Genomic DNA, 72,089 nt, shown 5'->3' with positions numbered 1-72,089 from the left:
ATTAGCTGACTCCCACAATAAATTCTATGTGGTCAATTACTTTTCACAAGAAGTTCATGTAAATTGGAGTACAGCAGAGGTTTTATTGATGAGACTGATGTATTATTGAGATTGCTTCGGTATTCCTTTCTGAATAGTGAGATAAAAGTCAGAGATAATAATGTCCCTTGGCAATAGCCTTGATGGAAAAAATGAAGCTTGGAAAATTTACACATCTCAATTTTTTGGGGGGAGGCATGGCACAATAATTTATTTTAAGTCCTATTCCAGTTTTTAAATAACTTTTACTAGAAAATTCAGGATCTTCTGAAAGTATACCAATCATACATAATGAAACTTTTATTCATGTGCAACATGGAGCTGAATGGTGTGTCTTTCAAAGTCCATGTGCAATGGGCTTTCTAGGATACTTACACTTTTCTGTTTTTGACATGGATATATTCATGGATGTCATGTCAAGTATCTGGATTTTTAATATGCCAAACATGGTCAGTGTGTTTACTACCCAGGTCATTTTTTAAAACTTAAATGGTAAAATTACTTATGGTGGTTTCATTGGAAGTAGGATTGGCAATAAGGGGCTACAGTTTGGGGGTGAGGTGGGGCTCTTATAAATGGTCCTCAACCAGTATTAACTACTTGCTCTGCCTACTTCTAGAATCACCAATATTTCAGATATGTACCTCAAAGCCCTCTTTGGTGACTTATTAATTTATATGTTTGTTGTTAATTATTTCTCTGTTTTATTGTTTTTCTGGTGATTTTAAATGATTTAAAAACTTAAAGCACATTTTGGGAAATATAAAAGAAGCAGAAGGAATTGAGACATCTTTAGGGATATATCAGTAAATGGACACTTAAAAAATGACATTGTGCTTTGGTTGGAGTATTTCCTGTGCACCAAAGGGTCAGGGGTTCTATTCTCAACCAGGGCACATACTCAGGTTGCAGTTCAACCCTAGTTGGGGCATGATCAGGAGGCAACTGATGGATGACTTCACAGGCTGATGTTGTGTGTCTATTTTTACTGCTTAGGATGGAGTCAGTCCTACCAGTTCAGACCACAGAGACTGAGGGTATGGGGAAGGAAGTTTCCCCAAAATACAACTGGAAGCTAATAACAGAAGAAAGGGCTATGAATTAAATAGGACAGGCAAACAAAACAAAACTAAAATGCAAATAAACAGAAGGTCTATTGCATATAGTTACAGATAATAGGATGGAGAATGGCTCTAAGTGGGTGAGGGCTTCAGGAGAAATATAAAACAGATATTGATGTCATTATAAAAGAATCTAATACATGTTCTTCAGGAAATTATAATGATAATACTCAGTTATGGTTTTTAAGAAAATGAATAGCTAAATCAAAGAACATGGTTTCATGCAGATGTCCCAAATAATTACAAAAATATGTAGAAATATTGATAAATGAAAGGATTTTTCAAAGTTTTCTAGGAGAAATTTTTAGGTCCAAATTTTTCATTCTCAGCAAGAGTGGGTTTTTTTGTGAAAATAGAAAACATCCTGCAAAACATTTGTTTTTCAGTTTCCACTTCATATATGTACCAATCAGTAAAATTGTGGTGTAGGCACAAGTGGCTTCACTTTCCTAACAAAACACTGAATGCTTATCCAGAATAACTTAATTGGTCTAAGAGAGAAAAATGTGTTACCAAATCTTTTATTGTGAACTATAGGCACAAACTTATCACTTTTAAAAGCCTGGTTTAGTTAGTACTTCAAAAATAAATATTATTCATAAATTTACTCTAATTTATTTTCTAAATTCTAAAAATGAAGTTTTATACCAATATACCAGGAGAGACTATGTAATGCACAGATTTTCAATTTTTGACATTCTTTGTTTAATTTTATAGATATCTTAGCCTGAAATTTTGATATGCATGTCAGAAAATTCAATGAAATTGAATGCAATTCAGATATTATTTATTGCAAAACTGCTGCAGAGAATCAAATAGATAGGACCCTTTGTATATTCTAGTGATTTGAAATTTACCATAGGAAAAACATTTGTATTTATAATAATGATTTTAATACATAATTCATGATTATAGTACATAATAGTGTTATACACAATAGTATCCTATATAATAAAGAGGTAATATGCAAATTGACCATCACTCTAACACACAAGATGGCCATTCCCTTGTGGACACAAGATGGCCACCACAAGATGGTCAGCAGGGGAGGGTGGTTGTGGGTGATCAGGCCAGCAGGGGAGGGCAATTGGGAGGGACCAGGACTGCAGGGGAGGGCAGTTAGGGGTGACCAGGCTGGCAGAGCAGGGCAGTTGGGGGGGATACAGGCCTGTAGTGGAGGGCAGTTGGGGGGAACCAGGCCTTCAGGGCAGGGCACTTGGGGGGGACCAGGCCTGCAGAGGAGGGCAGTTGGGGGGAACCAGGCCTGCAGGGGAGGGCAGTAGGGGGTGACCAGGCCAGTAGGGGAGGGCAGTTGGGGGTGAACAGGCTAGCAGGGGAGGGCAGTTGGGGGTGACCAGGCCTGCAGCGGAGGATAGTTAGGGGCAATCAGGCTGGCAGGGGAGGACAGTTGGGGGTGACCAGACTGGCAAGAGAGGGAAGTTAGGGTTGACCAGGCCAGCAGGGGAGGGAAGTTAGAGGCGACCAGGCCAGCAGGGGAGGGCAGTTAGGGGAGACCAGGCTATCAGGGGAGGGCAGTTAGGGGCAATCGGGCCGTCAAGGGAGCAGTTAGGTGTCGATCTGGCTGGCAGGGGAGTGGTTAGGGGGTGATCAGGCTGGAAGGAAGAAGTGGTTAGGGGCAATCAGGCAGGTAGGCAGGTGAGCAGTTGGGAGCCAGCAGTCCTGGATTGTGAGAGGGATGTCCTAGATTGGAGAGGGTGCAGGCTGGGCTGAGGGACACCCCCCTCCAATGCACGAATTTCATGCACCAGGCCTCTAGTTAGTAATACATAATTATAATATGTAACATATGATTATAATATATAATAAAAACAAATTATAAGAGTGATATAAATAGAATATTCAGAAGGAGAAATAATATTTTGTTGGGGGAAAGGAAAGAGGAAATGCTTTGTGAGGGAAGTGGTACTTGACATATATATATATATATATATATGGACACATACATACACACACACACACACATATACTAAAATTTGAAATTTTTTCCCATAGGTAGGATTGTTTGGCAAAAGCTTTTTCTATTAGAGTGAATAATAAAGAAGCAAGATATGTATTATATTCTAAGATAGGATGGAGACCACAAAGAGACGAGGTGAGAGATGAGAATGGAAAGGAAGACTGAAGCCCACATGAGAAGATACACAGTGATTTACAATCTAGAGTCTCTATTGGACAACAGATTTAGATATGGGGATTGTGGGAAAAGCTAATAAAAATGTCTGAGGTATTGAGTGGGATGAAATGAGGGGCAACTGATGCCCTGAGTAGAAATAGGCAAGTCAAGAGGAGTTGCCAAATTACTGTGAGAGGATGAAGATGTGATAAGTTTGGGATGGAATACATTTTGAGTGGCTGGGGAATATCCAAGCAGTTAGGTCTGTAACTGAAGAGGAATGTTTTTCTACATGAGAATGACTGATGAAGGCTCAAGGAGAATGAGTGAAATTATACAATGGGGAAAAGTTTGAGGATGGAGACTTGGAGACTTGGAAGAGAGAAGAGTGAGCGGTAGTCTATAGATCATTGGAGTTCAATTTTCCTGTACTGTGTCTCTGACCTTGTGACCAATCCCTCCTTACATATGTTTTCTCTCAGAATTTACTACCTTTATCTCCATCCCTTGTGGCTTCAGCTTGTCTTAGAAGTGTACAAGAGGTTCCTCATTTGATCAGATCTCATATCAGAATCAGACTTTTATCTTGACACCCAGATTGCTGATAACTTAATTCATGTTTTCGCTTTGTATTTCAGGATTCTCCCCCTTAGATACATATTTCTTCTTAGCTACTAACTTGAACTATTAGCCGGAGTCAGGGCAGCATACAGATAGCAAATTCAAAGGGGTAAGTTAAAAACAACAAGTTTAATAAAGGAGCAGTTTACAATGGTGTCAGTAAGTTTAAGGGAACCAACAAAAATGGTGAAGCATTCTTGGGTGAAATATGCTCATTCAGGACCTGAAGGGTGGTAGTTATGAGAAGATGGGGACAGTTGCAGCAGTGGGAGAGGGTTCCTGTGATGGAGGTGTCACCTTGGGGTGAAGAACATAGCCACTGCCACACTTCTGCTCACTAGGAAGAGGTATGGAGGGGAGGGGGGGGGTGTAAATTCCCTGACCTCTCCCTTCTCCCACTTTTGTCTCCTGCTGGCATTAGCCATTGGCAAACCAGTATAGAGGCAAAGGTCAAGGGAGTCCATATAGTACCAGTAGTAGGGCTCAGCTTCCTAAGGAAAAAAGCAAGTTAGAGAAGAGTGAGAGTATGTCTGGAGGGGCAGAAGGGAATACCAGCATGCTTGACTTCCTGTTCTCTCTTCTACTCCTGACTTCGGAGAAGAATGTGTTACTTTACTCTTGCATGTGCTGCTCAGACCCTGGCTTCTTGCTTTTTATGATCTCGAATAGGTAAGAATGAGTGTTTTAAGGGCACTGCTTTTCCTTCCCCATCTTAAAGCTGTGAAGTGTTAAAAGAATTTGAAGGGGGGAAAATGCAGAACAGGGCAAAAAAAAAAAAAGATAAGAAGAGATGCATAGAATAGGAGGCTTCTTTTTATGTCTGTGCACAAAAAGCTGATGCTATATATGACTCAAATTTGGCTGTTTAAATGTGATTAAGAATTTCATTCCTAAAAATTACTCAAGAGAAACAAGATTATATGTCCACAAAAAGACTTATACAAAAATATTCTTGGAAGCTTTATTCGTAATAACCACAAACTGGCAGCAAAGCAAATGTTCATCAACAGGAAAACGGATAAACAATTTGTGATAATGTATCTATAAAATAGAATGTTATTCAGCAGTAAAAGGAAATTAACCACTGACAAAAGCAACAAACTGGATGGATCTCAAAAATATTAAGTTGAACAAAAGAAGTCAGACACAAAGAAGACATAAGTATGATTCCATATATGTGAAGTTCAAGGACTGGCAAAACAAATCTACAGTGATAAAAATTGCAATAATTGTTGCCTGTGTGTGGGCAAGGCAACAGCCTGGAAAAGGGCATGAGGAAACTTATAGGAATGATGGAATTGTTCTCTTGATTGAAGTGGAGATTAAATTGGCTTATAAAATTGTTCTTGTTGCAGAGAGAGGGTGCTGATCAGTAGAGATTACAAGGCTGTCTAGCTACTTGACAAATCAGTATTCTGCTTAATACCTTGGTCAGCATCAATGACCTTAGGAAGATAACCTTTAGGTGGCCTGTCATCTGCATCCTCAAGGGTCTCTGGTACAGGTGGCCACTTATGGAGGCCCTACCTGGAGGTCCACAGCCCTTTTAAAAATGTCAATTCTCTCCCTGCTCAACAGCTTTTTGAAACAGAATGTTGTTTGTGGTGTATATACACCTTCTGATATCTTTAATCCCTCTGAGAGGGCTTGGCTTGTTACATTTCAGAATCCGGCCCATCCATTTGTGATGATGATTTTAAATTCAAGCAGGAACCAGAGCAGATAAGGGGCTGTAGGGCTGGAGAAGAATGCCTTTCAATTAGAAATTTATCACATTTTGACATTTACTTTCCCATTCAATGGTAGTAGGTTAATGGCATCCTGTTTCTGCTGTTTGCTGACATTTCACCATAATTGGTGCCCACTGCATTCACGGAAAGAAAGGAGATGCTGTGAAAGTGATGATGGTTAATGGGAAGATGGGGACATTGTTTTGATTGGGGAAATGAGAATGGAGGAAGTAATTGCATAAAAACTGTGTCAGAGAGGCAGAGGGACACTCTTTTCCATTTATTTTCCAAACTGTAATTTAAAGAATTCCCTTAGAAGATCTAAAGAGAAATTAGTTTATTATTGCTTTCAGATAACCTGGTAATTTACTGCTAAATGAACAGAAAATAAGAACAGTGTGAGCATCAATAGAAGCTAGATTTAGGGAAAATTGCTTTGTGCAGAAAGAAAATTCTATAATTTATCACCGACTCAACTCACCAGGTTCATAGCACGCTGTAATCCTTATCCATTACATACCATTCTGTGCAACTGAATTTATGAGATCTTCTTCTTTGTCTTTTAGGATGAATCATGCAACTCAGACAATATTTTTTTCTTACAGCTAACAGATTATGTATAAAAAGCATAACATATTTACAAATATACAATATGTAATTCTATCTTTAGTAAGGGGGAAAAGAGCATTTAATATTATTTTAAAGACTAGAGGCCTGATGCACGAAATTCGTGCAAGGGCCTTGGCCCCAACCCCTGCCCACCACCGCCACAGCGGGGGGCCTCTGCTGGGGCCCCCGCCCACTGCGGCTTTGTCTGGAAGGAAGGATGTCCAGTCTAATTGGAATATTATGTTTTTACTAGGGACCCGTTGCAGGAATATTTCCTGCAAGATTTCTGGCGGGCTTCCCTCCCGCCCCCCCCCCCCCACCTCTCCCGCTGTAGCGGGTGGGGCGGGGCAGGCCGAACGGGCGGGGCGCCTCCCGCCTGTCCCGCCCACCCAACCCAGCCCGCCTCCCCCCCCCCCCCCCCCCCCGCACTCCCGACCCTCTGTGCCCGCTGACACAGCTGCCTCTGTGACTGAGAGGGACAGACCACCTCAGAAGGATAAGAGTTGCCCCTCCTCCGGACCCACACAGCGTTACCCCACTTCGAGGGCCCTCAGGGCTGTGGTTTCTGCAGTGGGAAAAGAGCCCAAGGTGGATGGATATCCAGCCTCCCCATGTTGAGGGATGCTTCATGAGCATCACTGGGGATCAGATAGAGACAGAGAAGGGGGCGGGCTTACAACAACCAGCCCTCAGATCTTACCAGACAGAATTCCCAGCCAGTGATTCGCCCCACTTGGGTCCCAATGTGTGGGTTGTGCAGGCAGTGGAGCTGTTCACCACCCCACCCAGGCAGGGAAGCAAATTTTCAGCCATACCCAACTGCTGAGTGTGGGCTAGGGTCCCACGCATCCAGGAGCCTGTTCAGAGAACCTGGGCATCCATGAGGCCATCCTACAGCCTCACTTGGGCTGGGAGCCAAGCCAGCAGCCCTGCCTAACGGTTATCATATCCCCTGTCCCCCGCCTTCCACCCTCCCCCCCAACTCAACTAAGGAGCCAGCCGATGTCCCATAAGCTGGGGAGCCCAGCCTATGGCCGTGCAGGATCGCTGAACACAGCCTGGTGAGAATTCCTCACCCAGGCAGGAATTCCAGCCAGTAACCTTGCCCTGTCATGGAGCTTAGCCAGTGGCCATATCCAACAAGGAAGCCTGGGCAGTGACCCCAATAGACCGCACAGCACAGTCTCCACCTCCATCCAACAGCAGGATACAACTGGAGGCTCTTCCCCAGCTGTGAGCCCAGCCAGGTTTGCCCAATGTGGAGAATAGCCAGTGTCCTATAGGACCTTGAAGCCCAGTCTATGGCCCTGTCCAACTTAAAGGCACAACTTGTAGCCCCAACTGATTGCCTAGCACAGCCTGTTCAACTATAGTACCTTGCCTGTGGCCCTGACCTACCCTAAAGTCCAGCCACAGCACCATCTGGTCAGGAAACACAGCCTGAGAACCTACCCAACTAGGAGAGATCATGTAGCCTAGCTCATAGTTCCTCCCAATTAGAGTCCAATCAGTGGCACCTCTTTGCTAGGGAGCATAACCTGTGACCCTGTCCAACCAGAAGTGATTACAGTGGCCCCACCTGACTGCAAAACACAGCAGCAGCCTCACCGGGTCAGGGAGTCCATCCAGTGGCCCCTCAACTGCAGAGCCTAGCCAGGGGCACCCTCAGACCTCAGAGCATGGGCAGTGCCTTGCCCAACTAGAGATCTTTATATATATTCACAAAGGATTAAGCATAAAAGTTGGAACATTTATAGAAAACAATTTTATTAATGAGTATCAAGAGCTACAAAAACATCTGTTTCTTCTTAGTCAGGAACTTACTTTTATAAAATAATCATAAATACATACAGAGATTTATGTACAAAACTATTTATTACAGAGTTGTTTGCAACAGTGAGAGTCTGAAAAAAAAAGTAAAATATCCTGAAAAGAGGAAGAAAGTAAAATAAAGTATAGTTAAACAGTCATTTGTTATTTTTTCCTAGCTTTATTGAGATATAATTGACATATAACATCGTGTGAGTTTTAGGTATAAACATGATGATTTGCAACACATATATATTGTGAAATGATCACCACAATAAGGTTAGTTAAAACATCCACGACCTCACATGGTTATAATTTGTGTATGTGTGTGCTGAGAACTTTTAAGATTTCTCTCTTAGCAACTTTATTCCCTATAAGTCTTATCTTTTCTTTCATTATTCTATTCCTTTTTCTTTTTAAAAAAAACTATAAAAAATTTTTTGAACTTGTCTCCTATCTAATTTGCTGTTTTTATGGTTTCCAATTTTATATATATGTATTTTTATTTCATGCCGTTTTAAATTTCCTATTAAAATTTTCCATTTATGTGCAGTTTTACATATCAGATATCTATAATAATAAAAGCATAATATGCTAATTAAACAGGATAGCCAAATGACCTTCTGGACGTCATTCCAGATGTCCTACCTGACGAAGCTGTGGTAGCAGGGGCCAAGGCAGAGGTGGTTAGGGGCGATTAGGCAGGTAGGCAGAGTGGTTAGGGGTGATCAGTTAGGCAGCAGTTGAGCAATTAGGAGTCAGCGGTCCCGGATTGTGAGAGGGATGTCCTAGGGGTCCTGGATTGCGAGAGGGTGCAGGCCGGGCTGAGGGCTCCCCCCGCCCCCGCATGAATTTTGTGCACTGAGCCTCTAGTATATGTATATTTTTGTAATGACTATCAGATCTAGATTAATGGACACAATGTTCTCTTGAAACTTGTTGAAAACTCAAGTGAAAATATTTTAACAATACATTATCTATACTAAGTTAGTTCCTTGAATTTATTAGCCAGGACATTATTAGATCTGATTTTGCAGATTGATCTCTCACTTGAACTGCATCATATACTTAGGATTTTAAAAAATTTCTTTATTTATCCTTACAGAAGGAAGTCTGCATTTGTCTGAACTAGCAGATGAAGTGAGTTTGGCAAGAAATTCATGTCCATTTTTAAGCACTTCATGCCTAGATGAAAATGAAGGTGAAATCTCACATTGTCAATTACTTTTCTAGATCAGAAATCCAGAAGCTGAGGTTTGTGGGTAGTGGTGGATGTGGGGAGATAAGACTTTGAGTAGTCAGGTGTAGTTTTAGTAAAGGCTTTTCTCTGTTTAGAAGAGTTTCTCTATGTGTTTTGTTTGGCAGCAGTGGTTAGGAACATGGAGTTAGCTATATGCTTGGAGATCATGTGGCTTAGGTTTTCTTTAGGGTTCCAGATTTAGAGACAAAAATTTGACTATCTCATCTCTAAGGGGGTCTGTGCGGAAAAGAGTTACCAGGACTGCTATCCTTAGAAAGGCTTGTTCGCAGAGCTGGTTGTTGGTTTGTGTTTGGGAACTGGACTTCTGGAGTGCTCCCACCATTCCCTAAATCATGAAAGAGTGGCTCATTTTGCCTAATGTGTTTGTGCAAATATATAGTTTGTGTGGAACACCTGTTTTACTTCTGGGAGTCTGAAGTTTTGGCAGAAGCAGAGGGTGTCCATTTGACCAGCCCCCCATAAAATTCTTGGCCACTGAGTCTCTCATGAGCTTCCCTGGTAGACCACCAGCACATGTGTGGTCACAACTCGATGCTGGAGGAATTAAGCTCTGTGTAACTTCACTCAGAAATAACTCTTAGAAGCTTGTACCTGGTTTCCTTTGGACTTTACCACACATGCTTTTTCCCTTTGCTGATTTTGTTTGTATCCTTTTGCTTTAATAAATATTAGGTATGAATATGATTGTATGCTTACTCCTGTGAAACTCCCAGGTGAATCAGTGAAGCTGGGTGTGGTCTTGGGGACCCCCTATGCAAAAGGAGGCATAGGATAAATAACCTTTTAATATTTCATAGAATTTGTAAACCTGCAAAAATAGTAAAACCAAGACAAAAATTAGTATCTTAATGAGTTTCATAAATATAAATCAAATACCAAGGATCATTAAAGGAAGGTTTTCCAAAGGAAGTGACCTTTGGTAGCTTCCTAAGCCAAATGGTTGGTGGTTATGGTGTGGTTAGGAAAGGTTTCCAAGACAAGGAAACCTTTGAGTACAAGTTTACATCTTTTAAGAGATGACCTCTCTTTCTGTGCAATAATAGAACCCTAAGCCCATGTCCATGGGATTCCAGTTGAATCCAAAGGCCTGATTTTTCTGTAGAGCCTATCCAGATGGAAAGATAATGCATAAATGATTAAAAAAAAAACCTTGTTGCTTTTTCTCTTTGATATTATCACACTTATTTGATGTTTTAACTATTATGCTGAGAACTCTGTGCATGTGTGTGTGTGTGTGCATCTCAAAGTTTCAGGAATGGGCAGTTATAGAAATCCAATGAATAAATAAATAACAATCAAAAGTCATAAAGACCGAAGACCGTCTGGGACATTGTTGAATCTGTGTTGGGCTCTGCTAACAAGCATATCAGACTTTTGAAAAATACTTCTAAACAGAACCAAAAACAGGCGATTGAGTTTATGGGAAAATCAAATTACATTTTATCTCTTAGTCTCAATGGATGAATTGTTGCTGCATTTTGATTTTCACCTGCACATGTTGATATAAAATATTCAGCTTCAGGCGGGTAGAATATGGACAAAACAAATGAGTCTGCCCTTAGGGCACAGACCGGTTTTGTGTTATCATTTTTAGGAAGCATTGGTTTGTTTTCAAATGACTGTTTCTTGAAAAAAACCTGTATTTGTATTTCAAAACAACCACTAAAAACCAAACAAATCAAACAAATAAACATACAGACCCTTGCACAAAACATTATTGCCTAGATAGCAGTCACAGATAGAGTTTTTCCGAGATAGTAAAAGACTTAATATTCACAGCCACCGACAGAAATGATTCAGTGTGCAGGGAAAATTAGTCTGAGTTAAAATTTTTCTTAAAAAGGAATAAAGGTTTGATATAATTTGGTTTTTAAAATGTACAATATAGTCATATTTACAAACAACCATCCTCATATTTGTCCTACAAAAATCATTTTAGTTATTGATGTCCCTTTGCTTATTGTACTAATTCTTGATGCTGAATTCTTAGTGCTAACAGACCCTCAAGCTTCACTTTCATTTAGGGTCATGTGCAAAGTGCCTCTCTCGTGCCTCATGTCATTCTTGCAGATTTAATGTTATTACAACAAGCACATGCTCTCATGTTCCCTCTTCCTTACCTTTTCATTCTGTAGAAACGTCCTAACTCAGGGTCTTTCTTAATGTGCAAAAGAAAAAGGGAAGCTGCTGATGATAACACTTCTCAAAGAATTCGCAAAAGGAAGTAGCATATACTGACATGTTCTATAATTGTTTTTTTAGGAATTTTTGTTGTTGTTGTTTGCTTATGTGTTTGTGTGGGTGGGAGTGGCTCCAGCTAACTTTTCTCTGTCTTAGCCTTTCTTGCTTTGTAAATAATGAGAGGGTCTCATTTTCAGTGGCTAAAGCTAATTTTAGGACAGCAAGCTTGCTAGCCATAGAATGGATCTGAATCTGTCTCCAACTGGCGTTTTATTTTTAATTTTAATTTTGTTTACTTGTTCTTAAACATGCCGAGGGCAGTCAGAAGCCACCAGAGGTAAATAGCTGTGGGCCACCACACAGGTTGCTGTTGCCCTTCAGTGGGACCTTGGGGACCCCCTGTGGCACTCCCAGCGTCTCCCCCATCCCTGCAGAGGATCAGGAACTGGGACAACTGAGCCCTTCTCACAGAAGCTTCTGTGTCCGCCTTGTGTGATGTCTTAACGTTTGTGAGAACTGTTCCCAGTGAAGAGCTGTCTCTTCCTCCCAGTGCTAACCCTCTACCTCCATCTTTGATTCTAATCACTTGTAAAAGGGGGTTACCGCCCACACCTCCTCCTGTCATCAGTTTTACTCCATTCTTTAAAAACAGCGCTTGTCCTTTCTAAGCCACCTTCTTGGGACCTGTTGCTCTCCCCACAGCCACCATCATCTTTATTCATGGCTCAATTGTTTGAATGAATACTTTCTACTAATTTATTTCATTTCCTTACCATCCCTTTATTTTTCTTGTTTGTAACTGTCCTCATTTCTGTTGTTTAATGAGTGTCTCCCATGATTCTCCAATCACCTGGCCTCCCGTTGTTTTAACATTGTGTTTTGGGCTTTCTTGAGACTCTCAATAACCTATGCTCATTTTTATCTATGAAATACTAGAGGCCCGGTGCATGGATTCATACACCGGTGAGGTCCCTCAGCATGGCCTGCGGAGATTGGGCCGAAACTGGCAGTCCAACACCACCTGCCGCTCCTGCCTGCTGCTCCTGCCTGCCACTCCCGCTCATCCCGGTCCCCCACTGTGCCTGCTGCAGGCTTGTGCCCAGTCAGTCCCGATCAGGAGACTGCTGTGAGCCCATCGTCTGAAACCTGGCAGTCAGCTGAGCAGCACTCACCCTCTGTGGGAACACACTGACCACCAGGGGATGGCTCCTGTGTTGAGCATCTGCCCCTGGTGGTCAGTGTGCATCATAGTGACCGGTTGACAGGTCGATTGGTCAGTCGCTTAGGCTCTTATATATATAGATGACTCCTCTTTGGTTATATTTTTCCTACTGCTTCTGAACTTTAGTCACTCACTTATGCTTGGACTCTGCTTTTCTCTGTATATACTCACCTGTCTGAGAACTTCCTGATAGGTTTGACTTTGAATGTTATTTTCATGCAGAGTTTAACTCTTAGTAATTACCTTCAGTCATTCCCTGTAACCTGAGCAGCAAGATACTGCATCTAGCACAGAGACAATGCAGCAAACATGCACTCATATTTACCGGGTCATTGTGAAGATAAACAGCAGGAACTCTTATATAAATGTTTTGCAGATTTTTTGGTTCCTAAGCTAAGAAGACTCTAGCAGAAGAATTATTAATTTAAAGAAATTTCTGTGCCAACTTCCTCAGAGAAAAAGACAAAGGGGATGTTCTTGTTATGACATTTATGACTTTCCCTTTCATGTTGTATTGACCTAAGTGTCAACTGAGAGTGAATACCCTCCTTTGATTAGAGTCAGACATTTCTAAGTAATAATAAAAAAGCTTCAAGTTCAACTTGAATTAGTTGCAGGATGGGTACGGGTAATACATAGGGGTGGTGGCAGGAAGAACTCCAATTTTTTGTCAATAAAGCATTTTTTAAAACTTCCACCAAAGAAATCAGATTACAGAATATTTTTATAGTGATAATTGTCTGAAGATTTTTAGTCTATTCTGAGGATTCATGAGTCTGAGGGAATTGTTTCCTCATGAGCTTTATAGTTTCAAAATGTGAGATTATTTTTAGTGTGGCTTATGTTTTTTCCTATGAAAATTCTTTGTGGCCTGGATTTTGGGAGCTTCTCTCCAGAACCGGCCTATGTTTGCTTCTTCCGAACACCCTAGGGATAGAGCAGGTTTACATGAATTTTCAGCTTGGAGTTTTCTGCACCTCTAAGGAACTTTATGTGTGGGTACTAAACCCACATGAGGTACAGGCCTGGACTTGCAGTTTACCACAGGGGTATTGCTTTTTCTTTCCCAGAGAAAAGCTCGTATTTCCTTGGTCTGCTTTGTTTGGGTTTTTCTGGTCCCCCTTGCATGGCGGTGATAGTTCTTGGTGAATCCTGGCTCACAGCCATAGTATCAGTTGCTACATTCCTTTTTGTGTCTTCATCTCTTCATCCCTCCCTGCATAGATGTTAACTCTCAGCCTCTAATGACCACTGCGTTTCATCTCTCTCTCTCTTTCCTGGAAGTGGAGGATCTCCCTGACCCATGAAATCCTACCATGTGTTGTAAAATTATTATTTTATTCTTGGAAAGCTTATCAATAAAATATCTGGTGTCTTTAACCAGACTGGACAGGTGATCATTCTGTTGATCTAAACCAACGGTTGCATAAGAATTTTATATCTGGGGTGGGTGGGGGGGTAAGATATTCAAGCAAGGGACAGTTATTCACGGGTTTCTCTGACTTGGTACTTCCTTCCTTACTTCTGAGACTGTGACTAATAGGGTTCAAAATCTTAACCTATGTTAGTAGTTAGTAATTAGTAGCCATAAACATACTCAAGAAGAACCCTGTGCCAGTTTACAGGGTCAGAACAGAATCAGACTTAGATAAACCAGAAACAATTAGGGAAAGTGTGCATCCCTTAGGTAGGTGACTAACTTAGGGTTTTTGTCATGAGCAGCATAATGGTGTTGACATTATTGGCTAAAAAGCCAGATGACTGGATTTGAATTTTGGCTGCATATTGTACAAATCCTATGACCTTAGGTAATTAGCTTCTCTGTGCCTTAACAACTCATCTATCTGTAAAATGGGTAGTAAAATATGACCAACCCATGGTGGGTGTAGAAATAAATGGAGAGAAGAAAGGACCAAGTGATCCAGTTATAAGCTTTGGGATTCTTTTATTTTTTAGAGGAAAATGTTAAATCTGTAGAAAAATTACCTGTATGAAAATAAATGTAGTGATATTCTTACTCAAAAGAATAAGTTATAGTTAATATAAATTTATAGTTAATATAAATATAAGTAAAAGCAAAATTAATGGAGAGACATTATAGGGGATGATTGTTCAATTAAAGGCAAATAAAATGAAAGCCCGCAAATTAAGGAATAGTGGCACCCTTAAAATAGCATATTTATCAATCAATAGATATTTATTGAGTGTTAAATATGTACCTAATATTTAATTGGATTAATTATTCAATGAGACAGCAAGGCCAAAGTGGACAACTCAGTTGTTCATGTATGTTATTTCACTTTTTTGGGAGAGAGTTCCAAAATGGCCATAATCACATGCCACTTGGAGGGTTTGTCCATGATTCCTTCTAGGTGTTGGGGAAATATAAGTAAAAGCAAAATCTTGTCACAACCCAGAATCCTTTTCACAGAGGTAAAAAAAGAAATTAATGCATAGAAATACTAAGTGACCTGATACAAAGTGACCATATGTACTATTAACTAATATCTTGATGACAATAAGGATGATGTTCTAAAGAAGAGTTCATAAACCTAGAGGGGTTCAAGTTCAAATGCTTTTAAAATCCAATGGTAGTAAACCAAACACTTCTGTGAATTTATATTAGTCAATGGTTATGACCTGCCTACTTTATGACCCCTACTAAAGATCAACATACAAAATTAATGGAGAGCCATTAGAGGGGATGATTGTTCAATTAAAGGCAAATAAAATGAAAGCCCGCAAATTAAGGAATAGTGGCACCCTTAAAATAGCATATTTATCAATCAGTAGATATTTATTGAGTGTTAAATATGTACCTAATATTTAATTGGATTAATTATTCAATGAGACAGCAAGGCCAAAGTGGACAACTCAGTTGTTCATGTAAGTTATTTCACTTTTTTGGGAGAGGGTTCCAAAATGGCCATAATCACATGCCACTTGGAGGGTTTGTCCATGATTCCTTCTAGGTGTTGGGGAAATATAAGTAAAAGCAAAATCTTGTCACAACCCAGAATCCTTTTCACAGAGGTAATAGAGAAAGGAAACATTTTTACTATTGAACAAGTGTTAGACAAGAATGTGAAGCACATCACAGGTAACCCACTAACAGCTTAGTAAGACACTCTGGCTGGAAAGTTCAGTTTAGAGCAGTGGTTGGCAAATTCATTAGTGAACAGAGCGGCAAACTCGTGAGCCGCAGTTTGCTGACCACTGGGTTAGAGCATCATCCCAGTATGTCAAGGTTGTGGGTTTGATCCCTAGTCAGGACACATACCAGAGTCGACCAATGAATGCCTAAGTGGGTGGAACAGCAAATTGATATTTCTCTCTCTCTCTCTCTCTCTCTCAAATCAATATATAAAAATAAACAGCATATAAAAGATGGAAATAAATTTTACTTGTTTGGCCTCTTGTGTTTATAGTTGTCCTTACACATGCACCATTTGAATAAGATCAATTCCTATTTCACAGAGAAGTTGCTGAGGTACAGATAAGTTAATTACCTAATCAACAGTTGATGGTTAAAACTAAGGTTTTATTTATTTTTTAAATTGGCAGTGGTAGGGAAGATCAGATTTAATTTTTTTTTTCCTTGCATTGTTAAAATATGGTACTTCTTTAATGCTATGTCCTGGAAAAGAAATGAGAAAACTCCCGAAAACCTTCATGTTAGTTAATATTCTATTATAAAAACCTTGGGGATAAACTCTTGTCTATTTTAATTAAAGAGAATTGCTCATTAATTCTTTCAATACGCAGACCATTTACTGTGCTAAATCAGCCTGATGTTAGACATGTTTAATTGTTAACCAGGATTAGGTTGGTAGTATTTTACTCTATTAGGAGGTTTTCAAATGTTCTCACCCACTGTGAATTTTAGATCAACTAAATGATCTGAAAGAAAGAGAAAGCAGAGAAGATATAAATCTTGTGAAGAATTCCCTTTATGTGCTTATAGGAGCCTAAGGCTAAAGATGAAGAATAGAGGGTCCCCGTGTGATGGTGGGGGTGGTGGGAGAGTGGGGTGATGGGGAGGATGTTGGGGGCCTTAAGATTTGACATTCTTTTTGCCCTCATTTCTCATTTTTGGTTTTAGGAGATTATCTGCTTTCAGTTTTTGATAAGGTACAAAGAGGTTGTTGAGCTCAGTGACTGATTTATGGAATCAAAGTTCAAATGAAGCTCCCTGATGACTCTCTTTTTTTAGTCTGACATTTTATTACATGGGCTATAGCCTTCATCTATGTGCTCTTTTAATTCAGGCTCTTATCGCACAGAAACCTTCACTGGGAACAAAATGAAAGCATTTGTTTGGAATAAACAGTTTTCTGCTTCAGTCTTCTTTATATAAATTTGTTATGATATTTTAAAGGCATTATTCTTTACAGACGTCAGGCAGCTGAACTTGAAGGTGGCTTTAGTGACCCACAGATTTGTTTTGCATTGTTGCTGAGCATAAGGTAGGCAGTCTCCTAGCATAGCAGATATTCTTGCATCTTGAATAAGTTTGGTCAGAGAATTGGGAACCGATTTTTATAGCTCAAAACATTTGATGACCTTTTGAAGAGTGTCTTTCCAAAAAAATATGATTCGTGGATCTAAAGTGTAAACGGAAAGCTAAAGTGAGTTGGAGGACATATTTATTCAACTCTTGGCCAAGGGAGAGTGAAAGAACAGCAACAGCACTTACAGTGTTCACCTTGGAACGGGACATGCAGCTTGGATCTGAAGACAAAATGTGACTCCTCCTTTGCCCCTCCCTTCCGAGTCTAGGTGTTGTGACCTCCTGTGTGGACACCTGGGTCTATTCCATGTGGAGAAATAAATAAGGGGTTGGAGTAAAAACAATTTACTCTGACTCTGTTTCTTCTCAGGGCGTAGGGTAAGGTATAAGGCTCAGCCACTTAGTGGAAGCTCCAGTAATGGCAAGTGAAGTGTCTCCCTCAATACAAAGACTATTGCAGGCAGATCACTAGTAGGGACTTTGAACTCATGATCCTAAACATTAGGTATTTGCAAGTTTTGTATATTACCTTTCTTCTTGAAAATTATCCCATCAAGTTTAGGTTGAAGAAGAATCGGGTTAGAATTTGAGTTAATAAGTTCAGCTGTTCCCTCGTCTTTTCTGATTTCTGTCCTCCTTAACAATTGCCCTTCAATAGCCATGAGTAAAAACCACACCTCTGTTTTTTGGTTGACCTCTGTGCCAAGGATAGATACTTTACATGTCTCACTCCTTTACGCACAGAATCTCTTTCAAGAGTGGCATATTTCAGAAAGAAAGTGGCACTGAATATGTGTCTTCATTTTCATGATTGTCTAACATGAAAAACCACGTGTTTATAATCCTTTGTTTAGGACATAGTGGAGATCAAGCTGTAAAGCAAGGAAGTATATATTTATATTTCAGCTCTATGAGAGACACGATGACCAGTGCTTCTAATTACTCTTTTACTCCTGTGTTAAAAAGGGCCCAGTGCCCAATTCTGGGTGATATTGATGACTTCAAGATTGAGACTTTGGGACAAAAGGAAAAGTATCCAGACCAAGAAAGATAGGAGGCTATCCAATTCATGGTGAACACAGTCAGTTAGGCACAAATTTGTTTTCCTTTTGAAGAAAATAGTTCATTCTTCTAGTTGTCTTTTTATTTTCCAAGTCTTAAACTACACATAGAAAATTGTAGAAATAATAGACAAGTCAGCTAAGCCACCTAACTGGTCTAAACTCAAGGATCTGAAAAAGTTTCCTGTGCCTAGAATACTTGAACAGCCTGAGGCTAAGATCTGATAATTTTTTTCTAAGGTTTTCCTCTCATAACAATGAAAATACACTTTGGGGAGATAATTTACTGGGATTATCACAGGTTTACACCTTGGTTTAAACGAGTTTATCAGGTAATATCCTCAGAACTTATTTTGATGTAGTGGAAGTAGACAGAATTTGAGGTCACTGGGTATCCAGAAAGGAGGTGGTGATGGTGGCTTAGTTTATAGGACAGGAAGGATTAAAAATATGCTTTCCTCTTTTCACTGCTTACAAAGGACTATTTTCGCCCTCACAGCTTTAACATATGCCAAGCGTTTATCCATGTCAACATGAGTTTTGATGCTGATATGTATTTCTTTGACACATCAAAGCAATGGGGTAATGTTATGTAGATGGGAAAGGAAAAGTTAATTTTAGTTTAACCTTTAATAAAACGTGGCAAAGGAAAGACCAGCAAGGGGGAACTTTTGCATACCATCAGTCTTATGAGGTACTATATTGGAAAAATATTTATATTTTCTTCTACAAAATAATAGATTTAAGATGCTAGGTATGGAGTGGGATATATACCTCATGTTCTATTAGGTACTTAAATAGCATTTTTGATATGCTATCCGAACAAAGTAATGGGAAAAATATCTTGAGCTATTCATAACACAATAAACAATTAATGAATGAATTAACTTATTTATAATGAGTATTTTATCCCAGTGAGTCTCAGCCTTTTTGCTTCATGGCTCACATGGAAAATGATGATATCTGGGGTGATTGAAATAAAGGGAATCATTGTTTGGGGTCAAACTGAGTGACTAAGTATCTCAGCTCCTAAAACCCATTTCTAGTCTAGCTTGTTTCAGCAATTGAGAATAATGTTGCTATATTTAAAACATATAAGATACATTGGTTTCAGACATTCATGCTTAAGAATTGAATAATAAACCTATTCCATAAACTCAGAATTATAAAACTAGAACAGTTTTTTAGTTTTACAAACCTTATCCTCAAAATGTTGTGATATAATTAATTTTGCTTATTAAAAACTCATATTTTGATGATGAAATTCAAACAGGCTATCAGAATGAATGCCTTGCTTCTTTTTATACAATTAAATTCCCTAGGCCCTTCTTTCATATGGCTAGTAGGAAGAATGGCCTTCAGACTATTCCATTACTACCTGGATGTAGGTGCCTCAAACTAATTTTGTCTAAAATTGAACTTCATCCTCTTCACCAACACTGCTACTCCTGTGTTTTCAGTCTTTAGAAATAACTCTGCAATCTTTCTACTCATCCTTGTCATCCACCTGGCTGGGCTCATTCCTTTATTATACCCCATTATCGAATTCACAATTTAGACAGGTCCTATTGATTCTCTACGCTTTATACATTTTTATAAATTTCTAAAATGAATACTAAAAAAAAAAAAATTTTAAACTACACTATGTGTAAAGCAGAAAGTAAAAGTTTCTGCTTTGCCCTTTTGCTCCCTGAGATTCTAAGGAGCCATCTGAAATGTGTCTTCAAACTCTGTGCCCCTGAGCAGGAAGTGTAAGAATGCCCAGTGGGCCTGAGTGAGTACCTGGCACATGTGCAAGGCTCGTCGAGCCCAAGGGAAGACACTTAGGTCCTAGGAATCAGGAGGGAATGTAGTGGTGTAATCTGTAACCTTTTTTGTACGTCCCCATAGTGCAAAGTACCACTGATGTCAGTATAAATGACCTTGAGTCAAAAGTCACCATAAAAGTTACCAGCACATCAATGCAACGTTTATAAGTATAGCACAGAAAATGTTCCCCCAACCCAAAATTCTCTTTTTTATTAGCCTCATAAAATGAGGCAAACTTCTAGCCATATGTCTAAAAACAGACATAGGCTAAGTGCAGTTACCTGAATTATTGAATTTTCTCCTTTCCCGTGTCATCCAGGAGTCTAGAGGCAATGGGTAAGAGACAGCAAGTGTAGTTGAGAAAAATTCTGTAAACTCTGGTTCGTTTTCCTTTCTTTGGTATAGTTTAATCCTTTCTGTCCTCAAACTTTGCTTGTACAAAGTAACATCATCCCATTTCAACTTCCTATTTTGTTCTTGTTTACTTTTTCTTCTTATGACTCATCCCCCCTGGGGTGGGCTAGATTCTCCTGGTGGAAGCAAGGTGCCCAGTGAGCAGTCAGAGCACAGGCCTCCTTGGTTGTCAGCAACTTGTGGACAAGTCCCTGGAAGGTACTGATAAAGAGGAGATGCCACTCGGTTCAGGAACGTTTGATTTACCTATATTGATTGCAGTCATGTCAGTGCATCGGCATCCTGTCTTCAGTATTCAAGACTCCCTGAATCCATTTGGTTCTCTAATCCAGACTCTTCCCTAGACTCCCCCCTCCCTCCCATTTAGCTAGTTAGACCTCATATTTTCCCACTTATTTCTACTAACTTAATTTGCTTTTCAAATAATTACTTAAATTACTTAAAGCTGATTACTTAATTTGCAATTCAAATAATATCATTAAGGGGAGAGAGCAGTCTGCAGGCAGAGCCATAGGGCATGGTGTCTGTTTGTGTAGCCTTACTACTACTGTTCCTGGGTGTCTGCTTCTTTGTCCGCTCAGACACTTTAGGAAGTACCCTTCTCAGCTCCCTTTACATCGGGCAGGGCCATACAATTACATATGGCAAAGGAGTTGTGAGTGGAAGTGATTTGAGTCACTGTGGGGCCAAGACATTGGCTTGTCTAAGGAGGAGTCTCCAGCTCTCTTTTTCCCTGTCCTGTCGATCAAGGAGACACAGGATGAAAGCGGCCTGATTGCTGAGCTATCACAGGGAAGACAGAGCCCTGGAACTTTACCAGGACCCACAGTGGACTCTGTGTAAGAAATGAACCTTTATTATGTTTACCACTGTCTGTGGGACGTATTCATTCCTACAGCATCACCTTGCCTATTCTTACTATTCACTGAAACATCTGCCCTTATTAGTTAAACTTTAAATTGTCTTCTTGGTTTACCTATTGCTTAAGGTCACAAGAATATAAATCTGTTCTTTGCATCTATTCTCTGTCTTGTTTGTGTTCCCAATGTCCTGTTGAATGGCACATATTTTTTTGAAATAATGGATAACACCCTTTATTTCTGCTAAATAAATATATGCCCAAAAGTTATAGTTATAACTTTCTCTCCACAAAATCTGTTATAAATTATATATTAAAAACTAATTTCACATTCTCATTATTTCTTCCTTTTATACAATAGTTTTAACTTTTGATCAAAATTACCTACTCATCCCTAAAATTATAAATTCCTCAAGGATACATGAGAAAGTGTTTTGTCAACTAAGTTTTGGTGCTATAGTGATGGGTTAGTCATAGCATTTATGTTTCTTTGTACTTCTCATACAACCCTGCAGATATGAGCAGCAAATTATAGGCTTCCAGAAGGGATAGAAGCACTGTAATCAACCAAGGCTCAGGGACAGGAACCTGCTTCTGAATGACAATTATTAGTGTTCTAGAGAAACATACCAGTAGAATACAAGGGCATGGTTATAAGGAATTGGCTCACATGATGATGGAGGTGGAGACATCCCAAGCTCTGCCGTCTGCAAGCTGGTGTAATTCAGTCGAAAGGCAAGAGAACCAGGGGAGTTGATGATGTAAATCCTAGTCCGAGGGCCAGAGAAGATAAGATGAGGTGTCCCAGCCCAATCTAGGAGGCAGGAGAAAGGGGCACATTTCTCCTTCCTCAGCCTTTTGTTCTCTTCAGGCCTTCAAAGGATTGTATAATGGCCACCCTCATAGGGGTGGGCAATCTATTTTACTTGAGTCCATCAAGGCAAAAGTCCTTCTCATCTGGAAACACTGTTAAAGACACATCCAGAAATAATGTTTAATCTGGATACCCTGTGGCCAGTCAAGTTGATATATATGGAAAATTATCCATCATACCATATTATTTTTAGGATAAACCTAGGAGAAATGTTGCGATAGTTGGTTTTTGTTGTTGTTATTGCTGCTTCTATTACTGTTATGATGTATTATCTCTAACAGAGCTAGAAGTAGAGATACAGACAGAAAAGGAAATGAAGACATTTCAGAAAAGTTACATGAATTGGTCAATGCCCCATACTTTGTAAATTGCAAACAATGCACTAAAGCTGGGTCGTTAAACTCTAAATTCCTTTTTCTTTTATTTCTTATTAGCAAACCTGAATGTCCGCTAATTACTTGACATTAGAACTAGTCTCTTTACTACAACTCAGTGATATTTATAAATTTGTAACATTCTTCAAGTGGTAAGGAGTTAGGGCATGGTGATGATGTTCCCATTTTGATGCCCAAATAGCTAAGTAAGTTATAGCACAATCCACAAAATAGTCTTGTGCTGCATGTCTCCAGGTTTCTCTCTTCCTTCTTAGTTTTTGTTCATCTTGATGGGCAAAACCCAGTGTTAATCTTTCCCTCTTAGTGTCCTTTGTGGAGAAGTGTTTTCTCTGTGGGACATCTTCTCTCACTACTTTACAGGCAGGTTCTTTTTCCCCCCCTCAGTAGTGAACACACTTTGCTGAGGGACGTGTCAAGTTTGTTTTATCTTCTTTGGGTATTTGAAGTTCTAGTAAAAAGACCAACTACCTAGAGGCATCACCTTCTCTGGGAGGGTTCTGTGCTGCTCGCTTAGATGAATGAGGCCCATTTAAAAGCACTTTTACTGGGCTTCTCATGAAAAGACTCTTACAATATTAAAGGTTTAAAATGTTATTTTAAAATGTCCTTTTAAAAGTCATTAAAGTTTTATTTTTATCAGAGAAATATATGTTTGTGTTAAAAAATAAAAAAAGACAGAATAGTTTACAATAAATACGTGTTGTTTTTTTTTTTGCCTTCATTCTATCCTATTCCCAGTCCTACTCACTGGGGGCAACTAATTTATTTTAATTATTTTTTTTAGGTTTTTTTTTTTGCTTTTGTTTTTGGATAATATTCTTAATTTTATTAAGGCAGTGAAAGAGACTGAAATGCAAAATCAATAGCAAGAGGGACAGTGCCGAGCTCATATGAATCTCCCCACAGGGCCTGTGGACAGATCTGAGGACAGTGTATTTGCCAGTGAAAAGACACTTCCACATCAACCGCTGTCTCCACCAACTCCTCCACCCACAGCTGCTCCTTCTCACTCTCAGCTGATGTTGCCTCCTGCATCATTGAGAAAACAGAAGCAATCAGGAACTCCCACACCTTCACATCTTTCTTCTGCCAAATCAAAGGCCCGCTCTCTTACCTTCCCTCTGGCCACAGGGGAAGAGAGACCCCTGCTTCTCCTCTCCACTTGGGCTTTGTCCCATCACTTCCCAATCACATTGCTCCTGCCGCTAGTGTCCTTTCCAGCGGTGTCCTTTTCCCCTCTGTACTGGGTCACTCCAAGAGCAAGTGAATGTACCCTAGTATAGCCCTTCTCATGCGTGAACGTGCTAGTTCTTCTAGTCATGACCTCTATCATCCTATCTAATAAAAGAGTAATATGCAAATTGACTGTCACTCCAACACACAAGATGGCCACCCCATGTGGTCAAAGATGGATGCCCCCATGTGGACACAAGATGGCTGCCTCAAGATAGCCTGAAGGGGAGGGCAGTTGTGGGCAATCAGGCCAGCAGGGGAGGGCAGTTAGGGGTGACCAGGCCTGCAAGGGAGGGCAGTTGGGGCAACCAGGCCTGCAAGGGAGGGCAGTTGGGTGGGACCAGGCCTGCAGGGGAGGGCAGTTAGGGTGACCAGGCCTGCAGGGGAGGGCAGTTGGGGGCAACCAGGTCAGCAGGGGAGGGCAGTTAGGGGCAAACAGGCTGGCAAGGGAGGGCAGTTAGGGGCGGCCAGGCCTGCAGGGGGGCAGTTAGGCACAATTGGGCTGGCCGGGGAGCAGTTAGGCATCGATCAGGCTGGCAGGGGAGGGGTTAGGGGGTGATCAGGCTGGCAGGCAGAAGCGGTTAGGGGCAATCAGGTAGGCAGGCAGGCAAGCGGTTGGGAGCCAGCAGTCCTGGATTGTGAGAGGGATGTCCAACTACCCGTTTAGGACCGATCCCAGCAGGATCGGGCCTAGGCGGGCAGTCGGACATCCCTTGAGGGGTCCCAGATTGGAGAGGGTGCAGGCTGGGCTGACGGACACACACCTTGCCCCCCCCCCCCCCCCCATGCACGAATTTCATGCCCTGGGCCTCTAGTTCTAAATAATATGCTCTTCCTTTAGTTTTTATTTATGTCCATTAGAGAATAGGTACTAACATTACCTGCATTCCTAAGGATGAGAATTTATCTCCTTTGTACAACTCCTGCCTCTTTGCTTCTTTTTTTTTCTTTTCATTTCTTCTAAGTTATGATTTTTAAAAAATTCTATTGGTTCTTCTAACATCCCCTGACCTCCTCATATGTAACCACTGTTACTAGTTTAGTAAGTTGCCTAGTGGACTTTAAAAAAAAATAATTTTGAATTGAATGTAATTATAAAGGTTTGTTTTATTTTATAACAAGGGGGTTGTCCATTATGTATTATTTATGTAGCTTGCTTTTTGGAAAGACTAGTAAATAATGTTTTAAATCTCTAGTCATAATTAAACAAATTTCTTCCCCAAAACTAATTGAAATAAATGTAGACTGAATTCTTTTCCTCAAGATAGCTATGTTGGATGTCATGTGTCTGATATCATTTCATAATTATCTGATAATCATTTTGTAATTTAGAATCTAGTTACTTTTAATTAGATATCTCTCTTAAACATTTTTCTATGCCACAATAAATTAATTGCACAAATATTAGAAATTCTAGGCTACTTTAATTCAACACATTTCAAATTTTATTAGCCTTATTTTATAACAGGAGAAACTGCAGGTCAGAAATACTGTGGTTTTTCAAGGTCACCTGGATAATAAGCAGGTCCCAGGCAGAGCTCTGGGGTTTCCTGACATATGTGCAAGGTACTTTAGCTAGGTAAAGCTTCCTTGCTCATTGAGAACCCCACAGCCCCAGGAGAGAAAGTAAACTACTAATAAATGTGAACTATTCTTTCAACTTGAAGAAAGTAAACCTCATATAAGTAAAAGTACAATAAAATGTCTGAGAAATATATTCAGTAGCTCTAGGTATATACATGCACAGTTAAAAATTCTTACTACATAATAAGCAAAAATAGTCTGGAGTATATGTGTAAATGCTTCTAGGAAGACTTTCCTGACATCCCACCCACCTTCTTCCTCCCACACGTCCATTTCCTTTTCTACACTTTATTGTTGTGCTTTTGACTCTGAATTGTAATTTGTTTACATGTGCATCTCTCTTCTTGGTATTAAATTCCTAGATTGTGGGAACTTTGTCTTATCTGGTATTCATGCCTGAACCCCAGCACTGTGGGTAGACGTGGCTCACCAAGTGTTTATTGAATGAACTGACACTTTCTATTGCAATGTTCAGTTCTTTAGATTTGACTGCAAGGATAACTAACTGCAGGCTGTGACAAATATTAATCATATGCATAAACCTAGAGGGAGGAGATTGAAGTAGTTCTCATGACAACTATGAGATTAGACAGTAGAAACCAAGCTAGGAAAGATCACATTTGTTTTTCCATGTCTTTCAATTTGTGGACTGAAAACACCACAGTTTCAGAACTTGTGCAGGGAATAAGCACATCACCTAATGAAAGCATTCAACTGTGTTTTGGGGTGAATCTCTCTTGCTAACTGGCTCTCCTTACCTTTTGTTTATTCTAAAGCGTATGTCAGGTTCAGAATCATATGCTTTAGTAGCTATCTAGAATTTAACATTTAAAAATCTCTCACTATTTTATTTATTTACTTATTTACAGTAACCACCTTCCAATAAATGACGGTTTTATGGTATTAGAATAAATTTTCCTTAAATGATAAATTAGTCTATGTTGTAAAGTGGGCAGATTTAAATAAATATAATAAGTAAATGATAGCTCAGGAGGTACATGTACATGAGACTAATTATGACAGTGGTATAAGTATCACATGATATCACTTATATGTGCAATTTAATGAACAAAATAAATTGACAAACAAAATAGGTCCAGAGACATAGAAGCATGCAATAGACTGAGGGGCCTCAAAGGGAAGGGGGGCAAGAGGGAAGACACCAATCAAAGAACATATATGCATAACCCATTGTTACAGAAAATAGTGGGGTGCAGGCTTGGGGAAGATATGGGAGTGGGGAGGAGGGGGGTCAATGGGGAAAAAAGAAGGATATCTGTAATACTTTCAACAACAAAGATAAATAAATTAAAAAACAAACAAATACCTGAAATTTGAAGCAAGCTGAGTTACAGCATAAGGTTAGAGCTGGCTTCTGATTCTAGCAGCATATCATGCATTTGGAGAGTCTGAATCAGTAGGTTTGGTGTGACTCCTAAGCATGCTGCTGTGGAGAAACACTGGCCTAAGGTGAAGCTGTAGTCTTGTCCAAGCCTCCTGTAGCTTTAGGAAGCCTAGGTCTGGGAGGGGCAAGCCCTTGTTTAAGTCTCCAAGGTCATTCCCATCAGACTTGCCAAGAGTCTCACTTTGTTCACTCTCCCGTGTACTCTGGTTTGGTTTCTACTCATCTTATCAATATAGCTCTTACATATTCAATAATGATCTTACCCATGAGACATTCATCAACACTCATCTTACTTGGCCTTTCACTAGCTTTCAGTGTGTATTGTCTCTTAAGCATTTCTTACACAGTCTTTCCTTGGCTTCTAGGACACCCTACTCTCCTGGTTGGCCTTTTGAGTCACGTGGTTTCAAGAAGGCTGCCAAAGAGATAGAAGTCACCTTTGCAGGCGATTCTCATCTGTCAAGACACCAAATCTTGAGTGTTCTCAAAGTCAGCTCCTAGGCTTTCGTATTTCCCTCTAGACTCTTTCCCTGCGCAGCCCAATCCACATTCAAGGCTCAATTCTCACCCCTCTGCAGAATACTTGCAAATAAGCAGTTCAACCAGACCTCTTCCCCAGATGCCATACTCATCTCTCCAATTGTCTTCTTGACAACTTCAGCTCATCTGGAAGTTTTGTCGAAATCAACTCCTACATTGTCCTTCATACTCCATGAGTTCCTCATCAAACTTAATCCTTCCCTACTATCTTCTTTCTCAGTAAATGTTGCCATATTCTACACATTATCAAAGCCAGAAACCCAGAGTTAACTGTGTACCCCCTGTATCCAATCTATCCCCAGTTTTTGTAAAATTTACCACTTAAATATTTCCCATACCTATTTCTGGATCATTATTCTAATATCCTATCTTTATTCTAATATCCTGTTCAAACTACCATCTTCCTTCCTGAACCATTTCAATGGATTCTATGTGACCCTCCCCCTATTCTGTTTCTGTCTTTAATCCTCTTACTCCATTCTGTTGTTTACTCTGTAGTGAGCGTGTTCAGTTCAAATGTTACTACCTCACCCTCTTGCTTGAAAAGTCATTTGATGAGTTCTCATTGCACTTAGAATAAAGATCCGAATCCTTAATGTAAACTCTAAGATCCTACATGACCACACTGCACCTCCTCCCAATAAGGCCACATCCCACTTCCCACATCTGCCCACTTGCTCACTAAACTGCATCCTGATTGTTCTCCCTCAGTACATGCTGTTCCTTCTGTCTGAGATGCGTTGTCTGTTCTTTCCCCTGATCCTTCCTCATTTGCCTACTCCTCACAAGTTCAAATGTCCACACAAGCATCACTGCCTCAGGGAAACCTTACTTTTCCTCTCTACCTACAGCAAGCCCTCCTGTGGTGAGCTAACATGACACCATATGCCTTCCCTTCCTGGCACTTAATTATGGTAATCATTTCCCCTCTATTCTGTGATTATTAGTTTAAGTGTGTCTTCTCTGCTAGACCGTTAATTCTACAAGGGGGATCATGCTTGCTTTTGTTCACTTGAGTCTTCACTTTTTAGGAAAATCCCTGGCACATACTTGGTGTTTAATAAATAGGTCTGGAATAAAGAGCAAAGCAAGGCAATGAAGTTGGATATTGGAAGATAGGGAAGATAAGTGATATATGAGCAAGCAAATGGCAAATGATCTCTCTCTCCTTCATTATTTAGCTATGGTTCTTACTGGTGAGGATGAGCTCCTTCTCTGTCTAATGAATTGGAAATGGAGATATTAAGGAGAGCGAGCTGAGATGAAGAGTACATGGTAGTATTGCTTCTTTGAACACTCCTGTTGCCTGTTTTGCCTTTTGCTTCATGGGCCAGGTTTTTATGTGAGAGTATACTTATAGGAAATGGTTAATTGTGAGAACTGAAATATAGAAGCTTTGCTTGATTAAAAAGACTCTCATTGGTTAGAAATATTTTCCTAAGGTGGAAGACGTAAAGGCCATTTCTATATTCAATTGAATCATTTTTCATGATATAAACTGGATCTTTGTAAAGTACTTGCCAAAAAGTGAAACTCTGTTCATTTAAAACTCTATCCAATTGTGTGCAAGTAAAATTGCCTGTCATGGTTTGAAAGGATTATTTATAGTTTCTAAACATTCATCTCTCTCAACTTGGCTCATGTGTTGCCTGTACAAAATGGAAATTTAATTTTATTAGAATGTGTTCTATTGTTCATGTGTACACTTTGTTTTAACATGATTACATTCAATTGTTTCACTTGCTATGTTGAAAAATGACAAAGTATATCAAACAGTTTTTGACTTTTTACTAAAATATTAGACTGTGACTAATACTATTGATGTTTAGCTTAAAAGAAAATCACTAGGAACAGTAATGTTTTGTATTGACCAAAGGAAAAATAGTTTATGGTAATATAGAAAAGAAGAGTAATGGAAAATGATTACGAAATATATTCTCCAAGGATAAAGCCATTCAAGGTGGAAAACAGAAGGGTAGAATTTAAGTAACATTTCTTTGTATTTTAATCTTAGAAATATTTTCTTTGATTTATATAAAATTTTATTAAATTTGGCATTAAACATATTTAAGTGGAACATTGAAAAAATATGATTTTCTGGTAACAAAAGTTCTGGATTCCTTAATTCTTAAAGTATGCTTCTGTATTTATGAGATGATGCTGATTAGAGGTGAGGGACAGACTGAGATCTGACAAAATAGTTTCAGAGATGCCATACACCCAAGAAATTATGATCCAGAGATGCAATCAGATGGAAAGGTACCTGTCAAACTGTAGAAATTGGCTCTGTTGTGCTGTTTGGCCAAATGCTTGTTTATAGGAGGAAGTGCCATCTGCTTTAGGCATTACTCACACTGAGGCATGCGTGAACAGTAATTAAGAACCTCTGATTAGGAAGGACACTAGTATTCAAAAGTTTGAGGGGAAATGCACACATTAGGTATTCAAAACTGAGTTCATTTTTAAAGACCAATTTGTGTTTTTCAGGCAAGAGCAATCTGTTGGATTTTAAACATCTATGTCGCCCTTTCTCTTTGTCTTCCTCCACAACTGAGAGAAATGATCCTAACAATGTTGCTGTTTGTTTGTTTTTTTACCATGATCTTTCCATTAGAATATGTGTCTCCTATAGCTACTTGGCAGGAGCAACTGACTCTGGCCGGTTATGTTCTCTCAGCCTCTACACAAACAAAGGGCTTGTAGAAGTTACTGGCTTTACCAGCACTGAAGTCAGGGATTGAAACTGCAAGTTTTGATCTTATCTCTCCATTGTATTCTGAGGACCGCACCATAAACTAAGGCACTGTCATCTTTCCCTCAGTTTCTGCTGTAGCATCAAGTAAAGTAATCTTTTCTGTCAGGAAAGAAAGCTTTATTTCCAGGTAAAAGGCACAGCCATGGCAAAGTTTCAGGTTTGTCATAAAACTTGTCAAATGACAGCATGCTTTATTAAGATGTCATGATAACTCATCTTAACTTTCAGAAAATTTGGTCAATTATTCTTCAGTTTTAATGACAGTGGAGACATATCATGATCAAAAGAAAGTAAAAAAAAAACGTTATTACATAGGCTCCAGAACTCAATAGGGTCTTTGTATATATACTTAGCAGATTTATTTTTGCAATAAAATGGCAGTTTTATAATGTTTGATTATTGGCTTTTCTCCCAAACCATAAAAGCAATTGATTGTCATGATTGAGTAGTTTTGTTCTTGAAAAGAGCATATATCATATGGGGAAATAATTTATAATTTTAGCTGTTTGATGGAATGAATTAATTCAAGGAAATCTATCATATGTTTATCTTGGGTCACATTTCTTCCAAAGATCTAGTCTGCAAACTCAGTAAGGGTAGGGGCTATGACCTTTGCTCATCTATGGCTCAATACATGGGACATACTCTGTGCTCACTATATACTTGTCTGGGTGGTGGAGTGAATAATACATAACAGCCTTCTGACTAGTATTATTTAGTAGGTGCCATATGTAAAGAAGACAACTATGAAATGTACTTGTTGAACGCCCAGCATTATGTAACATGCTATGCAAATATAAAATTTAGAGCCCTCACAACCATATTAGACAGAGGAGGGGAAAAACAAGATGCAGAAATAGGATATAATTTATCTACCATGACTGAACTAAAGAAAAATTCATTCCTTTTGATGTCAAGTACAGATAGATGAAAAGTTTCTCAAGATGCTTTGTGTACAAGTACTTTGATTTGTGAAGTAGATTATATTTATGAGTAATAGATGTTAGTAAATAATATATTTTATTAAACATGGGGAAATTACTGTGTAAAACAATTCCTACTGAAGAATTACTTGCAAAACTGATTACAATGATTTATTTTTTTATGTAACTTGAGATTTCATCCTTCAGAAAAGCATAAAATGTAGATTAGTGGCACAAAGATACAAGCATTACTTAGCTGAAACTGAAGATTCCCTTATGTTGCCATACAGTGCCTTCCATCGTGGAATTCTTATAGAGTGCTATCCGAATCACATTTGCTTTACAATGAAATTCGAGCCCTGGCTGGGTGGCTGGTTGGTTGGAACATTGTCCAGTACACCAAAAAGGTTGCAGCTTCGGTTGCCGATCAGGGCACATACTTGGGTGCGGTTTCAATCCTGTTGGGGTGTGTATGGGAGGCAACCTATCGATGTACATCAGTGTTTTAATTTTTCTCTCCCCCTTCCTCTCTATCTAAAAATCAATAAAAACATATATTTGGATGAAGATTAAAAGCAAACAAATGAAATGCAAATTTTAAAACATGAGGCAAAATAGACAAAAATAAACCTAATTTCATTAGCCTTCTGTAAGGTGGTTTTTCACTTTGTTTTTCCCATGAGCATCTTGACCTTAGGTCAGATTGGGTCCACCATCTATGTATAAAAATCTATACATCTAAAATCTATACTTTATATACCTATATGCCTATATATGTCTCTATATCTCTATGTATGTCTCTATATATCTATATCTATTTATAGCTATATAGCTCTAGCTGTCTATTTATCTACATCTATATTTAAAAATTCTTAGAGGGATTCTTAAACACACAACTCTATTAAGATTTTTTTGAGAATGATTGATCCAATAATGAGAGCTATGAAAAATTCATTATTGATGAAAGCATAAGAGTAATTAGAGGAATTTTGTGTAAATTTAGAGCTCTCTTCTCTCTGGTGTAGTGATTGCTCTTCTCCTACGTAGATAAGGGTGTTTGGCGCATAGCAGATGCTTAGTACACTGGGGAAACCACCAATTATCCACCTTCCAAATAGCCAGGGTCCTTTTGTGTATCTTACTCCGACTTACTCCCAGGACATAACCTGTGATGCCTACATCTTACTTTAGGCCCCTTATTACTTAAATGAGTGCATATTTATAAATTTGCAAAAAGAGTACTTGGTACATTATAAACATTTAATAAGTGCTATTAACTAAAACAGTAAATGAAAGTACTACTTAAAAAAAAAGTTCTTGGGATACAGTAGGGGTTGGGGACAGATGGAAAAATTCATTGATATTTCAGTTGAAGGGCATTAGGAAGGATGATATTATTAGTAAGTATGAATCAAGATTGTAGAATATAAACTCAATAAAGAGGTGACTGTCAAGAACTGTAAGAGACTGGGGTTTTACCCTGCCCTCAAGCTGCCAAGTTAGTCCCAGTTTCATGGATGCCAATGAATGGTCTTAGAACTCAGACTTGCTGTTGAGAACAATTATCTTTTTATCTTGAATAATTCTTTTGACTGCATCCCAAACCAAGTTCTCTAGTTGCTGATAGAAAAGCCATTTAAAGAGTTAGTTTCAGCCATACTAAGCCTGGAGCCCAGCATGAGCTAGCTAGCGCTCCTGGCAACATTCGGTAGCATTTTTTTTATTTTTATGGCCCTTTCTCACAGTCCGGTGGAAGTTTGGGATAGAGATCCAGAACCCTACTTTTTTGGTGGAGAATTTTAAAAATTCCTCTTTCAGTATCAAAATTTGGGGCAGAATAAATTTGCATTGTGTCAATTTCAAATTGATAGAGAGGTGTATAATGTATTTAAATTCATGTTCTTTCTCTTTTTATATTTTACCCACATCTCTCTTTTTGGATTAGAAAGGGTTCACGAAGTGTGACGTCACTGCACCATCTTGACTAGTTTACACTTTGAGGTGAGTTTAGAGCTGTGATTTTAGGCCAGTGTCATCTTATCTCACTTTATAATGCAAACAGTAGGTCTGCTTCCTAATTTTGGGTGATGGTCTTTGCACATTGTAATTATTGCATCAGCTGATCAGTTCTAGCTGTAGGAAAGTGTGCTGAAATGTAATCATTTGGACGCCAACATCCAGCTGTAGTGAATTAATAAGCCATGCATGTGCTTTTAAAAAAATTATCTAAAGAAAAAAATATATTCTTACTACATTTCCTCCCACAATTGGAAAGTTCAGCTGTTTTTTTCTCTATTTTTATGACTCCAAAATGGAATATCAACGACATATGTTAAATTAAATATTAGACTATAGCATTAGAGCAATTCTTCTTGGGAAGTTATCTAGAAAACAGATGGTTGTTAGTCCCACCCTTGTGGCAGGAGAAGGACTAGGTAATCTTCTGAAGTATCTCCCTGTCTTAATATGTTAAGTGTGAGATGCAGGCAGAATGTTGATTCTCTCTCTCTGGCACTCAGAGAAGATGCTTCTTTCTTTAGTTATTACTTTCCAAGGAATCTTTACCAATTAAAGTCAGCACCTAGTATAGTTCACAGCTCATTAATGAATGCTAAGTTTGATTTAAGAAAATTATGCCAATTTAAATGTATCAATTACATTTAAAGTACTTGTGGTGCCTTGCTGGCGTGGCTTAGCAGTGGAGCATTGACCCAGGAACCAGGAGGTCACTGGTTCAATTCTTGGTCAGGGCACATGCCTGAGTTGAGTTGCAAGCTTCATCCCCAGTGGGGGTGCATGCAGGAGGCAGCCAATTGATGATGTACATCTCTCTTCGAAGTTTCTATCTCTCTATCCCTCTCCTTTCCTCTCTCTCTAAAAATCAATCCTACATAATAAAAGGGTAATATGCAAATTAACCATCACTCCGCTACACCCACAATTGGGCCAGCAGGAGGCGCGGGGGCGGGACTTGGGGTGGCCGATGGGGCCGGCGGGAGGAGCAGGGGGTGAGGACTCGTGAGTCCCCACCCACCGCTCCTCCTGCCAACCCAATCGGCCGCCACTGATGGGGGACCGATGGGGCCGATGGGAGGCGCTGTGGCGGGACTTGGGGTGGCCGATCGCGCCGGCAGGAGGAGCGGGGAGCGGGGACTTGCGAGTGATCCCTGGCAAGCCGCGCCGGCTTGGGCTGGGGGGTCTCAGGCCGCCAGGGCCCTGCACCCAAGCCGCAGGATTCCCTGGCCGTGAGGACAGCTTGGGCTGGGGTCTCAGACCACCAGGGCCCTGCACCCAAGCCGCAGGATTCCCTGGCTGAGGCGGCTGCCTGGGCTGGGGTCTCAGACCTGCAGGGCCTGGCACCCAAGCCGCATGATCCCCTGGCTGAGGCGGCTGCCTGGGCTGGGGTCTCAACGCCTGCAGGGCCGCCTGAGGTGGCAGGGCGGTGCACCCCCACCAAGCTATCTTCAGGCCAGGGAAGGCAGCCTGGGCTGGAGCCGCGCACCCCCACCGGGCTATCCACAGCCAGGCTGAGATGGCAGCCTGGGCAGGGGTCTCAGCTTGGCTGGGCTGAGGCAGCAGCCTGGGCTTGGGTCTCAGCCTGGCCAGGGCCCCATCCCCTGCCAGCGGTGGCAGCCTGGGGTCTCAACCATTGAGTCACACCAGCCAGGCAGATATAGAGGAATCTTAAATGTTTCTTTTTTTATAATATATATTTTATTGATTTTTTACAGAGAGGAAGGGAAAGGGATAGAGAGCTAGAAACATCTATAAGAGAGAAACATTGATCAGCTGCCTCCTGCACACTCCCCACTGGGTATGTGCCCCCAACCAAGGTACATGCCCTTGACCAGAATTGAACCTGGGACCCTTGATTCTGCAGGCCAATGCTCCATCCATCCACTGAGCCAAAACAGTTAGGACTGTCCAATATGCTAAAGAAAAAACCCTATCTAATAAAGAGGGAATATGCAAGGGAGGACATTTGGGGGTGACTGGTTTATCAGGGGCTGGCAGGGGAGTGGTTAGGGGGTGATCAGGCTGGCAGGCAGAGCGGTTAGGGGCAATCAGGAAGGCAGGCAGGCGAGTAGTTGGGAGCCAGCAGTCCTAGATTGTGAAAGGGATGTCTGACTGCCTGTTTAGGCCCGGGCCTAAACAGGCAGTCGGACATCCCCCAAGGGGTCCCAGATTGGAGAAGGTGCAGGTTGGGCTGAGACACACCCCCCCCCATGCACAAATTTCGTGCACCGGGCCTCTAGTAAAAACATATTTTAAGAAAAGTACCAGTGGCATTAGTACATCTGTTTACTCTGGAATTTACTCTATTATTTTTTCTAATTTTCAAAATTTCATGTTTGTTGAATTTTATTGTTTTAAATATTTAACATAGCTTTAAATAGTATGTTGGCAACTTATCCTTGGTTGTATGACTATAGTGACATGTTTAACTACACATGGCATGCTCACATTCTATTTTTAAAGTAGACATCAATCATTTACCAGATTCTTTATTGCCTCAAGAAACATTCTTAGCAATGATGTTGTCAAGGAAACACACTGAAACTGTAACATAAAGGGATGTCTTTTTAAGGAAAATCTTTCAAAATTATATTTCTATGCCCCCCCCCTTAGATAGTGTTGAATTATAATTTATAAGCAGTTCAATTTTAGTAAATATTTTACAAGCAATCCATATAATGCTATAGCTCTGGAAATATCTGTCAAATACAGACAATTTTGAATTTCAAGTTTAAATAATTAGATGTCACTAATACAGTGTAAAAACCTACTCAGGAGATTTAAAAAATGATATGATGTCTGATTCTCATGTTAAATATATTAGATTTCAGTGAAATCTTCAAGATGAAAATAATAGTTTTTAGAATTAATAGATAAAAATGTTTTTCTATTTTCATGTTGACAGAGTATTTGAGGGAGAGAAAAGAGGCAATAATTTTAAAAGTGTAAATTTCAAAGGTCTTAGGAATGTAACAGGAAGTACCATTGAGCAACAAGTATATATTATTTATGTATTCAGGCAATCACATAGAAAATAATAGTTGGAGACTGTGTTGGTCACAGACTTCCATCTTTAGCACTTGCTTGATATCAATTTCAAATTTATATTTTAAAATTGAAGGAAATAACCTTAAGTGAAAAGTTTGGAAGGCCCTGGCTGGCATGGGTCAGTGGGTAGAGCATTGGCTCACATGTGCACCAGAGGGTTATGGGTTCAATTCCCAGTCCAGGGCACATACCTGGGTTTGATCCGTGGCCCTAGATCAGGGTGTGTATGGGGACACAGAAAATCCATGTGTCTTTCTCACACGGACACGTCTCTCTCTATGTCTCTCTCTCTTTTCTCTCTCCCTCTCCCCCATCTCTTTCCCCTCACTTCCACTCACTCTAAAAAAAAAAAAAATCAATGGAAAAAATATCCTCGGTGAGGATTAAAAAAGAAGTTTGGAGGAAGATATTCTAGAGTATACATCACATATGTCTTGCTAAAGAGTATGTATTGATTTGCATTACATCATAGAATAATTTTGAATTTGAGGGGACTGAAGAGATCCTTTAACATATGAGGAAATGTGCCAAGAAAGGCTAAGAACTTGCCTAAAGTTACTTAGGAACAAAGCCAGACATAGAACTTGGTTTCCTGATTCTGGTTCAGTGCTATTTCCATATTGTTGGCTTAAAGAACTTGGGTTACCACTTATCTATTATGGTTATTTCCCAACCATTAGCACCACTGATTTCAACTGAAATGTCAACTCCCATAGCATGTTACCCAGAGAGGATTCTGGAGATAGGCAGAGGGTTCCGATCACATAATCAGTTTAGTACTAATAAGGAAATACATATGACAAAGTTAATAAAGACTAGGAAAAAATAAACCCTGAAAGAACTAGAGGGAACAGTGTCTGTAGTTAAGACAGGGCTGTGAAAAATGCCTGCACCTAATAGCCAGAGGGGAAAACTCATAAACCAGTGGGCATTGATTAGACTAGGAGAATTGTCTTTCCTAAAGAGTGGGAAGGGTGTAATTTAACCCTAGAACTGTAGAAGAAATGTAGCTTTGATCCCATCAACAAAGTTTAAAGACTAAACCCAATGGATCAACACGTTTCCAGGTAACCTGGTTATTTCATCATATAGGAAAATACTTGGCATTACAGGACAAACTTTTTAAAAATTGAAAAAGGATGAAATAAAATTTCAAAGAAGTATTTTTGAACATGTGAAGTTGCTATCATCACAGCTTTAAAAAAAAAAAGAATCAATTGCCTGCACACCTAAATCTTAAATATACCAATTAGAAGATATAATAGAAAAAGTCCATTTACAATATCTAAAACTAAGACTGACAAGAAACATATAAACCATCAGGATATAACTTTAATACAGTCTCAAAAGTAGACTTAATAAATGGAACAATACTATATGCTAATGAATACAGTATCATAAAAATATCAGTTCTCACATTCATGATACAGATATAAGGCAAACCGTATTTGAATACCAAACGCATATTTTTTATTTAGTTTTCTTTTCCTGGAACTAGACAAGTTGATTCTAAAGTACACATGGAAAAAGTAACAAGCAAGAATAGCCAAAAGCCTCCTGGGAAAAAAGACAAACAGTAGAGGAGTCTTAATCTCTGAGAAATTAAAACATACTACACAGCCTTTATATTCAAGATAGCATTATAGCATTTAAAACAACAGAGAGATCAAGAAAGCAAGATACAGTGAAGTAAGAAAAATCTAGAATTAGAACTAAATGCATATAAAATTTAGTCTATGTTAAAAATGGTAAACCAATGGTGGGAAGTTGACAAATCGCTAAGGAAATGATGGACATTTAAATGAATGAACTTAGGGCAACTGAAGAACTATTTGGAGAATGAAGTATAAAATTGGATCAATACCTCAGACCATCACTTGTTTGAAAAGGAAAATATTTTCTAAAATGATAGCCCTGAAAGAATACAGATGTATTACTTTGTAACCAAGGAGCACAGAAATCTAATTATGAAGAAAAATCCAGAAGCAATAAATGAAAGTTATAAAGTCCACTTTGTGAAATCAAAACACTTCTGTTTAAAATCATAATCAAAGTCAATAGGCAAACAACAAATTGTAAGGAAATATCACACACACACACACACACACACACACACACACACACACGTATATATACTTTCAAAAATTGAAATCAAAGCTTTCCCTGCTGGTAGTGCTCTCGCAAACATGGTGAACATGCCTAAAATCTGCCAAACTTTCTGTAAGGAGTGTGGCAAGCATCAACCCCACAAAGTAACACAGTACAAGAAGGTCAAGGATTCTCTGTATGCGCAGGGAAAGCGGCGTTATGACAGGAAGCAGAGTGGCTATGGTGGGCAGACTAAGCCAATTTTCTGCAAAAAGGTTAAAACTACAAAGAAGATTGTGCTGAAACTTGAATGTGTTGAGCCCAACTGCAGATCTAAGAGAATGCTGGCTATTAAGAGATGCAAGCATTTTGAACTGGGAGGAGATAAAAAGAGAAAGGGTCAAGTGATCCACTTCTAAGCTTCATACTTTGTTTTATTGTGACAATAAAACCTTGATGATATGTTCACTTAAAAAACACACCCCAGAAACAAACAAACAAAAAAACAACAAAAATTGAAACCAAAACTGAGAGAAATTGCCAAAGATAGGGACAGTTTACAAAAGAGGAAATGGAAATGACTCTTAGGAAGATGAAAATACATTCAATCTCACTAAGAATAAATTAAAGCAAAAGATGCATTATTTCTCACCTATATGATTGGTAAAACTCTAAAGCTTGACAATGTACTTTGTTGATGAGACTGGAAAACAAAAGATGTCAGATGATCACTTCTGGGAATGTAAAATAGCACGACTTCTGAAGAGGATAATTTGGCCATTTCAAACAACATTAAAGGTACACTTATTAGTTGATCTTCCTGGACTGTAATCTGAAAACATATATTTATAATTATGAGATAACATATGCATGCATTTATTTACAAAAACATTACTTATTACATCAATGGATAAGAGAATCAACTATGACAATTGGCCTAAAAGCCAGGAGGCTAAAATCATGGAAAATCACTCACCTGTCCTATTGAATGAAGCGCAGAACAAATGGAGAACTAGACAGGCTTGCAGTCCCTGATTTTAAGTCCAAAATCCCAGGTCTGTCTGCCCTGATATAAAAGGAATACCAATTATACTAATGGATTCTTCCATACAGTTCCAAGTGATTCAATTACAGTTATCTTCTTAAAAATGCAGACAAATTGGTACCTGACCTTTTCCTTCCTTCCTGATCCTTCTCTTTTCATTCCTACAATTCACTATGTAGAAGGCTGACTCTTTCTGCCTCTTCTAAGTGTGTCTGGACGATCCCTCATATTACATTGTATTTCCTAAAATGGTATTAAGTCTCCCCTGTTCTAGGTGGAATGGCCTCAGCTTCTGGGAAGGAGTGAGGTGGAGATGTAGAATGTTCCATATTAATTTAATATTTCCAAAGTATTACTTGCATCACACTCACTTTGAGAAGCACTGCAGCAAGTAGTACACCTTTCCCGGAGAGGAGCAGAGGACTGCCTGTATCCAGTGGAAGAATGGCAAGGCCAAAGGGACAAGTGGGGCCTATTGTTTGCTTTTTCTATTTCCCAGAAGGAGTAATCAGTCCGTGATTGCTACGGTAATGATCTATTTCTTGTAACTACTACAAAAGTTACCATGGTAACTTTTACCGCAGAATAACTGAGCTGTTATCTGAAAAACTTTGTTTCCTATAAATGTGGAGAAGACCAGGATTTGCAATTTCATCTAAATATTCTTTAATATTTGTGACTTTGAAGTGAAGAGAATATCAGAAATTGTGTTTTATTCAATAATATTAGCAGATATACTTTCATGATCATAATCCTCATTGTATGAGAAAAAACATAGCTCAGTAAACTGAAGTCGGTACATTGTACTGTTAGCAGAATAGAGAGCCCAGAAATAAACCTCTATGATAAATTAATATTTGACCAAAGAACAAGTGCATACAATGGGGTAAAGACAGCCCCTTCAATAAATGGTGTTGGGAAAATTGGACAGATACATGTACAAAAAAGAAACTAACCCAGCAATTTATACTATACACAGGATTAAACTCAAAGTGGATTATTGACTTACATGGAAATCGTGAAATCATAAATATCCCAGATGAAAATATAAGCAGTAAAATCGTAGACATTTCTTGCAGCAAAATTTTTGCAGATATTTCTCCTAGGGCTAGGCACAGGAGGCAGCCTATTGATGATTCTCATCATTGACTTTTCTATCTCTTTCTCCCACTCTTCCTCTCTGAAATAAATAAAAATATATTTTAAAAGAGTTCAAAAGTGCTTCAAACTTTCTTAATTATATATATATATATATACATATATATATATATATTTAAATTAACAAATAAGATAAACTTTTAGTTCTTTTTTTAAAAAGCCTATCAAATATAAAGCAAATTTAATAGTCCAAATGGATTTTGACAGTCAAAATTATGAAAAGGGATAAGCTATGGCTGGAGACAAAATAAAAATAAGATATAAGGAGGAAGCCAAAGATTATGCTTTCTCTTGTGCATTCATATTATAAAATGTTGCACAGACAAACCTGGCTAAGATGGTATTCTTACCTGGCTCATCTCTGGGAATGCCAGCATCTTGACTGGCATTGTCAAATAGACTCAATAGTGAATATCTACAACTGATAGAAAGGTATATTTACACTCTGGACTTTTTCAAGGCAGCACAAAAAATTGAGCGAGTGCTGCTTATCAATGGTCAATTTTGGTTAATAATCTTATTCACTGAAAAGACTATACTTTTTTTCTCTGGCAATTTTTAAGGTTTTCTTACCACTTTAAGTTTTCATCAGATTGACTAATATGTGCCTATATGTATGTATGTGTGTGTGTGTGTGTGCGTGTGTGTGTGTATTTGTAATTACCCTGCTTAGTGTTCATAGTGCCTCTGGAATCTGTGACTAACATGTTTTTATCAGTTTTAGACACACCTCAGCCATTACCTCTTTAAATCTTCAAAACATTGGTTTTACTTCATTTTCTCTTTCTCCTTCTGGGCCTCCAAATACATGTATGTAATACCTTTCCATCATATGCCATTTGTTACTTACACATTTCTTTCTTTCTGCTTCTTTCATCTTTTTCTTTTTTTCCAGACTGTGGCTAGTAGGATATTTTGTTCTGACCTTTCTTCTAGGTCACTAGTTCTCTCTCTAGCCATATTTAGTCTTGTTGAAACCCATATACTGATCTACAATTTCCATTTGGTTTATTTTTGTTATGGCTTTAGTTATTTGCTCTACCTTAACCACTTCCTTATATTAGGCATATTTATCTTAATGCTCGTATCTCAGGGACCTTGAGTCACTAGTTATATATTATTTTTCTTGGATCTGAGAAACACTGTGTTGCCTAAAGTTAACTGAGACACACAATATCTCCTATGCTGGCTATAACATATAAAAAATTATGGATCTAGTTTAAAGATTATGATAATGTCATCTTCTGTGAGAGAATTTACATTTGTTTCTGGAAGGTAGTAATTCCAAGTCATTTTATTACAATCAGGGGTTAAAACAATTAAAAACTGGGCTTCAACACAGCTGGTATGGCTCAATGGTTGAGCATCAACCCATGAACCAGGGGGTCACGGTTCAATTCCCAGTCAATCCTAGCAGGGGGTGTGCAGGAGGCAGCGGATCGAGATGATTTTCTTATTATTGATGTTCCTATCTCTTTCCCTTTCCCTTCTGAAATCCATAAAAAAATAAACAAACAAAGAAAAAACTGGGCTTCAGTCAGTATGAAAATTGTCTTTTTTCCAATTCCCAATTATTCCCAGAATGTTTACTTTGCAGTTCCAGCCCAACGGATGGTTTAACAGATCACTCTTCCTCTCTTTGCCCTTAGTTGATTCCTGATTTCCAGTTTTTGTCCTCTTAGCCTTATGAATGTACTGCACAGTCTGCTCACAATCTCAGGCTTTTCTATTAAAATGGACAAGAACCCTTAGGACACAAGCAGCCCTCAAGCTCTAAGTCATTAATCTGGATCTTGTCCCCGTAAGTCTTTACTGCCTTAGGAGTTCTTTGATGCCATTATACAAATTTTGTTTTATTTTTTCCAAAGTTTCTGTTTCTTTTAGCAAGAAAACTGGTCCAAATTATCTAGTCTTCCATTATTAGACATGAACCTTCCAAATTTTATCTTTGAAATTTCTCTTATTTTTTTTGTACTTGGGAAGTTTTTGTTTTTCTAACATCAAGGTATGTGGAGAGCAAAGCTACTGTGCATATATATATTTTTCCTTTTTACTAGTGATAAAGAGCTACAACATAGCAAAAACAAATTAACAGTATTTTTTTATATGCTCCTTTCAAGGTTTGCAGGTAGAAATTCAGTAAAATTTCTCTGTAATAAAGGAAGTAGTGTATGCTAAATCTTTTCAATAAGTCATTCAATTCAGTACCAGGACTGGTTCAACTGATATCACATATGTTTCTTCTGGCAGTTCAAGTGATATCATTTTTATTTCCTGATTAAATATTTGTAGTGTGGAACATGATTAGAAATTATAATTTTTTTTCTGTTGTTAACAGTGTTAAACATTGTACAATGTTAACTTTTCAGGAAATTACAAATGAAAGCTAAAGTGATTGGCTATTGTAAATAATTTATTATTGTGTGTGAACATTATACATGTGTAAATATAATGTACTTTAGATACACAAGATTGAATTAGAATCCTTGATATGGTTGAATTACTTAGAGTCCTTGATCCATGGCATACTTTTAGTATCATGATCCTTTTTTACTGGTTTTATAATTAAGGTAGTTATTTATAGTAAGTTAATCCATAAAACAACCATCTGATCTAAAAATTAAAACATTAACTACATCTTCTGTCTCTTTGTTACTCCCCTAACCTGTCTTTCTCTTCTCTTGATAAATTTGCACTTTCTCAAACTTGTGTTTACTGTATAGTCCTAAACTATATATTACTTAATTTTAGTTTTTTAAAAATTTTATTCCATAGCACTGACAACTTGAAAGTATTCTGTCCAAAGTCCTATGGGGTTTATTTCACTGAATATTATTCTACTAATATTTTCATTTTTGCATGAGCTACAGTTCACTTCTTTTCACTATTGTGTGCAAATTTACCACAATTCATATACTCACCTGTTGTGAGCATTTTCCATGTTTTGTGTTTACTGTAGTGAACAATTCTGCTATGAAAAATCTTGACATCCTACTCAGTACATATTTATAAGATATTTATTGGTTAAATTCATAAAGTAGAATTTCTGAATTTGTAGTATGTATATGTTCACATTAAAAAATATGACTCTGGCCCTAGCTGGTTTGCTCAGTGGTTAGAGCATCAGCCTGTAGACTGAAGGGTCCCAAGTTTGATTCTGGTCAAGGGCATGTACCTAGGTTGCAGGTTCCATCGCCAGCTCGGTTGGGGCACCTGCTCTAGGCAACCAATTGATGTGTCTCTCTCACATTGATGTTTCTCTCTATCTCTTCCCCTCCTTTCCACTTTCTAAAAATCAATGGGAAAAAATATCCTCAGGTGAGGATTAACAACAACAACAAAAATGACTCTGGGACCTGGAGAGTATTATGCTAAGCGAAATAAGCAGTCAGAGAAAGACAAGTATCACATGATCTCACCCATATTGGAATCTAATGAACAAAACAAACTGATGAACAAAATAAATCCAGAGACATAGAAGCATTGAACAGACTTTGAATCTCAGAGGGAAGGTGGGAGGTGGGTGGGAAGAAATTAACCATAGAACTTGTATGCATATATGCATAACCCATGGACACAGATATTAGTGTGGGGAAGGCCTGGGGACCGGGGAGGAAGGATGGCTGCAGGCTAGAAAGGGTCAATGGGGAACAAAGGGGATATCTGTAATACTTTCAACATTAAAAATTAAAAAAAATATGACTCTGTGTTTGGCAGCCTTGTTTCCATGGGCCAGGTAGGTGTGGCTTCCATTGGGTCACTGAGCACACACTTACTGGGTCACTGGGCTGGTTCCTGGGCAGGCAGGACTGACTCTGGACCATGGCAAAGCAGGGCTGGACCTGGGTCACAGATGCTCAGGGATGGCAGTCAGGTCCAAGGCAGGTAGCCTGTGACTGGTGGTACTGCCAGGTGTGACTTCTCCTAGGTGCCTTGGCAGAAGGGGCAAGACTGTGGACAAGTGGGGCCACAGATGTTCCACAGGGAGATGGGACTGTTTCTCGTCTGCAGCAGGGCCTCGGTCAATGCATCTGCCACCAGAGTTGGGCCTGCCTTCCCAAAGCAACCCTCTTCAGTCTTGGGCTGCATCAGGGTTTCAAAACCTCTTATGTGTGTCCCAAAGATCCCATAAAGGCACTTGGTCCATGGGCTGGGGACCTTTTATTCTGCCTTGTTGCTGACATCACTTCATAAAAAATCTTATTGATTCCCATACTCTTATACTTGTTTGGTTAGATTTCTTTATTTTTGCTTAATGAATGGATATCCTATCTAATAATAGACAAATATGCAAATTGACCATACCTCGGACACACCCACAAGCCACGCCCACAAGCCACGCCCACCATCCAATCAGAGAAAGTATGCAAATTAACCCAAACCAAGATGGCTACAGCCACAGAGAGCAAGGTTTCCTAGGTAACAGAGGAAGCCAAGCTTTCCGCCTGCCCTGGCCAGGCCTAAGCCTCCACTCAAGCTACAAAGTTTCAATTGCAGAAGGTAAACAAATTCAAACAAATGGCGGCAGAATGGAGCTTGAGAGAGCAGGCCAGGGTTGCCGCCGGCAACAGGGGAAGCAAAGCTTTCTGCACACCCTGGCTGGGACCACCTGCTTAAGGCAACAAAGTTTCAATTATAACCCCAACACAAATGGCTGCGGGCCTCGGAGGGAGCCCCAGGCTTGGCTCCACTCCAGGCTACAAAGTTTCAATTCTAGAAGGAAAATAAATTCCAGATACCAGGGCCTCTGCTTGGGTTGCCAGGGGGCGTGGCCGGCCTGCAAACCACCACAGGCCCCTCGCTCAGGCCTCCCCACACCCCAAGGGAACCCCACCCTGATCAGGGACACCCTTCAGGGCAAATCAGCTGGCCCCCACCCCTGTACCAGGCCTCTATCCTATCTAATAAAAGAGTAATATGCAGATTGACCATCACTCCAACACACAATATAGCTGCCCCCATGTGGTCAAAGATCCTGCCCCCATGTGGACACAAGATGGCCACCACAAGATGGCCAGCAGGAGAGGGCAGTTGGGAGGCACCCGGCCTGCAAGGGAGGGCAGTTGAGAGGGACCAAGCCTGCAAGGGAGGGCATTTGGAGGTGATCAGCCCTGCAGGAGAGGGCAGTTAGGGGTAACCAGGCCGGCAGAGGAGGGAAGTTGGGGGCAAACAGGCTGGCAGCAGAGTGGTTAGGGGGTGATCAGGCTGGCAGGCAGAAGCGGTTAGGGCAATCAGGAAGGCAGGCCGGCCTGCAAACCACCACAGGCCCCTCGCTCAGGCCGCCCCACACCCCAAGGGAACCCCCACCTGATCCGGATGTCCTTCAGGGCAAACCAGCTAGCCCCCACCCCTGTACCAGGCCTCTATCCTATCTAATAAAAGAGTAATATGCAGATTGACCATCACTCCAACACACAATATAGCTGCCCCCTGAGATCGGGCCTAAACGGGCAGTCGGACATCCCATTTTGGAGAGGGTACAGGCTGGGCTGAGGGACAACCCCCCTCCGTGCACGAATTTCGTGCACCGGGCCTCTAGTGAAATGATAACTTACTGTGGCTTAGCTTTACAATCTGATGAGATCAGACAACTCTTCAATTTAGTGACCTTATGTATTTGCTCTTCAGAGGGATCCCTATTCATGTCCTTTGTCTGATTTTCCCACTGGGTTATTTGTTCTTTTCTTATTGTTTTGTTGGAGTTCTAATATGTATCCTTGACACTAATCATTGAATTTTATGTTTGCAAATGCTCCCCTTCCCCAGTGTATAGCTAGTATTTTCACTTTCTTAAGGTGTCATTTTATGACAAAAAATTCTTATTTTAAAATAATCCTTGTAAGGTATGGAATTTATTTTCATGAAGGAATGATTTGCCTAGATCACTGGTGAAAATCACATCACTTGGATATTAGAGGGTTATGAAGGACCAGTGTATCTTTCTCTGCAACATTCACTTTTAGTCTGATCTCTCCAGAAATGGGTCCAACTAACCCATAAATCTCCAGTGTTTGTTTCTTGCTAAGCTAGTTGAATAGAAGGGTAAAACTTTAGGCATCTCAGGTCTATTGCTTATTCCTATCCCAGAAAATGAGAACTTTTACTCTTCATTAAGGCTCATATCCAAACAGGCAGAGCTTCAGCATACATGCTTAGTAAGCATTGGTGGGTGGAATAATTGTGCTGCTTTTATTGTATTTCTCAGCCAGGTCTATGGTTTGCAAAGGCAGCTAAGTCCATGTGGGCTACAAATAACTAGTATAAATTTTATGCCTGGCATACAAATGCAGTACTTGATTAGCTGCCCCAAATTCCATTCCTATTTATGTGAGCTGCATTCAGCACCAAGGGAAGGGACTGTGGGGGAGCTAACTGCTTAGAATCATGTGGCTTGTGCACTGAGAGTTTTCTACTCCCATCCCACTTCATGGACTCATATGGGTTCTGAAAATGCTAATTATATCAACTCTGACAATGGTTTTTTTATTTTAGAGACCTAGAATCTGGTTTTACCCTTAGAAGTTGGAAAATTGACTAAAGAACAAAAAGATACTCTTAGTATATAATGAATAGTGCAAAAAGTCTAAAAAGGACATTAACATACACTGTCTTGGCAATGGCTTTATTTGCGATTCAAGAATATCTTGGTTTTAAAAATATGCTTTGGTTTTATTATTAGAACATAAATTTTGGGAAAAATGGAGAGAGAAATAAAGTAGAACTGGCAAATTAAATTGGAGGGAGAGAGACATGATCTCAAGAAAATGGTTGATATTGTAGGGGTCTTACAAATTAAAGAAAATAAGCCCCAACCTAATTGCTCTAGCAAGTGGAATTATAAAAGAGAGGTTTTTGTGTGTGTGGTGTCTCTAGGATTAGAGAGGGTGATTGGGGCCTAAAGAGATAGAGCTATAATGTAGTAGCAGGGCCACAGAGAGTGTAAGGAAATTGTACTGAGGGATCCCAGATCTAACAAACTCATGATAAGGTGTCTTCTTGAAGTTGTAAATAGGGAGTCTTCAGTGAGAACTAGCCATATGGGATCAGAATACTTAGATAGATTTGAGTGGGGATGATTAAAAAGTCAGTCTAAAAAGAGTACTGGCTTTCTGGTGACACAATTATTGTACATGGGGATAAAGATATTACCTCTCTCCCAAGGGAATGCAACTTATGAAATAAAGGCTTAAAGGGAAGTGCATTGGAGATAATATACATTGAAAGAGAAAGGCGATAATAGATCTAATCCAGCCTAGGTTGTATTATGGGACACTTTTATTAGGGGACAGTGATTGGGATGATTTAACTCGGGAGGCAAAGGTGGACAAAGTTTATTTGAACAATGGGTGTTTTGGGCAGTTCCAGAACCCATTGACTATGTTTCTTATAATAGGACAAGACAAAGCCTGTAGAAAATTGTGCCAGAAAAGCAAACACTTGGGCTTAAAAATGAAGAGAACAAAGCAGATACTCAAGTCTTGTGACTAGCCATACACATGTGGTAGAGAATGGATGGAGTCAATTTAAGAAGCAAGTTAAACTATTTGGAGCCTTCTTGGAGTAGCAGACAGCCTATAGAAAAAAAAAACAGAAAAATATGTAGCAGAAAGAGGTATTGCCCAAAGTCTAGAACACTCCAACGCTGAGGCAAGGCAGGGCCTGTGAGGGTGATGTTCCAGCGGAAACAGAGTCGGGGTGATATGGAAAGCTTCCCATACACACGTCTCCCAGGCCTAGGGCATTCCAGGGCAAATGGCAATAGTCCCTGTGGAAGGGACTATTCATCCTTAAATGCAGCACTAGGGGTGGGGGTGGGAACACTAACTAAAATTAAGAAGTTTTTAATGTGCTGAAAGGGATTGAAAGAACTTCAACAAGGCCTGGCGACTTAGTCTGAGACCACTGCACTTTTCAAAATGTTGCCAGGAGTTTCTCCCACTTTCTGATTGAGAATAGAGAATGCAAAAGTGGACTCCCCTCCCTTTCAAACTTGTTAAAAATAATCTCCTTATGGCAGACTTTACAATTCACTGGTGTGGACCATGGACACATGATGCTGATGAGCTGCCAGTTCCCAGCTGTGTGTCTGCTGCGCTGTAGCCCTGTTCGGCTTCCTTCCCTTCTCGTCTCCCTGCTTATTTCAAGGAGCCCACCGTAGTTGATCCAGTGTGCAGGTCTCTCAGGTGTGCATTCGTGTTGAGCAGGGACTTCTTTGTTGAATTATAGGTGGTTATTTTGTTGAAATATTAGGGGGCGAGGATAGACGCGCCCTTAGCCACCATCTCTCTGATGTCACTCCCCCATCTCTAACGTCACTCCCCCGATGCATTTTGAGTTGAGTTTCTTTATCAGGAATCTACTCTATCTCAATTGGCTAAGGCAGTTCAGTTTCGTGTCTGTTTGCTGTATTTAAACTTCTGCTCTACCTCTTTATTACCAGTGATTTAAGAATTTATCATATACTGCCCTAGACCAAATGTAGAGTTTATGACTCCAGTGTACATGGGACTTGATTAGATCCAAGGAAGCACATATGGTGAAATGTGCCATCTCAACATTTTGTCAATTATGCAGTGTACTTGTGCCAAGGAAAGTGATTTCTCCCTCCTAAAGACACATGAGCCAGAAAGAAGTTCTTTGATTTCTTGTTTTATGTGACATTCTGTCTGCAATTAGCAGGCTTCCAGATGTTCATGAATTTTATATTCAACTTATATAGTCATTTATGTTTCCCACCAGAAAGCAGAGTGGTTTATGTTCCAGAAACTCAATTGAAAAACATTTCTTCCAACTTGAACTTGAAATGACTAAATATTTCCTGATGTAACTTCTAATTATAAATGTTCTATGAGATTAGAGGACTTTTATTTTTATCTGGGTAAATTTGAATTATATCTACATTCATTGAACAAACATTTGAAAATATTGCTTTCAGTTTGGAGCTGCTTGGATCTTTTTTTTTCATTGCTAGGATTCTTCTGCTAAATTTCTCATATCTTATTTGTAACTTTTAATCTCCTTTAAAAAAATCACATTTGTTCTGCGTTATAATTGCATATTCTATTTTTCACTAGGCTGTGAGATTCTTGAGAGGCCTTGCAACACTTAACACAGGACTTGCTTGTACTAGGTGCTTGAGAAATTTACTTCATTAGTACTGATTCATCCTCCCTTGAAATTCAGAGAAAAGATATTTATAGATCAATTATTTAACGGAGTTTTCTGTTTAAAATCCATGCGCTACCATCATCACCAATGACTTAATAATTGAAGAGTTTCTTATATTACCTGTAAAACTGAAATCTGAATTGCCAATCTTGATCTAAACAGGGATCCATTTAGCCTGGAGTCAGGTTGGATTAAGGGAGGGAAGCAGCCAGATTTACGTCCATTGAAGCATAGGACATTTCCTCTAAAATCACTTTTTACTTTAATAATAGCCATCTTAGGATACCAAAATCAGAAATTGTGTATACATAAGTTTGTTAAGGTTCAGATGCATACAATCAAAACTTTGGAAGGTGTCACACTGACATTTCACTTCAATTTCCTTCCTAATATGATTTTATAATATTCTTTGCAGAGTACTAACCTACCAGAGATGAGGTAAGATCTTATAATGCAGGCTGCTTCTTTTGAAGAGGGTGACGCACAGTTTTTCTCATATCAAATAAAATGTACCTTTTTCCACTTTTGTTCAGTACTTCTAGTTCTTCTCACTGGGATAGCACAAAATAAATTTAATTCTTTCTCCACACAGATTTTCAATGTGTCTCCCCCTTGGTCTTTTATCTCTCCCTCCTCCTTTTCCTCTTCTCTCTTTTTCTTCTTCTAAAATGGCTTTCTTGAGATATAGTTTGCATACCATAAAATTCATGCATTGTAAGTATATAGTATAATAATTTTTGGTATTTTCATTAGTTGTATAATCAATATCACAATCCGGTTTTAGAATATTTTCACCACTCCAAAGTTTCCTGTGCTTGTTTGTAGTTAGTCCCTAGGCAATCACTGTTATGCTTTCTCTATATACAAATTTGCCTTTCAAGAAATTTTGTCTCTTTCACATCAATGTGTCTCTCACTGTGTCTCTACCTCTCCCTTCCACTCTCTTAAAAAAATTATCAGTGGGAAAATATCCTTGCGTGAGGATTAACAAAAAAGAAAAGTAATATAAAAAATAAAATGTATTAGATCAATAGATATATAATGACCTAAATGGATATAAAAAAGTATTTGAAGAAATTCAGCATCCAATTACACTTACAAAAAAACAAAACAACAAACACCTCCTAATACACTAGGACCTTCTTCAAACCAACAAAGAGACTCTACAAAAATCCCCACTTTCAATATAATACTTAATGGTAAAAGTGTAACCATTCCTATTCACTTTATAACACAGATCTTAGTGCACTAAAGCAGGAAAAAATAATAATAAAAGGCATACATATTGGAAAGAAAAAATAAAAGCACCTTTATTTGGAGATGACATGATTAACTCCTTAGAAAATACCAAAGAATGTACAAAAAAGGCTATTAAGACTAATAAATGAGTTATCAAGGTTACATCAGACAAAGTTAATATAAAAAAATCAATTCTGTCTTTTTGCCATAATAACTGTGGGATGAAGACCGTTCCCAGCCACCAGACTGCTGACATTCCAGAAAATGTCAGCCTCACTCTCACTGGACAGGACACACAGTACTGTGAAGGGGCCCGGAAGCACCCTGTGGAGGGACTTCAATCACATCAACGTAGAACTCAGTCTCCCTGGAAAGAAAAAGAAGAGGCTCCAGATTGACAAATGGTGGGGAAATAGCAAGGAGCTGGCTGTCATTGGCACTAGCTGCAGTCATGTACAGAACATGATCAAGGGTGTTACACTACAAGGCTTTCATTACAAGATAAGGTCTGTGCATGCTCACTTCCCCATCAATGTCGTAGTCAGGAGAATGGTACTCTTGAAATCAGAGATTTCTTTTGGGGAAAAATACATCCATAGGGTGGTGTTAAGGTCAGGTGTTGCTTGTTCAGTATCTCAAGCCTAGAAAGATGAGTTACTTCTTGAAGAAAATGACATGGAACTTGTATCACATTCAGCTGCTTTGATTCAGCAAGTTCAACAGTAAAAAACAAGAATATCAGAACGTTTTTGGATGGTATTTGTGTCTCTGAAAAAAGAGCAATTCAGCAGTCTGATGAGGAAGATCTAAGTTGTCCAGTTACAGAAACAGTAAGATGCTGATGATTCCTCAGACTTATTTGTGACATTTTAAAGATACAGTAAAAGCAAAGTATTGTAAATTCTAGTTCTGTATACTAGGAATGAACATTTGGAAATTAAACTTAAATATGTTACAATTTTCACTAGCATTAAAAACATGTAAAATAGGAAAAATATTTGTATTCTGAAAACTAAATTATTGATTACAACTATGTAAGTCAAAAGAGACATATAAATGGGAAGATAAACCATGTTTATTGATTGGAAGACGATGTTGTTAAAATGCCAGTATTCCCTCCAAACTGTCTTGTGATTCAATTAAATCTTAATTAGAATCCCAGCATGCTTTCTTTGGGTAGAGATTGATCAGCTGACTATAGTATTTATATGGAAAATAAATAACTTAGAATAGCCAACATAATTTTGAACAACAACAAAGCTGGAGGACTCATATAACTTGAGTTTCATTATTATTATAAAGTGACAATAATGAAGTTAATGAGGTATTGTTTTAAGGATAGACACATAGACAAATGAACGGAATAGAGAATATAGACATAGAGCTGCACAATTATGGGTGCTCTATTTTTTTTATAAAGATGCCAAGGCAAATAAATGGAGTCATGATAGTCTTTTAACATATAATGTTCATCTAATTGGATATCCATATGCAAAGCAATGAAAATGACTAGTGATTCATTTCAAATACAAAAATTATCTCAAAATGGGTAATAGATCTGTTTCTAAGGGCTAAAGTTATAAAACTTCCAGGAAAAAAAATAGAATAAAGTTTATGTGGCATTGGATGAGAAAAAGTTTTTAGAGCATGACTCAAAAACTATAAACTACAAAAGAAAATATAAATTTTTTAACAAAATAAAAAACTCCCTTTTTCTCTATGTGATATGTTACAAAAATGAAAAGAAATAGACGTGGAGAAAATATTTGCAAAATATATCTCATAAAAGACTTAATAAGTATAAGGAGTTCTTACAACTCAAAATAAAAAAGAAAAAATGAATTAAAATGGGTAGAAGGTTTGCCATGCCAGGTGGTGCAGTTGGTTGAAGCATTGTCCCTATACCAAAAGGTTGCCGGTTCAATTCCTGGTCAGGGCACATACCTAGGTTGTGGGTTTGATCCCGGGTTGGGGTGCATAAGGAAGGCAACCGATTGATGTTTCTTTCTTACATTGATGTTTCTTTCTTTCTTCCTTCCCCTCTCTTAAAATAAAATAATAAAATAAAATAATTAAAAATAAAAAGAAATGTGTAAAAGGTTTGAATAAACACTTGACCAAAGAAGAGATTTAGATGGCAAATGAGTTAAAAGATTTTAACATCAACATCGTTTCAACATATGCAAAATCATTTTGCCTTAGGGAAATGCAAATTAGAGCCACAATGAGAAACCACTACACACCTATTAGAATAACTAAAACAAAAGATTTTGATTAGTATGCAGAACAACTAGAACTATCAAGCATTAATGTTATGAACTTAAAATAGTCAACTACTTTGGAAGACAATTTGACAATTTCTTATAAAGTTAATCATACACATCAATTCCATTCCTAGTACTCAAAAGAAATGAAGGTCTACATAGAGGTCTGCACAAAAATCTCTGTATAAATGTATATAGCAGCTACTTTCATAATTGCACAAACTGGAAATGACCCAAATGTCCTTCAGCTGATGAATATATATTCAAAATTTAGGTATATCTACCATTGAATATAACTCTGCAATAAAAGGAATGAACTACTGATGCATGTGACAATATTGATGAATCTTGAATGTGTTATGCTAAGTAAATAAAGTGAGACTCAAAGGCTATGTAGTGTATGACATTTTGGAAAAGACAAAACTATAGATAGTACATAGATTTGCGGTTGCCAGGGCTGACATTCCATTCTTTGTATGTTTAATCTCAGACATTGCAGGTTTTATTTCTTTCAGTTTGATTTGGGCTTTTTGTTGTTGTTGTTAATCCTAACCCATTGATTTTGACAGATAGTAGAAGGGAGAAAAGGAGGGAGGAAGAAGGGAGGGAGGGAGAGAGAGAAGAGAGAGAGACATCATTGATGTGAGAGAGACACATTGATTGGTTGCTTCTTGCACACACCCCAACCAGGGCTGGGGATTGAACCTACAACCCAGGTATATACCTTTGATCAGGAATTGAACCTGAGATCCTCTGGTGCACAGGCCAAAACTCTAACCACTGAGCCATGCCAGCCAGGGCTGATTTGGGCTTTTTTATATCTTACATTTTTACTTTTTGAACATATAGAATGCGTTTATAATTAGTATTTTTAATGTCCTTGTCTGCCAATTCTAATATATGCAACAATTCTGGGTTGGTTATTACAGATTACATTTCCCTCCTTTTCATGCCTGGAAATTTATGAAATTATGAATTTCATTCTTTTTAGTCTTAATTTTAAGCTTTGTTAGGTGGGAAGTTTTGTTAGATGGCAGAGCAGTGTTCTAGGGCTAATCATTTGCCATTATTGAGGCAAGACCCTTTTGTATGTGCTACGCAGTACCTCCTGAATCTTTAGACTTTCCATCCAGTTTGGTATGAATAGGCACTGTCCCTAGATTCTGTGAACCCTCAGCAAGGTTACCTCTAAACTTCCAGATGACTCTTTCCTCAGCCTTGGTAGTTTTCTTTAAAAATATATATATATTTTTTTCAATTGATTTCAGAGAGGAAGGGAGAGGGAGAGAGAGAGAGAGAGAACCATCAGTGATGAGAGAGAATCATTGATTGGCTGCTTCCTGCACGTCCCACACTGGGGATCGAGCCCACAACCTAGGCATGTGCCCTTGACCGGAATCGAACCCAAGATCCTTCAGTCTGTAGGCCTACGCTCTATCCACTGAGCCAAACCGGCTAGGGCCCGAGTAGTTTTCTTACACATTACACTGCTAAAAACTCAGCTGATGACACAGGGGGATTCTCTGCAGATCTCTGGAGTTATTTCACTGTGTAACTATTTCCTCTTCCTCTCCAATAACCTATGCTGGTCTCTCTCTGGGTTTCTTCTCTCTGTGATGTGTGGCCTAGAACCTCTCTCAGCACAGTAAGCTGGGCAGTGAACCACCGGGCTCACCTAATTTGTTCCCTGTCTCTCAGCCATCACTGCCCTTTGTTGCTTGATGTCCAGTGTCTTAAAAACCATATTTTGAATGTATTTTATCCAGTTTTCTGGTTGAGTAAGGTGAGAAAATAAATATGGCCCAAGGTACTGCATCTTGGCCAGAAATAGAACTCTTTGTTTTTGATACTTTAATAATTCTTTCTTGTATTTTATTACTAAATCAATTGGGCTTTTTCTTCATCAACTCTTTTCAAGAAATTTCTTGAGCAGGCCAGATGGAGGTCCATAGAGTGTTCCAGTTTTACCTGCTGTTCACAATTCAGAAGTTCTCTTCCTCGCTGTGGTCAAAAGCAGACTGCTTCACTTAACTGTAGCTTTTTCTTTATATATAAAGATTATATGTATTTGGTAGCTTGCCTGTTCTACTTTACTGAACCAGAACAGTCAAAGATAATTTCAGTTGCTTAGCACACTTTAAGCAAGTTCTTGCACTCTCGGTCAAGGGGTACACTTTTTGAACATCATTCTGAACCTCACACTTTTATAAATGCATTTTGATAGCACTTTTAGGTATGTTCTCCATTAGAGAAATTTCACTCTGAATTTTTATTCCAAGGTTCTTCCCCATCTACTCCCTTAACCTCAACTGCTTTTGACAACCGTTGCATGTAGATTAGAAACAGGATTATCTTGTCTTCATCAGAAATAGTGTTTGCATTAAAAATTTACCTGTTGCTTTTGGATGATTTCTATAAGGAGAAGGTAGGATGCTGATTTATGAAGCTTGCTCATTTTGGAAGTTATCCTTTTTTTAAAAGTTGCAAACAAAATTTCTTAATATAAAGGGAATGCATATCTATATATACATAAAAGCTAAGCAACCAGAACGACAGAATGACTGGATCAATGGGAACAACTGGTCACTATGATGCGCACTGTGGTGGTTGCCCAACTGGGGCCCTGATCGGCCCCCCACAACCTCCTGTAGCCCCTCCCCCCCGCCAGCCCAGCCCCAGTCAGCCCCCATTGGGGCGGGCTGGCTGGACCCCACCCATACATGAATTCGTGCACCAGGCCTCTAGTGTCAAAATAATGATGGTGTAGGAATGCCTTTATTGAATTAAAATATTTATATGATATTATTAAGGAAAAGTAAAGGTTATAAATGGTATTTATAGCAGATACTATTTTGGAAAATAGAGTGGTTATATGCAAAGAAAAATAAGGATGACTATGCATCAAACTATTAACTATGGACATATTTTAATGTTGGACTTATGGGTAGTTTCGGTTTTCTTCTTTGCGATAACCTCTAGTAATCTTTAAACAAAAAACATGTTTCTAATGTGATATTGTCATCACCACAAATTATAATATGTATATAATTTATATAAACATGACTACTTAGATTGAAGTATAAATCAAGCATTATATTATTACTTCATATATCCTTCTAAGAAGATATTATTCCAAAAAATCATGCAAGCTAACATTAAAATATTGACGTTATGACATAGTTAATTTAAAAATAGCAATAATTTTCATTTCTGCCTATAACAGGAGTTATTTCTTTTTAAAATAATATCATAAATAAGATAATCCTGTAGAGTCAGATTTGGTAGGAATCAGGTTTTAATGCATATCACATTTTATTCCCTACCAAAGACTTGAAGGGAAAAAGTTACCATGGGGCTTGAAAGATTAGTGTGGAGGTAGAATAATGAACTCTGTCACTCCTTACAGTGCTTCATTGTAAATGTGGATAAGAGACTTTCTTCCAACTGCTGCAAAAAAATATGTACAATATTCTATAACTCATTTGCATTATATCTATCTACTATCTGTCTATTAAATTATTTTCTATCAGCTGGAATGGCTGCCTGTTCAAGTTACTACTGAGAAGATAACATGAAGTTCCCAGTCATCGTGTTAATTTTCTCTCTTCTAGGTACAGTTGTAGACCAAAAACATGGAATTGTACCAAGGTGGCAATAGTCCCAGACATGATTTTCAAGAATACTGTGACAGCCTGGGAATACCCATTTAGATAGTTCTCTTGATACAATGCACACTACAGAATGATGGTTCTTTGATTTGTAACAGCATCTGTTGTTGTAGAATCTATACTATTCACAAGTTTGTCATTTTAGAGTTTAATATGAGTCTTTGACTTATGGTTCTTCGTTATTGCTATTGATGGCCGGATGCCCAGAACTATGACTTTTAAATGTGTATCTCAATTTTGCCTAACACCGTTGTTCTATATTCAGTAGGTAGCTGTGTGTTCTCAATAATTGTACAGACTCTTAAATGTGAAAAGCACCAATGTCAGCCATTACACACAATCAGGATTTGGAACTAACTCAAAATCTCATATGAAATGCCTACTACATTTTAGGCATTGAGAGTACAAGGATGAATAATCTCTGTGACAAAGCCTTCTATCGAAAGACCATCAGATATAATCAAATGAAGTTTCATTTATCAGTTTATTGCAATGAGGGAGACAATACATAATGGATAAACATGGGGCTTAACACATGTAAAGAGGACATTAAGAAGAATTTATAGGATTTGCACACGTGTCAGGTGATTTTTGAGGAAGGTTCAGGGAGGTGAGATTTGCTCTGGATTGGGTACTTTCAGAGAGCAGAATAATTATAAAATTGGATATCTTAATGAATCTTATCTCGAAGGTGGGAAGAATAATGTGAGGCTAAGCCTTTAACTGACAAAGAAGCAGTGATACTCCTGTTAGCTGAGAAAGAAGGATGTTTGGTAATTGTTGCACTGTAATCTTTTGTTTGTGTTCTGACAGGGACATGGAGTGTTTTTTTTTTTTCATCTCACTTTATTACAGTCACAGAGCTATCTTGTCTGATGTTGATGTTCTGTGAGGTTAATTTCTGGAAAAGAATGTGCCACAGCTTAGCTGTGAATGCCAGACCATCTCCTAACAACACCAGGCCCTAGCTGTTAGTATTAGGTGAGTTCTTGTCTGTCAGTTTGCTTTCTTTTTCTTATCTGCTTCATTGCCTCATGAGGAAGACAAGCCCTTAATCTGATTATTAAAATAATCATAATAACAACAATAGCAGTAGTAACAATAACAACTAGTATATGTTAAGTTTTTATGTTCCAGGCACTCGTCTGAGCACTTTACATAGATTATTTCATTTAATTTTCATGACAACCCTATGAGGTAGATATTGAGATTGAGGTAGACTTTCTTCCAACTGCTGAAAAAAATATGTATATTCTATAACTCATTTGCGTTATATCTATCTACTGTCTGTCATGGGAACTGAGGTATAAAGAAGTTAAGTGATTTGTCAAAAGATGCTTAGCTATGTGTAAAATCCAAATCCATAGGCAATTTGATCCAAGATCTCATGTTCTTACATACTATTTAAATTTAAATATATACTACAGTGTGGTGAGTGTTAAGTGGTTTAGTGGATACTATTGGTACTGGGCCCAGATTCCTTTTTCTGTCCCAGCACACTCTCCCCCAGTTGCTATGAGAATGGCTGCTGAAGGCTCCCAGCTGCCTCTTTCTTTTAAGTATTGCCACCTCGCCAGGGAGATTATGCTGCCCACTCAGGACATCTCAGGGGTAATGATTTTGAATGATGGGTGGGATCAACCCTGTTTAAACATAGACTTACAAGTTGTAATTGGTATTTCCTGACCTCAGGGCTGGACATGATAGTTAGCACTGGCTATATCAGTGGCATTATACCAAATATAATATTTAAATTAATTTTAATTCCCACAAATTTTTTTTTGTGTATGTTCATTCCAACTTGCCAGTGAAAGAGGAATGTCATATGATAGAGTCATCGCATCACTCTCATGAAAATTGGAACTTTCAAGGAAAACCTCGGGGAGGAGGAAATTCTTAAGCAGAGAATGGATCTCTACTAATGAACTTCAGCTATCAGGCTGAACAATATTTTTAGAGGGAGAGGCTTCACATCCAATCTCAGTGCCATTATTTGTTCACTGCCTCCTTTTCTTTTCCTCATTCAATCCGTGGCCGACTCTGATGTGTCTTTTCCTAAGTTTCATATTTGATTTAGTCCCATGTCTTTGTGTTAGTGTTACTGACCCAAAGTTTGGGTGCCTGGTGCTTTACAAGGCCAAAAGTCAAAACATCAGAGTTTGTAGTATGGAAAGGTTATTGATTGAGAAGGCACTAACTGAGAAGATGGGAGACCTAATGTTGCCTCAAATCCATCTTCCTTGCTGGACCAAGCTAAGGGTTTAAAGGTTTGGAGGGAACAGGAATGCATAAGTGCTTGTGGACAAGTTTTATTGGAGGAACTCAGATGTTGGCCATTTATGGTAAAGGGACATTAATAGCAGATCTTCCTGATTGACAGACCCTTCGTTCTGAAAGGGTTCCAGTGTTTAAGCGGTGGGTATGTCTAGTCCTTTGCTTCTTTCTGTGTGTGGGGGTGGGACTGGCGCCGGGGTAGCTGGAAGCAAAAGTTCTCTCCTCTGCACATGCTGCAGCTGCATGACTTACAGTTTTTATCTGTCGTCTCTAAAAAACAATTCAGTATCTTGTAAGGTATTAATGCAGTTATTTCAGCACAAAAAAAATCTAGACTATATGGGGGTAAAAAACAAAACAAAGCAAAATTCCTCTGAGCACTTCTTAGCCCTTGCTAAAGCATTGCAAGTTCTGCATAGATAGGGATCAATTTTTTTTTTTTCCAACTAAGGCAGGGACACAGCAAAATGGAATATTTCATTGAAAAAGGACATTTTTACTTTTATTCACATTTATAGCTTAGCAGGTAACATGACCTAGAAAGGAGAAGTGTCTGTCCTGGTAAAAAGCATCAACATCCAAATGATCACTCAAGTTGAAATATTGGAGTTATTTCAGAATTTTACCCTATCCTATTCTTAATTGGTCACTAAGTGCTATTTGAAAACTCTCTTAAATTTACTTTATTCTACTCTTCCTATCTTTTTGCCTCAATCCTGACCTGCATTGTCTCTTATCTGAATTAAAACAACAGCTTTCTGTCTCACTTGGAAAATAGACCATTTACCCCCCCTCTCCCAAATAATATCTATAAAGCCTGTGAGTTGTAAGAATTAAAGGTCATACATGTATTTAAGGGCAAATCTTCTGACTGAGTAAAAAGGGAATTTTATACAAGTTGTTTTTATTTTTTTAAAACTAGTTCTTCACTAGAAAGTAAGGAATCACTAACTCAATTCAATAAAAAGTTACTAAGTGTCTGCTCTCTGCTGGGCATTGTGTTGGCGTACACAAATAATAGGAAAAGGTAACTGATTAGGAGAGGTGACCAAAGACTAAAATCATAGTTCTCCAACTGTGATCCTCAAACCAGCACTATCAGTCTCACTCGGGAACTTGTTGGCGATGTAAAATCTTCAGTCCCACTCCAGACTTACTGAGTCAGAAACTCTGCGGTTGGGGCCCAGCCACCTGTCTTTTAACAAATCCTTCATGGGATTTGGGCACCTTAATGTTTGAGAACCACTGATCTCAGAGGATTTGTTTGACCTTTGGATGGGGAGGGTCTAAATGCCTGCTAACATGTCTTCTAATGCTAAAATCCCATGATCACTTGAAAATTCCTACCACTTTCATTTCCAAAATAATTTTATTCTTTTTATATTTAATTTTGAATCAAATTTAAGAGAGAAAAGCTCCTCTTAAACTTGGTTTTGGTTAGTTCTTGGTTTTGATTAGTTCAGTGGTTTGATAGAATTACTAAGAAGCAGACATTGGGGCACTTTACTGTAAATATAGGGGCTAGATGTTAAATGAGTGTTTCAGAGCCAGATTCGGGGGTCTCTCGGGGCCTGTATCTCACCTAGAGCTCATGCTTCTCCTACGCAGCTCTAATGCCAAATAGCAGCAGTGCAGTTTCCAAGCATGAGACTTAGGCTGAGACAGCCACTTTCTAAGTCCCCTACATAAACTTGACAGTGCACTCGATTTTCAATATTTTACTTTATGCTGATTCCTTGAAAAAGCACTCTCTTGTGAATATTAATGTGGCGGCTTGTCTGCCTTATGATTGTTTTCCTGCTTGTGGGGGGGAAATCCAATTTTGTGTCAAGCATTAATCATATCTTAGGCTATTTGTACCTGAATTTGAAAGGTGTACATCTTAAGAAAATCCATCATGATTACAGTGAAATACAGACAAAAAGCAATGATGTTAATATGATTAAGGACTTTTTAGCCATAAATTTTGAGATTAAATGTTTTGTATATGATCCTTCAGGAAGCTACATGGTCTCCAAGCTCTCTTGCTAATGAACAGTTCTACTGTCTCCAATACCATCTAACCTCTTGTTACTTTGGCATGTTATCCGGGGCGCCTAGAAGCATGCCAACAATGAAGATACCAATTTATCATTCTGTCCTTTTTCTCTTTACCATGAAAAGAAATGAAGAAATATACATCTAGCCTTTAAGGTTAAGAGAGCCAACTCATTGTTTAAATTTCTTTTATTGTAATTTACAATATCAAATTGTATGTTTACAGCTTCTGTGGCCTATACTTGATGCCAAGAGGAACTTAGATAATAAGCTTTACCAATATAAGCACTTTAGCATATATTACTGCATGTATTATTTCTGGGATCATATATTAATACTGGAGGCCTGGTGCACAAAAATACGTGCAGGAAGTAGGCCTAAGCCACAGTCTGGCCTCCCTCTGTGGGAGGCGACGGGCTGATCAGGGGAAGGCACCACCCCTATCACCCCCTTGCTGCTGCTGCCTCTGGCTTCCCTCTGCAGGAGGTGACCGGGCGATCAGGGGAAGGCGATGCCCCCATCATGCCTTGTTGCCGGAGCCTCAGGCCCTGGGCAGTGGCTTGCCTGAGCCTCGGGCCGGCCCTGGGCAGTGGCAGCTGCCATCTGTGGCTTGCCTGAGCCTCGGGCCGGCCCTGGGCAGTGGCAGCCGCCATCCTCTCCCCCGATGCACCTCTTGGTCAAGTTCCTGCCGGGGACACAGCGTCAAGTCTCCACCCACCTGCACTGCTGTGCACACAGCCTCCTAGTGATGGCTTGTTACGGTGTGAGGGCGTCACGACCACATAGGCTTTTATTAGAATAGATACAGAACACTTTTAAATTCCAAGGAGTATATATCTTTTAGTTTAACTTAACATTTGCAAAACACCTTTTGCACAGTCACTATGAAGACACCAAAAATACTGATAGTAACACCTAGCTCTCAAGGAGCTTGTAACAATATAACCGAGATGAAAATATAAACAACAGAAAAATAGCATGCAAGCCCCAAGTTGCATTCACACATTTAATTTGCATACATTTAGCCTAAAATATGTTTTTACTATATTTGATCAATGAGTAGAGTATCCAGCTGATACACCCTTGTTATGGCATCTCTGCTTTTGTGAATTCTCTCACCATGCTCATGGTGGAAGGGGAGATGGATCTCCGAATCACTGCAGGAAATCTTATTGCTCATTGTAATAGTCTGATAGAGCTGCCTGAACAAAATACCAGGCTTAAACAACAGAAAGTTATTTTCTTATAGTCTGGAGGCTGGAAGTCTGAGATCAAGATGTTGGCAGGGCTAACTTTTTCTGAGTCCTCTCTCCTTGGCTTGTAAATGATGGTCTTCTCCCTGTGTCTGCACATGGTCTTCCTCAGTGCATATCTGGGTCCTAATCTCCTTTTCTTACAATGATGGCAGTCATATTACTGTCACCCAGCCCCACCTCACTTTAACTTAATTATCTCTTTGAAGACATTATTTCTAAATATAGTCACATTTTGAGGTACTTGGTGTTATGACTAACATATGAACACAACTCAGCTCATAACACTTGTGGTCTATTACCTCTGAGGTCTTATATTCCAACAAACCAAACTTTCACCATAAACGTCTAGCTCTTCAGCTCTAGCACTACATCTCACCCATATCTTCAGTGCTAGACTCTTCTCCAGAGCTCTCATTTCTTCATGACTCACTGTTCATCCATTCATGTCTCCATGGTGACTCCAACCATTATATTGCTAAGAACCTTAGTATTAAGCCCCCTTTTTTTTCAAGGAATCTACCATCTGCTAAGCTATAAATTAGCTTAAAGAAATCACCCAAATATGAAAGTTAGTGTCCTCATGAATTAATTGTTGACATCCTCAGTTGACTTGGGTCCCTAGTAGTAGTCAGTAGTCTTTTATCCTCCAGAACTCTCATATATTTCCTGCCATAACACTCCTTAAACATCCAAATGACCTTTCATCTCAGGAGACAACTTTGCCCATTTTTTAAATGAAAATGTGCTGTTGAGTTCCTTAACTTTCTTTCTTTATGTGCATAAGTTCATTAATTTACAGTTACTTCTATTTACCCCTCCAAATGCAAAATAAGACCATTCCTTTTCTTTTAAATCAAATTATTTAACCCCCTTTTATTCTTCTCCTTGGAAACTTTATTAATTAACAACTTCTTAAACCTTTGTTTCTCAATTGGTTCCTTCATCTCAGCATAAAAAATACTCATCTTAAAAAAACAAACTCAAAACTCATTCTTTTGCCTTCATTATCTTTTTATAGCCAAGTTTCTTACAGAAGTAGTCTTTATTTGTTTTCCCCTTTCCCTAACTTTCTAAACACATTTTCACACCTATATTTCTGATTTCTATCTCCAACATCCCACTGAATTTGATTTTGCCAGATTACCATTGAAAACGTTGAGGTTTAAAGCAATAGACACTGTTATAGTTCCTTGCTTTAAATGTCTTTCCCAAACTTTTTGATCCAGCTCCTATTTAAACTTTAAGTCCCAGCTTAAGGGCCAATTAGACTAATCAGTGTATATACTATATACACTTTTTTTTTGCCATTTCTGCCATTGAAGAAATATACAAGAAGCATCATATGTCTAAAATACTCCAAAAATATACTCAATTAGTCATTTTAAATTTATTTTTAAATTAATTCTATGATGTAAATAAGAAAACAATAGTATTTTTCAATAGTTACATTGAGCAACCTCATTATAGCTTCAAGTGAGATTTCACTTGGGAAATAACAGCAGTAATTGTGGCAAAAGAAGTATGAATTTGGCAATCTGGATAGGCAGCAGTTTTCCTCTTCTCCAACAGGTAACTTGATGAAAATGAGCATGACTAAGCAAGCATAAAGGAAGGACTGTGAATATTAGGTTATTTATCATAAAAGCCAATTTTTACAGTTGATTTTCTTAATAAAATGTTCTATAACATAATGAAATATGCATAAATGCCAAATGAATACTCTATTTCAAAGAATGTCTATAGGACTTGTGGGAATAATTTAACTGATAGACATAATTAATGTGACAGCTGTGGAATAACTTAAACTTGGATATAGCAGGTCATTGTCAGGGAGATGTACTAGTCCAATCGTGGTTTATGTTTCAAATGGGGCTTGGAAAAATGAGCACTCATCAGTGGAGAGTGAAAGAGAGACTCTGACCATGATTAAAGAGATATAAAAGTTAATAAATTCAACTGGCTATCTTCCCCATAAAAGTATCTCTTTTGATATTATAAATAGCCAAGGCATTTTAAGTTCAATCCTTTTTTATTATGTACTTCCTTAAGTGAACTATGTCCAGCACGGCCAGTGGTGAACCTGAGAAGGGGTGGTGAAGGATTAAAGAGGATAGACAAGAGTTGGGGCCAGGTGGATCACTGTGACTGGATGAGGAAACAGTGACACAGACTGTAAGCCAAAGCTTTATTTTATAGTCAGATCACACAAAGCAAAACGAGATGTTTACAGTGTTCTTTCGAGTTTCAAATCTGCTTCTTTCCTGTTGTTGCCATTCTTTGAACTCTATCAAGCCTTGTTTTGGCAGCACTTGCTGCACCCCCTGCAGCTCACATCCCTTAGCTACCTAGGATTGCAGGATCAGACCATAAGGTTAAGCTTACAACCATAGCCTTTTGGCTATAATTGTGCTGGGTGGGTTTTGCCCTCCAAGCTGGGACTTGTATGTGGCTTTGCCATAAGTCAGTCCGAGGCTTGATCTTAACTGGGGAGCAGAACACAATTTTCTTGACCATAAGGAGGGTCAGAGCCTCGGACTGACTTATGGCAAAGCCACATACAAGTAGCCTCTCTCCACACTTAAGCGTGGCATCCCCCTCTCCGCCCCTCCCCATTTCTTGCAAGTACTGTTTTTAATTTATCGTGATGCCTGTAATTTTTTGTTTTTGTTAAAATTAATTTGGGTCTCATCTAATATAACTAGAAAACACAAACATTTTAAATCATGCTAAAGTAATTAAACAAGGATGCCATTAGACTGAGTTTGCACCAATATCATGGCTCCTACTTAAGCAAACAAAAACCTGAGGACAACCAATCAGAAATAGCCAACTGGGTTTTAAGGTATAGGCAATCAATAATTTCCTTTCTTCGCTTCCATCTTTTCTCTACGAGTTTTTCCTTCTCTCTACTAGTTTGGCATTGCTCAATTGGAATCGATGGTTGCTCAAATAAATTCTTAAAATGTTAATATGTCTCAGTTTATCTTGTAATACCAGTAATGTGGTTTTATGGCCTTTCAAAACAAACCAAAGATTTAACCCAGGCAGTTACATTGTTACCTAAAATATCTGAGTGAAATAGGAACTGGGGAGCAGAACACAATTTTCTTGACCATAAGGAGGGTCAGAGTGATGAGCTGGTGAAAGGGCATCATACAGGAGCTCCCAGGAACAACCAGGTTTCACAATGAATGGTTGTGGTTTAACATTGGCAGTCTGAGCACATGTCAATCCCTTTGATTAAATTTGTCATTTTCTTAGTGGTACATTAATCCTGGGTCAGGGAGGCATCTCTGATGTGTCCTCTTATTTACTCTCCTAGGAGTTGGAGACCTTTGTGAGGTAACTATATTTGGAGCCTAGCTACTGTTCTCCTGGGCTGCTTTCTGGTCTATAGTAAATGCAATTCTGAAAGTGTGAACCTCTGGATTAGTGAGGGATCATCCCAATTATCATGACTAAACTCTACCTTATATTAAAGCTTAAGAAAAACACCGTAAAATCCGTTCACATAATTCATTCCCTGCTCTATTTCATGGGGATGCACATGACTTATTTTTCACCCTGCTCTCACCAATCTTCTTTTTAATCCCAAAAGAAGTTTTTACATTCGATTTAAGAAGTGAGAAGGAGGTGATAGGGCAAGAATTAGTAAGAAAGAAGGCCGTATTGTATAACTGTATAGACTATATTCCTTTAAAATCCCTCATATTTAAATAATGAATCACTCTTTAGGACAGCAAGCCTTTGGAGTTTTACAAAAAGGAAACAGTATAACTTCACAAGGACTTGACATTATATTACTTATGTTGTGCCAATAATCTCACCAGAATTTGATACCCTGAACTAAATCTCTGAGAAGTCAGTACCACTATTGTACTCATCGTGCAGTCAGAGCATTTGAGGCTGAGTGGGATTTGTCTAAGGTTTGTTGGCTTATAGCATCAAAATTAGGACTCAAACCTAGGTTGTTTGCTTTCAAAGTCATATATGCTTTTAATTGCTCTGCCATACTGCATTTCAGCCTTCACTAAGGTGATTTGCATTTTAACTCATTTAATAAGCAACTCAGATTCACCACTGGGATAAGCTAAACAACTCTCTGAGTGTCAATTATCTACCCAGGAAAATGTGTATAATGGTATCTAACACACAGGGCTATTCTTAGAGTTAACGTTGTTAATAGACATACAATAGTTAGCTCCTTCATATTCTGGCATGAAGTTCAGGCTCAAGAAATGTTAGTTCTCTATTCTTCCTTACCTGTCTGATCTGCAACTCACCTGGGCTCAAGTTTTGTGGAACCCAAAGCGGATAAACTGGTGACTGTGTTATGACCAGTCTTTATTCCCACCATTCGAAAAGATCAAAAAAGATTTTATTGAAGGTGCAAAGAAATCCTTGATGTGCCTGCAGACCATCGTGAGCAGGTTACTGTGGATTCACAGAGGGGAATGAATGAGCTTTTATGCTCAGGGCAGGAGGCACAGAAGGAAATTTCAGACGTCTGGAGGATATGGCACTTGGAGCTGAGCCTTAAAGAACAAGCACAGTAAGAAAAAGTGGAGAAAGAAGCAACTGCATTGTATGTCCTGGAAACAACCAATAAAGGCAAACCGTACACAGTGGATCAGTGAATCAGAGGAATAGCTGCTGGCATCTGGGGGCAATTCCAGGACAAGAGGCCAGGAGGGAAGTCCTAGGAAATGGGGTTCTTGCAGCAGGAGAGCACCTGATGTCTCAGCAAATGCATTGCTTTGAAAATTAGTGTTCCTTGTTTTACTTAGATTATCCTGAATAACTCATAGACGTTTTTATTTTGGCTGCTTTTGAATAGCAAAATGTTATGAAATATTTTGGCCCTGACCTTGTCAATTACTCAGAAATCATTTATTTAGTTAAATGTAACAACACTTAAATTTATTATATAATAACAACAGGCCAAAAAACAATGCATGTTGAAGCATAATCAATTTACTTTTTTAAAAAACCGGACTGCATAAGGCCTTGTGGGGATTACTTGCTTTTTCGGAACTAAAACATTTAATCCTCGTTGTGTTCATTTCACTGACTTGCAAAGTTCAGGCATGTCAGTCTTATAAAGAGAACTCCTAGAAGGGATTTGGTAAAATTCCCCATTTGGCTAAGATGGTTGAACTAAAACTGCTTAGTTCAGCTATCTTATAAAAAAAACCCTAGAAAAGACTTGCTGACATTGAGAAATGCTTTTTAATCATTGTTTTAACTGTCATAATTCATGGAATTATTGTGAATCCAATTTTTAAAGGTAAATTTTAACTTTAAGAAAAGCTGGTGTGCCTTCTCAAGATTTCTCTTACTGAGTTAAATTAGAACCATTGGTTCCTGGGGTTTATAAAGACACATATTTGAGCAAAACCTTAAAACGAGAGAATGAAAAGTAGATGCTCAAACTGATTTATTTCATTGCTTTAGAATAAATACTATGTTGTATAACTAATTAAAGTAGTTCATAGATATTATGTGTCACTAGAGCAAACATATATATAGTTAATACATTTTTTTGGGGAATTTATTTTAAATGAGAACTACTTTGAGGTTCAAATGTGATTCCCACCCCGCCACGCCCCCTTTGCTAAAATAAGGACAAACTCTGAAGCTGCTCTCTGTTCTGTAAGCACTTGTAGCTTGGGATATTTAAAGAGTATTCTCAGAATCCTGTCTCTTTTGCTAAAGAATTTTAAAGTCAGACAAGTGACTGTCACTTCAAGTTCCCAATTACCAGCTTGCTTTCTTACAATGAATTTTCCAGGCCACACAATAATCTATTTTATGCAGCTGTGTGGTGCAGTATTTAAGTTTTAATCTTCGAGTTTATGCTGGTAATTTCATTTTGTGGGAATGGGTACTCTTTGATGCTCTGTTTTCATCCTGTTCATTGCCATGGTACTAACACAGAACTTGTGTGTTTATTTAATGTCTGATGAAGTGCGTTGGAGTGATAATGAGCTTATGTTCCTTTCACAAGCATATCATCTATTTACAAAATATCTGGTTTTTATAGTTTGGCTTTTATTTTATACATATACTAGAGGCCCAGTGTACGAGGGGAGGGTCCCTCAGCCTGACCTGCACCCTCTCGCAATCCAGGACCCCTCGGGGGATGTCTTGATTGCTGGTTTAGGCCTGATTCCTATAGTCAGACATCCAGCAGCCAGACATCCCTCTTGCAATCCAGGACCACTCGCTCCCAACCGCCTGCCTGCTTGCCCCTACCTGCTCGCCTGCCTGCCTGCCTGCTTGCCCCTAACTGCTCACCTGCCTGCCTGCTCACTCCTTACTGCTTGGCTTGCCACTCCTTAGCACTGCTGTGGAGGTGAGAGAGGCTCCCACCACCGCTGCTGCACTCTCCAGCTGTGAACCCCGCTTCTGGCTGAGCAGCGCTTGCACTGTGAGAGCGCACTGTCCATTGGGGGGCAGCTCCTGCATTGAGTGTCTGCCCCCTGGTGGTCAGTGTGTATCATAGCAACCAGTCATTCTGGTTGTTCTGTCATAATGGTCACTTAAGGCTTTTATATATATAGATTATAAAAAGCAACGCGGTCTTACTTTTTCCTGGCCTTTCCCCATATACCCATCCTGGCCAACCTCTTCTCATAATCAGTTAGACTATTTTATGTATGTTACTGTGAAGGGATTTAAAAAATGGCTAAAGGAGAAGTCAAGAGATGGCCATGGCTGAGTAGCTCAGTTGGTTAGAGCATTGTCCTGATGTGCCAGGGTTGCATCTTTCATCCCTGGTCAGGGCGCATACAAGAGTCAACCAATGAAGGTATACATAAGTGGAACAACAAATCGATTTCTCTCTCTTTCTCTCCCTTCTTCTCTCTTTCTAAAAATCAATAAATTAAAAAATAAATAAATTATAAGACATCTTTAAAAAAGAAAAAGGCAAGCCATGATAATATAAACTATGTCCAACACATGTAATTTAACATTCCTCTTAGTTGCATCTTATTTGTAGAGCAAACCATGACCTAGAAAAGGTATTTAAAGATGATGAAGAGCACAGAAAAATATTTGGAAGGCTGTACCCCAAATTCTTATTGTTTTGTTTACATCTGAGAAATAGAGGTGGAGACAGAGGATGGGAAAATTCTTTTTTCTTTGTATTTCTGATATTCACACTTTTGAAATGTAAAAAGGCACAATGTATTATGGGTTAATATTTCCAGAGTATGAATTCTGATAATTGTGTATAGACCAGCAATGTACCCAAGTAGTCAGAATACATCAGAATGAATTGTTTTACGTAAAAGAAAATTATATAATAATTGTTATAAATATCCAGCATTTATTTTGAAATTTTATTATGTGCTAGGAACTATTTTAGGAGCTGGCTGCACATTTATTATCCCATTTAATCTTCACACTAATCCCATGAAATAGAGATAATTATTATCCTCTTTCACAGATGAAATTGCTGCAGGGGGAAGTTTATTATTTTACTAAGCTGCAACAGCTGGCAAGTGGTGGTTCACACTTTGAACTCAGGTATTCAGACTCCAGAACACACACTTGTATTTACTGCTCTCCTCCCTGGTTGTGATTGGTTAGCCAGAGAGATACTCCTTGTCTTCAGTCCTGATGGATGAAAGTTTCTGTAAGATGATTTCACATTTGTGCCTTAATTCTTTGAGTATAACTTAATTTTGCCTACACTGAAGACTTTTCCATATGTAAAACTCATGCCTAGGCATCTGTTATTCTAGAAGACCACACATATTGGTAGAAAATTAGGTTGAATTTGCATTATACCAACAGCTATCTTGAAAATTGGCTATTAAAACCATTGTCTAATATTTTTCCATAATGTAGAATTCTTAGAAAACATTAATATTTGAGGATACTCCTATTTAGATAGGTTCTGGGCAATGCATCTTTCATTCAATATTATGTGCCCTCCAGTCCTAAACAGGTTTCAAATGCCCATCAACAGTTTATATTTGGTAATCTGCTACAATGGGAAGACATGCATTTTTGCCTTAGAAGCACTTGGGAAAATTAGTCAACTCTGTGCAACTCAATAAACACTAATTTTTAATTTAATATCAGAAACTTGATATAATCTAGAAATCTCTACAAAAAGAACTGAGGAATGAGAGGGAATTTGAAAAACTAAGATAATTACATTTTGAGGCTACATTTGATTCCCAATAAATATACTCTTGGCATAGTTCTGGGCTAGATTGTAATGATTCCTGTATTGATTTTAAGTTTATTGCACAATTCAAAACTATGACTGGAAGTGAAATACTGATTGGATAAATTGACCTTTAAAAATGGACAGATATAGCCCTGGCCAGTGTGGCTCAGTTGGTTGGAGCATTGTCCCGTGCACTAAAGGGTTGTGGGCTGGATCCCCGGTTGGCGTGCAACCAGTCAATGTTTCTCACATTGATGTTTCTCTCTCTCCCTCTCCCTTCCTCTCTCTCTAAAATCAATTAAAAACAGATTAATAGAAAAAAATGGACAGACATATGCATTTAAGTGTTTGTAAATTAAATTTAAATTAAAGCTCTGAAAAATGAGTGGAGAAAATGGGAATCCAGAAATTAGATAAATGGATGGACTTCAGTGTGGATTAATTCCTTTCTCAGATTAGTGAGCATCGGAATGTTCCAGCCTATGTAGTAAAATTTTAAAAAATAATCTACTGAATCTATGAGCCCTTGTAAACAAAAAGAAAGAAAATGTAATTACCAAGACTTATGCATGAAATGGTTCAGAGAAGGTTTAAGCCCATGTCTTCCTTTAGAGTACTTCACATTTTGGGGAAGACTGTGAGTTACAATTGCTACAGTGGCCATCATTGTAGTATGTTTTTAGTGCTATGTTTATTCAGCTGTGTAAAAGTGGTGTAGGGATAATCAAAGACTCATATTAAAGGGAAATCTTAAGTCCCACTTTACTTAAATAATTAATGCGACAGAAAGGAGTAATGATTAAATGGACATCAGAATCAAGAAAGTTTATTGTTAATTTTTAAATTAGCCATATTCTCCGTCCTAACCATTCATGATTTAAAGGTCAGTTTATGGTTCTCCAGAGCCGTGGCTAAGGCAGTGAATATAATCTGGGTCTTCTTGTTTTCACTGGGCATTTGCTTTTCAGTATCATAGCATTGCAGTAGAGAGTGCTTGCTGGTGTAATATATGGAGAAAGTAATAGATAATTGCAGGATTAATGGCTAGAAATAATTAAAATGACACTACTAAGCTCTGTCTTTTTAGGAAGAGAACTCCAATTAAGGCACATCTCCTTTCCATTATCATTCCACTGCCAATTAAAGTCTGATATATTTTGTCAGTTTTATACAGAAGAAGCTTTTAGTCTTTCATATATTCAAATTTACATTTTGGCAGGATTATAAAGAGCTGTGTCATTTAAATTTTATATGCCTGTAAAAGACTCCACTCAGGCCATCCTTTACCCACTTCGCAACTTCTCTCATTGTCACCGATCAAAAAATGCCTGTTATTGTCACAGCTGTGTGATGCTTGTTAGCTTTTAACATTTATAATTTCTTAGAATGCAATTATGTAAGAAATAAAAATTCAGAATAGTTAAACAAAGGACACATGACATAGTAATAAAAATTCTAATTTATATACCCTTTATAGGCATCACAGCTTTGTTTGGGTCAAGTGTGAGACAGAGTTGCCTTTATTTTATACTCCTCAAGGCAATGGAGACTTAG

At 38.7% G+C, this 72,089-nt stretch overlaps 1 protein-coding gene, 1 long non-coding RNA gene and 1 pseudogene across 2 annotated transcripts; 2 read left to right on the top strand and 1 right to left on the bottom strand.

Annotated features, from left to right (window-relative positions):
* Nucleotides 1-23,602: 23,602 nt before the first annotated feature.
* Nucleotides 23,603-26,872, bottom strand: LOC129148709 (uncharacterized). The gene is made up of 3 exons (XR_008555669.1): nt 26,794-26,872; nt 23,764-23,987; nt 23,603-23,678 (listed from the first exon to the last, which is right to left on the bottom strand). It is a non-coding gene; the product is annotated as an uncharacterized LOC129148709 (long non-coding RNA).
* An 11,467-nt stretch (nt 26,873-38,339) lies between these two features.
* LOC129148708 (60S ribosomal protein L36a-like) lies at nt 38,340-38,660 on the top strand. The gene has a single exon (XM_054714276.1). The coding sequence runs from the start codon at nt 38,340-38,342 to the stop codon at nt 38,658-38,660; it is 321 nt and encodes a 106-aa protein (XP_054570251.1).
* A 12,412-nt stretch (nt 38,661-51,072) lies between these two features.
* Nucleotides 51,073-51,693, top strand: LOC103288774 (60S ribosomal protein L9-like; annotated as a pseudogene).
* The last annotated feature ends 20,396 nt before the right edge of the window (nt 51,694-72,089 follow it).

The sequence above is a fragment of the Eptesicus fuscus genome, chromosome 4 (genome assembly GCF_027574615.1).
Source record: "Eptesicus fuscus isolate TK198812 chromosome 4, DD_ASM_mEF_20220401, whole genome shotgun sequence".
Classification (NCBI taxonomy): domain Eukaryota; kingdom Metazoa; phylum Chordata; class Mammalia; order Chiroptera; family Vespertilionidae; genus Eptesicus; species Eptesicus fuscus.
The sequence above is the reverse complement of the archived record's forward strand: the minus strand, read 5'-3'. Positions and strand labels throughout refer to the sequence as shown.

What these genes read in the sequence shown, in the direction of transcription:
- LOC129148708 (XM_054714276.1), top strand. Translation starts at nt 38,340, where the DNA reads ATGGTGAACATGCCTAAAATCTGCCAAACTTTCTGTAAGGAGTGTGGC.